The following is a 72,089-nucleotide window of genomic DNA, read 5'->3' on the forward strand; positions in this document are numbered from 1 at the left end:
CTGTCCTCAAACACTTCCTAGCTGTGTGACCTTGGGCAAGTCACTTGACCCCCATTGCCTAGCCCTTACCACTCTTCTGCCTTGGAGCCAATACACAGTATTGACTCCAAGAAGGAAGGTAAGGGTTTAAAAAAAATTTTTTTTTCAAAGGATATTAGCCAGGTTGTTTATCCATCAACTATGTGACACTTAACAAATGCAAAATGGAAGAAAAAGCTGTTTTTATGGGCTTTACAATAATATTTTGTTCAGTATAGTTATAGGGGAAAGGTAACAGAATATATCAAATAGTTAAAACACAGTAGATTAAAATGTTTCAGTGTAACAGAATAGCATTGAATACATTAATATATGAACTTAAAACAACAAAATTAAATCTTAAACAAAACAACCAGCAAAATACAATAAAATACAAAGACTTTCATAAAACAATGGGGTCTAAAAAGGTTTAAAATTTTCACCTCCATTCTCTTTCAAGTTCCTTTCTCTATCTGTTCAGATTCCTTTTGTCAGAGCTCTGGGATCTCACATAGCAAGGGAGAATATGATTTTGAGGAATCCCAAACTGAATGAATCTTAGAGACTGGGCAGCCCCAAATGGCAAAGAGATTAATTTCTCCCTTAGATCTCAGGCAAGATAAGTGAAAGGATCAGTGCACTCATGAAAAAATATTCTAAAACTGGAAGCTGTTTGAAATAGGCAAGGTACTACTCTTTCATAGACTGCACCATGCTTACCATTTTACTTCCTGTCTGAAAGAGTAAACTCCTTCCTTCCCCTTAGCCCCTGAGGTACCCTGCCACATGGAGGCTAATTAATGCTTAAGGAAATCACACCCAGTTTTTACCAGCTGCCCTGAAAGCTGCTCCAAGGACTCCTCACTTCTCGGTGGCAACAATCAGCAGCTCAGCAGGATCAGTAAAAGGGGCAGCTACTAGGGTCAGGGGTCAGGTGGCCTGGGGGCCAGAGCAGGAGGATTAGTGATCAGGATCAATAAGATCAGGAGTGGATGGCTGGGACAACCCAGGAGGCTGGATGGGCAGCAGTAGAGCAGTATCAAGAGCAAGCAGTATCAGCAATACCAGATGAATTATCTGTCCATAACTTCTCATAATCAGTCTCTCACCTCTATCAGTTCAATATTTCAAATACTGGCAGTTCTACTCTATCTCACTGGAAGAGTCCCTAAAAATCACAGACTAGGCAAAATGATATAATAAACACCACAAAACTAAGGAGCAGAATGGAGATAAAGACACACACACATTTCATCAGGGACAATTTTTTAAAGATAGGAACCTAATAAAAATGGCAAATGAGTTTTTTACATGGTAAATAGCTAAGAAATACATAAATACTATAACATTACATATATTATAATGCATAATATAATATGTTATAATACATTATATCATAATATAATAAATGATGGTGTGTCCTCAACCTACACTCTGGTTTCTACAATCTGTAAAGGTGGGAATGGAGAAAGTATTTGAATATGTATCTTCTCTTCTCACCACAGTTCCTATTACACCAGAAGAATACAATAAATACGGCACTTTACTTTACCAAAGACATGAAGTTGGAATTAAGTGTCTGAATTCATCCCTAGGGAAAGCAACCATGGATATGACAGGGGAAACACCCATGATGGAATCCTGGTCACCAACAATGACAGCCCCTGCCTGGGCTTGCCCTACGAATGAGATAAGAGGAAACTTTTGACATAGTCTCTTCCATGAGATTTCTCAAGGGTCATCCACCTTGCTTTTAGCTTAAGGCTGGCAGGGACAAATGGACCAAGACATTATGACATCTATTTTGGGGTGGGATCCACATTGAGGAACTCCCTCTTTTCCTATCCATTCTATGCCTGCCTGTCCAGAGACCCTCCTCTTGGTGACCCTGGAGTATTTCAAAAGCTGTGGTAATTAAAGTTCTTTTGTTAAAGTGGTATTTACATGTGAACTACTAGATTATGAACTCCTTTAAGGCTAAGACCATGCATGCCCCATGTGAACTTTGCTTCTCCTCAATACCTAGCAGAGAGTTCCCCTACATATTCTAGGTCCTTAATAAATACTTTTGTGATGGCCCAACAATCCCTGGAATATCATCATCAGTTCTAGGAACCATATTTGAAGGAGGACTTTGACAAAATAAAATGTGTCTAACAAAGGAAAAGCATGACAAAAAAAAAAAAATAACATATCCCCAAGGGAGTAAAAACCAAATGATGAGGTAACTGGAGACATTATATGGAGATCAGTGGAAGTGGTGATGGATATTTAGCCAGATAAAGATAAACATAAAGTGGACATAATTATCTTCACATATAGACTCATATTGAAAAAGGATTAAAATAGTTCTGCTTGATGCTGAAAGATATAACAGTGCAATGAAAGGTGGGAGGTGGTACCTTAGAGTTGTTTTAATTTGCATTTCTCTAATTGATTTCCTTTTCTGACATCTGACAGGTATAAAGTGGTATCTCAGAGTAATTTTAATTTGCACTTTTCTGATAAGTAATAATTTAGAGCATTTTTATATGACTATTAAAACTTTGATTTCTTCTGAAAACTTCCTTGTTTTTTCAGGTTACTGAAAGGTTACTACCCTTTGACCACTTATTGACTGGGGAATGGCTCTTATTTTTATAAATTTGGATCAGTTCTCTGTATAGATAGATTTATTTTTAAAATACAGAGTTTTGAACCATGGCCCAAAGTGCCAGGTTTCATTCAATCTGGGAACCTGATCCAAATGAGAAAGTAAATTGAATCCACTTTCAAAAAGAGTCTGAGGGGGCAGTTAGGTAGCTCAGGGAACTGAGAGCCAGACCTTGAGTACATTTGACCTCAGACACTTCCTAGCTATGTGACCTTGGGCAAGTCACTTAATCCTCATTGCCTACCCCTTACTGCTATTCTGCCTTGGAACCAATACACAGTATCAATCTTAAGACAGAAGGTAAGAATTTTTTTTTTAAGTCTGAGTTAAGAAAAAGCAGATTTAAATAGTGGAAAGGGTTCTGCCTAACTAAATGTTTTCTCAAAAGCAGGGGCATCAGATGAGTTCTCTCTGAAGTTCTCTCTCTGATCTGCTTCAGGTTGAGTAAAGCAATGGTTCCCATTTAGTAGCTCAAAATCATGATCCAAGAGATTCATGCTAAAAATTCCTTAATAGCACTTTAAACAGTAAATAATTGCCCAATTCTGTTATAAGTATATTTTTCCTCTATAACAATAAGCTCATGCATATTTGACACATTATAGTTTTGTTTCTGTAGCAATTCAAATCTGGAATGATCATGAGCACAATGATTCTGGTTTCATGTTGTGATTACTTCAAACTCTGACCACTTCTGATTAAGTGCAATTAGAGTTCTTGAAATTTCTCAATCTGTCATCATCAAGGGTTCAGCATTCAAGAGCAAATCAATTCCCATAGAAGGTCAAACATATGTGCATACCTTTCATTTGCATTCTGTGCAATGCATCAGAGTAGCTTCCTCATTCCCCTTTGTTACCCTGTAATCATACCTCATCAGCCATGTAATCACTTGATCAAAATGTTACAGGCTGGCATTCTTTCAGTGCAAATGTCAAGTTTCAAAACCATAATCGCTGTGCATGCCCACTACAAACCATCTATCTGGCAGATTTTCAAAGGAACTGGTTGGCAATATAGGTCAGTTACTCAGTAGAGTTTCTGTAAGAGTTTAGCTAGTGGTAGAAGAGAAGAAAATCATATCTGAAGAGATTCTATTCTTACAAAGGTTATTTTCTGTTCAAATATTACTTTAAAATGACTATATGGGCATATGAACTTCATATACATTTACCATTTAAGTAAATACTTTAAATTCTAACGAGCTGTTCATTTTCACTAATTTGTTAGGTGGTTAAAAATTGTTTTAAATATTCATTTCTATCTCCATAGAAGAGAACTTACAATGTTGTCCTACCCATTCATGTGAGCAAGCATATTCATTTTATTCTTGTTTCAAATCAAAATACAGAAATAAGCCCAATGTGAAATCAGACTAAAGAACATATTATTTGATCTTAAGAAAATATTTCAAACCTTTATTTAACTTTTTAAGTTCAAAACCAAAATTAATTCTATACATGATCATCACATCTTACAAGTTATAGTTTGTTTCATTAAAATATTAATTTAAATTTGACAAAATTTGTAAAATAAAGAAATTCAACATGAAGTCTTGCTTAATGAATGACTTATATAAACATTAAAGTTTATATAATGTTCCAGATAAAATATTTATAATGTTACATTTAGAGTTTACAATTTTATTTTTAGAGTTTTCATAATTATAGGTAAACACATCATATTTCATAATTGTATGATGTGAATTTTAATTTGGAGCTTTGGGGGCAAAAGTTATCACTGTAGCTATTATAACATTTAATAAATAAGTCCAAAGCTATACTATGAGTAACATATTAAATTACCCTGGGGGTTTACAACATTTGTTGTTGTTGTTGAAAGGAGTTCCTGAAATAAAAATCTTTGGGAATCACTGAACTAAAAGAAAGTCATACCCTAGGGCTGCCTGAGAAAGGAACTGGGAAAGTGGCTCCACCCAAATTCCAAAGGTTGGCTCTGGCTCAAGAAAGATTATTAACTAGTTTGCCTATGAAACTAACTACCTCTGATTCCAGTTGATATAAGCACTATATATCAATGATCTGCTCATTCAAGTGAGGCTTTTAGCTTTTAGGAATTTCAGTTTGAGTATGTCCATCTCCTTTTCAAAATCATTTGAGACAACAATATTTTTGTCATTCATTCATTTCATTATTCAGTGTAATTTCTGGAATTTTCTTTAAAGTAAAGAATTTCAATGAACCAAAGTTCTTTAATTTTTCCTTCTTCAAGTTTTCCTACATCTTTTTAAATTTTTTCATTTAAAATTTTTATTTTATTTTTAAAAATATTTTTCCATGTTTACATGATTCATTTTCTTTTCTTCCCACATCTCAGAGCCAAAAAATAATTACACTGGATTTTACAAATGTTATCACCTAGACACCTATTTCCACATTATTCATTTTTACCATAGGGCAATCTTTTAAAGCTTAAATAACAAATCATATACCCATATAAACAAGTGATGTCTTAAGTTTTTCTTTTGCATTTCTACTCTTGTAGTTCTTTCTTTCAATATGGATAGCATTCTTTCTCATAAATCCCTCAGGAATGTCCTGGATTATTATAGCATTACTACTAGTAATAAAGTCCATTACATTGGATAATTCCATAATGTTTCATTTTCTGTGTATGATGTTCTTTCGGTTCCGCTCATTTCACTCTGCATCAGTTCTTGGAAGTCTTTCCAGTTCATGGAGAAATCCTCCAGTTCATCATTCCTTGCAGCACACTAATATTCTATCACCACCAAATACCACAATTTTTTCAGACATTCCCCAATCAAGGGACACCCCTGCATTTTCAAATTTTTTGCTACCACAAAGTGAAGCTATGAATATTTTTGTACAAACATTTTTCATTATCATCTCTTTGGGGTACAAATCAAGTAGTGGTATTGCTGGATCAAAGAGTATGCATTCTTTTAAAGCCCTTTGTGCATAATTCCAAATTACCTTCCAAAATGGTTGGATTAATTCTTCCACCAGCAATGCATTAGTGTTCCAATTTTACCACAGCCACTCCAACATTTATTATTTTCCTTTACTGTCATAGTACCCAATCTGCTAGGTATGATGTAGTACCACAGCATTGTTTTGATTTGCATTTCTCAAATTATGAGAGATTTTGAACACTTTTTCATGTGCTTATTGACAGTTTTTATTTCTTTATCTGAAAACTGCCTATTCATATCCCCTGACCATTTGCTAATTGGGGAATGGCTTGATTTTTTTGTATAACTGACTTAGTTCCTTATAAATTTGAGAAATTAGACCTTTGTCAGAAGTTTTTATTAAAAAAATTTTCCCCTAATTTGTTGCTTGCCTTCTAATTTTGGTTGCATTGGTTTTGTTTGTACAGAAACTTTTTAATTTACTATAATCAAAGTTATCATTTTACTTCCTAGGTCCTTAATATTAACTCTTCTTTTTTCTTGTTTCAGCTTTGGGATGCAGTTTTTTGATTTGTTTGACTGCTTGTCCTAAATTGGTCATTGTGACTTGGAACCAAGGATATTGTTCACAGCAACCAGTGTTATTTCCATTTCTAAATGTTTCCATTTTTGCTATAAGACAATTCTGGCACATGGCTAAAATATACAAGTCTTCAATTCATTTTAAGTATATTTTTGGTGTGCAAACTTTACTTTGTCAGTGCCATCTTAAGCATTTCTAAGAAGGGGGCTATTTGTTACTTGTTCTGATGATTCTAGTCTTCTTGTGGTAACTGAATTCAAAGGGGAAACCATTCATTCCATTATCCTTAGAGCCAAGCTAATCATCACTAGAATTTTTAAAAGGACCAGTTTATAATACCAAAATACCTCATCCCATTTCTAAATCTCTTAAAAGAAGTTGTAGGACATTGACCAGGATTCTAATACAGCCAGTCCTTTTTTCCTGACTTCAGTTTGCTAGCATTTCAGGGAGCCTTCTAGGACATCATAGTTGTAATTGTCTCATGGCAAATATCCTGGCTGGCATTTCCTTGCTTTGTTGCTCTTGCTCTATTCCCTTATCTTACAACATGGATGATAGACTGGACTTTGAGGGGTGATGATGATAATGAAGATGATTGTTATTAATGATAAAAATCATTCACAATAAGATCACTAATAAAAAGGATTATAGACTTTGCAGTCACTTATAGCATAGAATGTGAGAGTTCCTAATATAATGCAAAAGCCCTAGAATTAAAATCGCATCAATAGATTGCCTAGCAAACTATTTGAAGCCATCCAATTATACTTAAACTGCTTTGTTATTCTTACAAACTTTCTTATGTCTAATTAAGTTTGTATTAAATTTAAAAGTTATGCATATCACCAAGCAATGTTTCCATTTCAGCATTCATGAAATAGTAGAATATTGTTTGGAAATCTTGTCTTTAATTGTCAAAATATTTACCTAGCACAAGGGTTTCCTCTCACTACCATCATTCCTTCTTTTTCAGATATGTGCAACTTTATCCCTTCAGTTTTGGGCTTCATCTTGAAGAAAAATTAAAATCCTATCAAGAAGTCATCCATCACTTAACTGAGATTCCATATCCTATATAATTTCAAAGCCGAATCTAGCAGAATGTCAACTGCAAATTATGTAGTACTTGTTTATGCAACATGTCTTTGAAATTCAGCAAAAATAGTAAATAATGAACATATGGGGAAGGTTGAACACACTGGTTTTAAACAAAGATAGCTCATTTCCCTAATCTTTCGGTCACCTTTTAGCAAATAGAAAATGTATAAAAATTACTTGGAAACCTTCTACCTAAAACCCAATACTTTGATGACGAATAACAAAAGTAAGAGTAAGTAGGTATCAGATATGGTATTTGTTAGAACACTATAGAGAAAAGATTCAAATCAACTCCACGTCTTAAGAAAAGATGAGAAGAATCTAGTACTGCTCATTTGGCTACAAGCTGATAAATTGTGCAATAAAAACCATGGGGCACATAGGGGAAATGGGGTTAGGGGAAAATGCTCAACAACTTTGTGACACATTAAAAAATAAAGATAGGAACCTAATAAAAATGGTAGCATAATTTTTCACATATTAAAGGGTTAGGAAATGCATAAATACTATAATAGTGGCTTCATTCATGACCTTGTCCAGCTACTATTCCTGCTGTTGGGCTGGTAAATTGGGAAAGACATTGCAATTCCAAACTTGGGGGAAGGAAGTGGGATGGGGTGGATTGCTCCTCTACTTCACCAAAGGTATATAAGAAAAGGGAATTTTACTGTGACAAAGACCCAGTTTGCTTGTGGAAGTGGGGGTCAGAAAAATTGCAGCTTGGGAGTTATTGTGAAGTGTTGCATTGTTCTGAGTTCTCCATGTTCTCAAGGAAGAAACGTACAAGCAAACTGAAATTGGAGTTATTCTCAAAATGTTCACTGATATAGCAATCCTTTTGGCAGAAATTCAGTTTTTGGAGTAAGTGTTGGAGCAGAACTGGCTGTTTGTGCACTTATAACAGTTCCAACTTAGCTTATTTAAATGAACTGTTGACACCAACAAATGGAAAATGATTAAAGGAATAGACATTGATTTGGAATGGCACCTTATCCTACAGAAGTTTTACTGATGTAATGTCCACAAGGAAGTCAAATATTTTCAGAGATATCCAAGTCAATAATTTCCTTGTAAATGGAGAGACATGGCCATGAGGGTGATATAACAATAATGGAATATGTGAAAATTTATGGAAGAGGGTGGTGCCAGATTAGGAGCTTCATCTCTTTATAAAATAGCAGAGAGATTAAGAGGAAAATGAACCTATATAAAACTTGATGAGATCTGATTAAACTTAGATCATCTCAAGAGCCTTTAAAGATGAAACCAGGACAAAAAAAAATTAAAAATAGCATTTAAAATTTTTTAGATAAAAATTAAGAAATTGGTCATTATAGAATTATTTTCAATATCAATGGCCATAAACTCTTCAAACAAGCATCCCTATTTCCTTCAACTGATCCCCATATGGCATGTTCAACCCATACAACCCAACTCTTCTGTTGTTCAGTAACAACCAACTCTTTGTGACCCCATGGATAATATATAGCACATCAATGGTGTTCAGGGGATTGGGGGGAGTGGTTTGCCATTTCTTTCTCCAGTGAATAAAGGTAAACAGAATTTAAATGACTTGCCCCAGGTCACACAGATATTAAGTTATCCAAGGCTGCATTTGAACTCAGGTCTTCCTGAATCCAGGCCTAATGCTACCTCTCTTCCTTTGGAACCCCCATAGCTACACTCTAATGCACCTAACACTTCTGGAACCAGACCAGATTAAAATGTAATTGGAAAATATTTGATATTGGGTATAAAAATACAACAAACCTTAGATAATATTACATTTTAAAATCAATAAGTGGCCCATAAAGATCCTTATGTATGGATTAATGACCCCCATTTGAGTTTGACAGTTCTGCTCTAATACCTCCTATTCCTATGTACTATGTGAGAAAGTAGAATTGACACTAAAAAAGATGAAGGAAGAAAGAGCAAATAGATTCGACTCGGTTCCAACAGAAGAGATCTTTCAAAGAACAGGTCCAAATGACTTAAATAAGTATCTCACTTCAAGATAGCTAAGGTGGGGGAGAGATAGCAAATAAAATAATCAATAGTATTTCTTTTTAAATGAAAAAAGGAATATATAAAGGATTACTGACCATTCATCTATAGTGTTATCTCTAGAATATCTTTTAAATAATCTACATATACATTAAGAGTAGCCTTGATGACTATATGAAAAGGGAACAGATAGACTTTCCAAAATGATTTTTTTTATAATAGATGATAACTTGACAGGCAAATAATTGACCCAGAGCTATAGAGAATAGAAGAACATGATATTTTTTATTATCTGTTGATCTTTTTTAACTTTTGACGACATAGCAAGACAAAATCTCAAATTTCTCTTTCAGCAACCTACCCCCTTCCATTGACTATGCTTGTACAAGGTTCCTCTGAGATTGAAATGCAATCACAAGGAACTGTGTCATTAACCTTTGGGTTATTGGGATTAAGTGAGACATAAAACAGATTCACACATTCTTGATAAGATCTTTGGCACTGTCATAGGGTGCCCTGCACACAATCCAAATGGGAAAGTTATTCCTTATTGAGTTGAAAGCACTCCAGATATTCTGGGTTACGGATAACATTGTTTCAGTTGCATCAAACCCCACATCATAGAGCTGCCTTAATAAAGTCCATAACCACTCAAAGGAGATGGCCCTAGAAATCCATAGAGGAAAAGCATAATGAATAAAAAATGTTTATTGGCTATTTTAGGGTTTCTTGATGTAGGATCCATGAATATTCTTTTAAAAATATTTTCATAGTTATATTTGAGTATAATTGGTTTCCTTGGTAATCCTGTGTATTTCATTTTCTGCATTTATTGTTAGATTACCTAAGGGGCCTCACACACAAAAAGGCTAAGAATTCTTTATCTAGATTATGATAGGCAGTCAGTTGAGGAGCTCATTTAGTCCACAAACGTTGCAGAATCTGAGAAGTTCAAGAGACCTCAGAGGTCAACTGTATCCAGTCATATCTGATCAAGAATCCCATCTGCAGTATTTCCAAAGTGTGTTCTTTGCTTGAAGACTCCCCAAAGAGCCTCAATCTACTCTGGGAGAAATAAAATTGTTAGAAAAGATTTCCTTTATGTCTGCAACTTGTACTCATTACTTATTGCTAAGTGCTTTTCAGATATTATTTCAGATGATCCCACACAGCAATCTTGGGAGATAGTGCTATTATAATCTCCATTTTACAATTGAGGAAACTGAGGAAAGCAGAAGTCAAGTGTCTTGCCCAAGTTTGCACAGCCAGAAAATGTCTCAGGCTAGATTCAAACTTAGATCTTCCTGATTCCAGGTCCATTGCTCAATCCACTACACTACCCAACTGCCTCCAAGTTTTACATCATTATGGTTCGCTTGTGTCTGATTCTTCATGATCCCATGGATCATGCAAAAGCATGAGGTTTTCTTAACAAAGATACTGGAGGGATTTTCTATTTCCTTCTCTGATGTGTCTCCTTTTTACAAATAGGGAACTGTGGCATAGGGGTGAAGTGGCTTGCCCTGGAATCACACAACTAGTAAGTATCTGAGGCTGGACTTGAATTCAGATTTTCCTGACTCCAGACCCAGTGGACTGCACTTTCCCTGCGCCACCTGGCAATTCAAAGTTTATATTAGAATATCTGAACATTTTAAAAGCATTTCTTCTTTTTCTTCAAGTCATTGATAAAAATATTCAACAACCCAGGGCCAGAATCAACCCTTTAGGGAATCCATTAAATATCTCCTGTCATTGGCCACTCCCAACCCTTGGGCAATCTTACCAAGCTCAGACTTGTTTTATCAATTCCTTGTCACTGCCAGCAAAGCATAGACCACCAAGATTCCTACTCAACTGTCCACTCTCTCCTTAGACAGATGGGATATCTCCCAGAGTGCATGGAGTTTCTCTGAAGGAGATAAATGAATTCACACAAAGACCCATAGAGGCAGGATCCCCAAATACTCAAAGTGGAGAATTGCTTGGTTCAGACAATCCTACTTCTTTGACATTACTCAATTTCATTTTGCAATATTCTGTCTTTGCTGGGCCAAAACCAGCTGACAGAATTAGATTGCCTCCATCAGAGAGGACTTTCTTACACTGATCATACAGACTAAAAGTAGATAGCTCCAAAGTAGTGAATGGGCAGCTTTTAAGAAACTATCTCAACTGCATTACTTAAAAGATCATGATTTTGGGGAAGTATTATTTTATTGATTGCTCTAATGTCCTTATCACTACTTACAGATACCTACTGAATTTCCACTACTACAATTTTGAGTCTATGACATTTAGGCTACTGAGTATTTTGTTTTGTTTTGTTGTTTTGTTTTTCTATACAAAAAATACTGCACATTTCTTGGAGGAGCTCTAAGAATTTTTTTTTAAGTAGGCTCATTCTCTGAAAGTCTTTAAGAATATTTTAGAAGTCATTTAATAGATTCATGTGCCTATTAACTAAACAGGAGCATTCCAATAATAAAGAGTAGATTTTCTTGTTTGATTAAACAAGAAATAAAATCCAGAATCTTTCTCTGTCTTCCTCTGAAATCCTGTAGTCACCTTAGAAGAAAAGGATGAAGATCAGTACTCTCCACGAGGGCAAAAAGATGCTGAAATTAGCACAAAGATTGTTGGTTAATGAGTTAAAGTAAATTCTTTACTTTCAACATAAAATCATAGATTGTTAGAGCTAAAAAATACTTCGCTTTATGATTCATTTCATTCTTTGTATTCTGAGATCATAATACAGCAGCTAGGTGGTACAGTGGCTAGATAGTCTTGAAGAAATCTTTTCATCATGAGTTCAAATCTGACCTCAGACACTTACCAATCGTGTGACTCTTGGGTGAGTCACTTAACTGTGTTTACATCTGTTTCCTCATCTGTAAAATAAGCTGAAGAAGAAAATGACAAACCACTCTAGTATTTTTGCCAAGAAAACCCCAAATGGTGTCACAAAGAGTTGGACACGACTGAAAATGACTAAACAACAAGCATAGGACTCTCCTCGGGACTCTTTTGGCTCAGGCCATTGATATAGTTTCCTGGGGATCTAAGTACAAATATGATTTTATAAAAGGCTTATTTTGTGTCAATCACAAAGTTTTGAAGAAACAAAGATGCAAAAAGAAAGATAGTCCTTGCCTTCAAGGAACTTGTGTTCTAACGAGTTAAGAAAACTTACAAAATAAAGATGAAAGGGAGTCAAAGAGGGAGAAGATACCTTCGTGGAGCACTGTGTCCACCATGAAAAGGCAAAGGGTGTTCTCTCTCAGGCTTGACCTGCATGCCAGCACAGTCAATACAGTCGAGGAAGCTATTCTCAAATGAATGAAGGCTATATCCTTCCCCATTATCCTTTCCATGTTCTGTCTCGGTAAACCTCCTTTTTATTAATAGTTAATGGTCGAGTCATTTATTTTATTCCATTCCTGAACCTGAAGCACCAGGGAAATTAGAATTATGTCAGGCCTAGAGCACCTACCTTCTTTGATATTTGCAATTCCTCCCTTCTTTCCACTTTCAGCATATGGTTACATGGGATTAGAGGTCTTATCCTAGCTATACGTCACCTTAGTCTGGCTTAGAACTCTGTCTGGTGGAACAGGATTGGTGGTGACAAAAGGGAAGAAAAAACATCTCAATGACTCTTTTTCTATCCCTTTACTCATTCCTGTGCCTGCAGAAAGAGCTGCTCCAGCACTGCCCCCTCACCGCCTTACCTCCCTCTCCCTTGGCCTTCATCTCAGAGTCTCTGCTCCAGATGCTGCGATCAAATTCCTGGGAAAGTCAGACTCTGTCTACTCCCTTTGAAATTTAGACTTGTGTTCCCACCATTAGCATCTGGGTGTGGATTTTGTCTACAGGTTCTAAGTGAAACAAAGAAGATGATGGTGAAAAGGGACCTTTTCCCCTTTCCATTCTAGCAAGATAAACCAGTTCATCTCCTAACTCTTCATTTTCACATACCTGGAATTCTCTCCCTCACCACCTCCCTTTGCTGCCTTCCCTTTGAGTCCCAGGTAAAATTCCATCTCCTGCAAGAAGGCTTTCTGGATACCCTTTAATGCCAATGTCTTTCCTCCAAGATGATCTCCACTGTAACCTGTTATATTTTGTTCGTACCAATGAATTTGATCCTGTCTCCCCCATCAGACCAAGCTCCTCAAGAGCCTGGACCGTGCTCTATTGTTATTATCATTGTTTTCATGTGTTTCATTTGCTTTTCTTTATGCTCCCAGTGCCCAGCTCAGTAGATACTTAATAAATACCTCTTGACTTGACTTGAGTGACAGGCATCTCTCTAAGGCTGTTCAAAGTCATTTTTAGTTAAATATTGCTATTTTGTTTGGGTTGAAATATACACATACATGAATATATGCATGCATGTATACATACATAAATATATACACATGAATATATGTGTGCATATGCATGCATATTTAAATGCATACGAATATGAATATATGCATGTGTATGCGTGTATATACACATATATGTATATACACAAATGCACATGAATGTGTGTATGAAATCTACAGCAGTTTCAAATATGGGCTCAGCAACATATGGTAGCACCTAGCCTAGCTAAATGTGGTAGCATCATGAGAGCAGGAACAGTCTTTTGCCTTTACCATAGTTCTTACAGCGGTGCTTGACACATAGTAGGTGCTTAATAAATGTTTATTGATTGGTTGTCCCCAGTGGGTTGGCCATGAAATGATGGATTATTTTAAGCCACAATATTTCATAAAGCCATATCTAATGGGTGGGAAAGTGTCTGGAACACACAGTAGGCACTTAATAACACTTGCTGATTGATTGGCTGGAATTTTTGGAACATGTATTCAGAGTAATGAAATCAGTAATCCTTGAGAGTTAAACTATGGGTCCTATGGGATGTTGTGAGAATTTACCTATGGGGAAATGCTTTCATCTTTCTAGGCAACCAATTTACAAGCATCTTTTTAGAAAAAAAGAATTCATTCTTTGAGGATGACTTGTATCTTTTCTTGGCATATCACTTTTTACATTTTACAAATGTATATCTATCTACGTATACATGTACATGTATACATATGTATATATATATTTTATGTGTGTATTATGGATGTGTATATATTTATATATGCATAGCAAAAATATATATTTCATTTCGCCTCTCTGGGATTCAGTGTCTCTATCTGTAAAATGAGGACTTTGGACTAGATCTTTTCTAAGGTCCTTTCCAGCTGTTAGTCTATGATATCATCTTTATTTTTCAAATAGGGAAACAGAGGAACTATGGGAAGAGTTTCTCTGTTTCCTAGAGCTTTGACTAGCCTATACTAGACTTTCATTATACTAGTCACACATACAAACACACTCTTTCCCTAAAATCTTCTATATCTGGAAAGTTCTTCTAATGAAATATTATTGAGCTGTATAAAATGATGAGAGAGACAGTTTTGTTATAGAAACTGGGGGAGACTTGTATAAAATGCAGAATGAAGTGAACAGAACCAGGAGAACAATCGCACAAAAATGAGAACCTTGTAAAGACAAATGACTTTTGAAAGACTGAAAAACTCTAATCCATGTGATGGCCAATCACAGTTTTGGAGGGTCCATGGTAAAGCATGCTACCACAGAGTCTGATGGAATTCAAGATGTAAAAAGAGAGATGTATTTCTGAACAACGGTCAGTGTCACAGTAGATTTACCTTGACCATGCCTATTTGTTACAAGGGTATTCTTTTTCTTCCCTTTCCCCCATTGGAGGGAGTAAGAGGGAGAGAAAATGGGTGCTTGTTAAATTTTTCTTAAATAGAAAATAAATAAGCCCCACAAAAATACTAGACCTCATTAGCCAACCCCCCAGTTCCCTGTCTGTGACATCAGAAATCGAAAGTCAATTATCTATGTAATATTTTGAGTTTTGAAAAATATCTTACAAGTATTATCTCATTTTTATCCTCACAACTGTGGGAGTCCAAAAACCATGTTATTAATATTCCAGTTTTATAGAGGCAAATCAAGGCTAAGTGACTTGGCCAGAGTCACATAGCTAGTAAGTGCTTGAGGCCAGATCTGAACTCATGTATTCCTGATTGCAGGTCCAGAGCTTCTAGCCATTGTGCCACCTGAGTGAGGTCGCATAGCTTCATACAAAATCTTTCCATTCTCAATGAGATCCACAGCAAAAGAAGGAACCTTTGGGAGTCTTAATGCAAATCAAAGCATACCATCTTCCACTCTACTTCCTTCCCTAGATTTCTATTGTATGTGTGATATGTGTATTGTAAGAACTGAGGTACAGGGGATAAGGAAGGGTTGGCAACAGGGAATGGAGGAGGTAAAGGGACAGATAGAGGGCTGGTGAGGTAAATGGATAAAGTCCTTCTGGGCTGAGGGACAAATCTTTGTAGTTCCCTCACATTCGACCCACAAAGGGATACCCTGGATAAATTTAGATTAAGGATGACAGAACCAGTGTTTTTCAGTGAACTTCTGGGGAATACTGGAGTTTACTCTTCAAGGTTTGACTGGTAGTTGAAACCCCAGAAGTCCCCCTTGTCTGGCAGGCAGATTGTCCCTGTTGGCTTTCATTGTTTTGCCTAGGCTAGGCTAATGGCTAGCCCAGCCCACCGCCCTCTTTTCTTTATCTTCCTTCAATTAAAATCTGACTGTGGTTTTCTATTTAATAGATGGTTTAATAATTCTAGCAATAAGAGAAAGGGGATAGGGTTGTGGGAATAGGAGACCCTATAGGGTTTCTTTGCTTCTTCTTCAGCTGAGCCAAACTGGCTCACCTTTACCTTATCTATCTTCTTCTTAACTAGTCATGATCTCTATCCTTTTTTTTTTTTTAAACCCTTATCAATACTGTGTATTGGTTCCAAGACAGAAGAGTGTTAAGGGCTAGGCAATGGGGATTAAGTGACTTATCCAGGGTCACATAGCTGGGAAGTGTCTGAGGCCAGATTTGAACCCAGGACCTCCCATCTCTAGGCCTGGCTCTCAATCCACTGAGCTACCCAGCTGCCCCCTCACTATCTCTATCCTAACTAAACAAATGGCAAATGTCTTTCTTGGGAAGGCCAAGGGATGGAAAGGATCTTCAGGGTGACCCCCTCAAGTTAAGGGATCAGTCCCTTTCAGCAGCTGTTGTTGTTTGGTTCTTCCTCTAACGTATGCTCTCAAACACACAGGAATCTTCTTCTTCTGGGTAAGGGAAATGGAGGCAAGGTTTTTCTACAGGTATCTAAAGTTCTAGGTCTTTGCTCCACACTCAACAGAGTTCAAAGGACAAAGACCCTTTCTCTTAAGCAATTTCTCCCACAATCCTCTTCTCTCATTCCAACTGTCACTCCCCCTTCCATCACATTCCAAACAATTGCTGCTCAATCTCAGTGGGCAGACATGCAAAAGCTTGATTCATGGTTTTCCTTTCCACAGTCTTCTATCATGATATGAGTGATATGGAAAAATGTATTACATGAAAGTATGGATATAACATAGACTATTCACTGCCTTGGAGAGAGGGGAGAGAATAGGGAGGTAGAAGATATGAAATATGAATTATTAAAATATCAAAATAATTGTCAAAAATAATTTCTACATGAAACTGAAAAAATTTTGGAAAAAATCAAAATGAAAATCTTCCCACTCTCACCTCCATCACAAAGAATCCTATGACCAAAAAAACATTAAAACACCTGGTGGTATTCCCTCTCTGCCCCGATTTGAAAGTGCCAATTGCTGACCTCATTGAGAGATGTCAGCCATACTTCAGATGCAGAGGTTTGGGGGCTGAATATAGCCTTCCCTTGTGGCCATTGGTTGTGGCAGCCTCATGTCAAGCCCTCCATCTCCCTTTGCATGAGTTAAAACACACAATAACAAAGGCCTGGTGCTTTATGTATTCACTGGCTAGTCTGATTCTTTCATGAAAATTCTGTGAAGTTCTCAAGTTACTGAAAGACACTGGGACAAAATCAGAGAATTAAAGTCACTTGCTAAAAGTCACATGGCAAATAAGAAAGTAGGAGAGTCAGGATTAAGAGAGATCTGATTGACTGTACAGTGATTTTCCGTTTCCCTCTACAACCAACTGAAATTTTATTTCGCTTCTATTTTTGGAACCTGAAATGCAGCAATAAACTTGAGAAGCCTGTTGGAGTTAGCCATCAAGTATCAATATTTTTCATTGCTAGATACATAAACAGTGAGTTTACTGTAATTATTATTAGATGGGAGAAATTTTAAGGTAAATAACCCAAAAGTATTTTGTATACATTCTTAGCTCATTAATGCCCTCCGTATATATCAAAGCCAGATTCTTCCAGCGTCCAAGTCAGCACCAGACATAACAGTCCAGGCAATCTGCACCTGCCTCCCCCAAACAATTCTGTTAAATCCTTCTCGGGTTAAGCACCTCGAGATCCCCAAGCCCTTTTCAATTCCACTTACCTAGAACTGCTCTGGGAGGTAGCCTCAGTTGCTTTGACTAAATGAAGAAATTAGAAACAAAAGCTTTCTGAGCCAAAGTTTCACAAGTGGGCAAAGGCAGTATCATGAGTGGATAAGAATGTTAAGGCTGAGGGAGAGTGGAAATGAGCCACTTGACTTTGTCAAGGTGAGTGATATTATCTTTATCAAAGGCTAGAAGGGCCTGGATGCTAGATATTGTGAAGGTGTTGAGTTACTTCCAAATCAGCTTTGAATTTGACCCATACATAAGGCAGGGAGGTATTTTTCCACATGCCTCCATTTTTGAGTCTCTTTCCATGTAGATCAACACCTTGTCCTGAAAAGGGAACTTTTTAGCCTTTCTCTCTGGAAGATCTTTTTCTACAACAACATCAGGTTATTCTTTCCCCCCAAAACAGTAGTTTATCAGTAGGACTAGCATAACGATGACAATTTAAAAAATGATAAATAGCCAGTATTTATATAGCATTTTAAGTTTTGAAGAATACTTTGTAAGTATTATTTTATACTCAGAATTCTGGTAGATAGGTACTATTATTATCTACATTTTACAGCAGAGGAAAGTGAGGCAGACAGAAGTTGTTTGTCAAGGATTGCACCGCTAGTAAGTATGTAACACCAGATTTGAACCAAGGTCTTCTCTGATTACAGTTCCATCACTCTATCCATAATAACACCACATAATCAATGGTTTCCTATTGTCTCCAGGGGAAAAATGCAATGTTTAGCATTTAAAACTCTTTTTTCAACCTCTCTAGATCCAGCCTCTTTCCAGGCTTATTTCATATTACCTCCCTCTCATTCATTCTATATATTAGTCAAATGAGCCTAATTGATAATCCTCGAATTCTGCTATCTCTTACCTTTACATCTTTTTTTTGGTTTGGTTGGGTTTTTTTACCCTTAACATTCTTAGTATCACATCTAAGACAAGAGAACAGCAAGGGTGAGGCAGTCAGGATGAAGAGACTTACCCAAGATCACATCATTGGGAAATGTCTGAAAATAAATTTGAACCCATGACCTCCCTTCTCTGGGGCTAGCTCTCTACTCACTGAACCACCTAGCTATCCCCACCTTTGTAACATTTTACAGACTGGCCCTTTGGCTTGGAAGGCTTTCCCTCCTAACTTCCATTCTTTTTTTGACCATCCCTTACCCTCCTTTAATGCTAAGATTAGCCATTGCTTCCTGTATGGCCAGCCTGTCCTTTATCTCCTTGGTTAGTTGTGGTATCCTCCTCTTCATATCATCATGCATTTACTCATCTGTTTTTCTGTCTCCCAATAGAACGTAAGCTCCTTGAAATTAGGCTTTTATTTTTTAAAAAATGTTTTCTTTATACTCCAAGCACCAAGCTTAGGACTTTGTCCATAGTAAGTGATTAATAAATATTTGTTGAATTGAATGAAATTGATTCTCCTAAGGCTGTCAACATGATTTCAAGACTTGGATCAGGTCACTTCTGGTGTCTCTGGAAATGTTCCAGTAGACATTTATATTATGTTCAGCTACTCTAATGAGATTAATCATATATAGTCAGGAGATAATCCAGCATCAGTAATACCAAATGACTCATCAAGCAAAGGGAGCAATCTGGAATCAATCCAGATAGCCCAATTAAGGTAAAACGCATAGGGATTGAGATGAAGATGCCTCAAATCAGAAATAAAGTCATGTCTAGGTGGAGTGTGACACGTTAGATGGCACAGTGTCTAGAGTGTTGGCCCTGGAGTCAGGAAGACTCATCTTCCTGAGTTCAAATCTTGCTTCAGACACTTCCTAGCTGTGGGATCCTGGGCAAGTTATTCAATCCTGTTTTATCCTGATTCAATCTTGTTTTACCCTAATCCTTCATCTATAAAATGAGCTGATGAAGAAAATGACTACCACTACAGTATCTTTGCTGAAATGGGGTCATGAAGAGTCAGACATGATTGAAAAGCACTGGTCTTTGAACATAGGATAAAACACAAACTTCTCTCTTTTCCTTAGAAACATCAGAGCTCTGAGTCAAGAAGTGTAGAAGAAAATACTCTGGCTTCCAACTAATAGGTTTGATATTTAAAGCATTTAGAGTGTCTAATGAGACCTTAAAAGTCATCTAATTCATTTTTTTATTTTAAAAATATAGAAACTAAAGACAAGAGAGATCAAGTGGTTTATCTGAGGTCACAAACATAGTAAAAAAGCAAAATCAACACTGAAACTCACATCCTGGGATTCAAAATCTAGTTTTCTTTCCACTATACCTTGAGAGAAGAGGGAAGAGCCATAAAGTAAGATCAGTAACACAGAGTAGAGATGTAAATATTAGATAATGTATCATATCCCACTTTGACTCTGGATCATAAGTTAATTTCACAAGTTTATCTACTTTACCTCAATATTCTAATATTTTACATATGGGACCTCATTTTTTTTCCTGATGGACTCTATCCCTCAGCATTTGATCTAAACCCTTTCTTCTCACACCATCTACACCTCACTTTTTGAAAAATGTATTTATTTGTTTAGAATATTTTTCTATCATTACATGATTCATGATTCCCTCTCCCCCTCTGCCAGCTGACAAGCAATTTCACTAGTTTATACATGTATCATTGTTCAAAACCCATTTCCATATTATTCATATTTGCAATAGTTATCTTTTTAATGTCAAACCCTAGCCCTAAAGAACCACATGATCAAGCATATGTTTTTCTTCTATGTTTATTTTGCCACAGTTCTTTCTCTCAATGTGGATAGCATTCTTTCTTATAACTTCCTTGTACACCATACGTCTTCTCTCCTTCTGGATGAAGGATCTTGTCTCATGATTTACCATGAAAACAAATACCATAAATCATGAACAGCCTCTTATCCACAATTCTATATCTCAAATACTCTTACCATCACCTTCTAATTTCTCCTCCTTTTTTCTAATCTCTATGGAAATCATTTTAGCAAAGTCAACCCTTATACCTTGTTTGTTATAAGTATTTCTCATTTGAAGTTAAATTCTTTTTTTTTCTGTTTCTTCTTTTGTTTGTTTTTTTTTTTAACTTTTATTTGGTCATTTCCAAACATTATTCATTGGAAACAAAGATCATTTTCTTTTCTTCCCTCCCCCCCTCCCACCACCTCTCCCATAGCCCATGCGCAATTTCACTGGGTATCACATGTGTTCTTGATTCAAACCCATTTCCATGTTGTTGGAATTTGCATTATAGTGTTCATTTAGAGTCTCTCCTCAGTCTTTTCCCCTCCACCCCTGTAGTCAAACAGTTGCTTTTCGTCGGTGTTTTTACTCCCACAGTTTATCCTCTGCTTGTGGATAGTGTTTTTTAGATCCCTGCAGATTGTTCAGGGACATTGCATTGAGACTAATGGAGAAGCCCATTACCTTCAATTGTACCACAATGTATCAGTCTCTGTGTACAATGTTTTCCTGGTTCTGGTCCTTTTGTCCTGCATCACTTCCTGGAGGTTGTTCCAGTCTCCATGGAATTCCTCCACTTTATTATTCCTTTTAGCACAATAGTATTCCATCACCAATATATACCACAATTTGTTCAGCCATTCTCCAATTAAAGGGTATCCCCACATTTTCCAATTTTTGGCCACCACAAAGAGTGCTGCTATGAATATTCTTGTACAAGTCATTTTCCTTATTATCTCTTTGGGGTACAAGCCCAGTAGTGCTATGGCTGGATCAAAGGGCAGACAGTCTTTTATCACCCTTTGGGCATAGTTCCAAATTGCCCTCCAAAATGGTTGGATCAATTCACAACTCCACCAGCAATGAATTAGTGTCCCTACTTTGCCACATCCCCTCCAGCATTCACTACTTTCCATAGCTGTTATGTTAGCCAATCTGCTAGGTGTGAGGTGATACCTCAGAGTTGTTTTGATTTGCATCTCTCTGATTATAAGAGATTTAGAACACTTTTTCATGTGCTTATTAATAGTTTTTCTTTGGCTGAGAACTGCCTGTTCATGTCCCTTGCCCATTTATCAATTGGAGAATGGCTTGGTTTTATGTACAATTGATTTAGCTCTTTGTAAATTTGAGTAATTAAACCTTTGTCAGAGGTTTTTATGAAGATTTTTTCCCAATTTGTTGCTACCCTTTTGATTTTGCTTACATTGGTTTTGTTTGTACAAAAACTTTTTAATTTGATGTAGTCAAAATTATTTATTTTACATTTTGTGACTCTAAGTCTTGGTTGGTTTTAAAACCTTTCCCTTCCCAAAGGTCTAACAGGTATACTATTCTGTGTTCACCTAATTTATTTATAGTTTCCTTCTTTATGTTCAAGTCATTCACCCATTCTGAATTTATCTTGGTGTAGGGTGTGAGGTGTTGATCCAAACCTAGTCTCTCCCATGCTGTCTTCCAATTTTCCCAGCAGTTTTTATCAAATAATGGATTTTTGTCCCAAAAGCTGGCATCTTTGGGTTTGTCATAAACTGTCTTGCTGAGGTCACTTACCCCAAGTCTATTCCACTGATCCTCCTTTCTGTCTCTTAGCCAGGTCCAAATTGTTTTGATAACCACTGCTTTATAGTATAGTTTGAGATCTGGGACTGCAAGTCCTCCTTCCTTTGCATTTTTTTTTTCATGATTTCCCTGGATATCCTTGATCTTTTGTTCTTCCAAATGAACTTAGTTATGGTTTTTTCTAATTCAGTAAAGAAGTTTTTTGGTAGTTCAATGGGTATGACACTAAATAAGTAAATTAGTTTGGGTAGGATTGTCATTTTTATTATGTTAGCTCGTCCTACCCATTAGCAATCAATGTTTTTCCAATTGTTTAGATCTAGTTTTAGCTGTGTGGAAAGTGTTTTATAGTTGTGTTCATATAGTTCCTGTGTTTGTTTCGGCAGATAGATTCCTAAGTATTTTATATTGTCTAGGGTGATTTTAAATGGAATTTCTCTCTCTATTTCTTGCTGCTGAGATGTGTTGGAAATATATAGAAATGCTGATGACTTATGCGGGTTTATTTTGTATCCTGCAACTTTGCTAAAGTTGTTGATTATTTCGAGTAACTTTTTGGTTGATTCTCTAGGATTCCTTAAGTAAACCATCATATCATCTGCAAAGAGTGACAGCTTGGTCTCCTCATTGCCAATTTTAATACCTTCAATTTCTTTTTCTTCTCTAATTGCTACTGCTAGTGTTTCTAGTACAATATTAAATAATAGAGGTGATAATGGGCATCCTTGTTTTACTCCTGATGTTATTGGAAAGGTTTCTAGTTTATGCCCATTGCAGATGATGTTTGCTGATGGTTTTAGATATATACTGTTTATTATTTTTAGGAAAAGCCCTTCTATTCCTATACTTTCTAGTGTTTCCAATAGGAATGGGTGGTGTATTTTATCAAAGGCTTTTTCTGCATCTATTGAGATAATCATGTGATTTTTGTCAGTTTGCTTGTTAATATGGTCAATTATGTGGATGGTTTTCCTAATATTGAAACATCCTTGCATTCCTGGTATGAATCCTGCCTGGTCATAGTGTATGACCCCTATGATGACTTGCTGGAGTCTTTTTGCTAGTATCCTATTTAAGATTTTTGCATTTATATTCATTAGGGAGATTGGTCTATAGTTTTCTTTCTCTGTTTTTGACCTGCCTGGCTTTGGGATCAGTACCATGTTTGTGTCGTACAATGAATTTGGTGGAACTCCTTCTTGGCCTATTCTGTCAAATAGTTTGTTTAATATTGGGATTAGTTGTTCTTTGAATGTTTGACAGAATTCATTTGTGAATCCATCTGGACCTGGGGATTTTTTCTTAGGGAGTTCTTTGATGGCTTGTTCAATTTCTTTTTCTGAAATGGGGTTGTTAAGGTAATATATTTCTTCCTCTTTTAGTCTAGGCAATTTATATTTTTGTAAGTATTCATCCATATCACCTAGATTGCCATATTTGTTGCCATATAATTGAGCATAGTAGTTTTTAATGATTGCCTTAATTTCCTCTTCATTAGAGGTGAGGTCTCCTTTTTCATCTTGGATACTGTCAATTTGGTTTATATCTTTCCTTTTTTTAATTAGACTGACTAGTACTTTGTATATTTTATTTGTTTTTTCAAAGTACCAGCTTCTAGTCTTATTTATTAGTTCAATAGTTCTTTGACTTTCGATTTTATTAATTTCTCCTTTGAGTTTTAGGATCTCTAATTTAGTCTTCATCTGAGGATTTTTAATTTGTTCTCTTTCTAGTTTTTTAATTTGCATGCCCAATTCATTGACCTCTGCCCTTCTTAATTTGTTTATATATGAACTCAAGGTTATAAATTTCTCCGAGTACTGCTTTGGCTGCATCCCATAGGTTTTGAAAGGATGTCTCACCATTGTCATTTTCTTCAATGAATTTATTGTTTCTATGATTTGTTCTTTAACTAACTGGTTTTGGAGAATCATATTATTTAATTTCCAATTAATTTTCAATTTACCTCTCCATGTTCCCTTACTAATTATTTTCATTGCATTGTGATCTGAGAAAGTTTCATTTATTATTTCTGCTCTTTTGCACTTGTTTGCAATGTTTTTATTCCCTAATACATGGTCAATTTTTGTGAATGTACCATGTGCTGCAGAAAAGAAGGTATATTCCTTTTTGTCCCTATTTATTTTTCTCCACATGTCTTACTCTAAATTTTCTAAGATTTCATTCACTTCTCTTACCTCTTTCTTATTTATTTTTTGGTTTGATTTATCTAGTTCGGATAGGGGAAGGTTCAGATCTCCCACTAGTATAGTTTTTCTATCTATTTCATCCTTGAGCTCCTCTAGTTTCTCCTTTAAAAATTTGGATGCTCTGCCATTTGGTGCATATATATTGAGTACAGATATTTCCTCATTGTCTATACTGTCTTTTATCAGGATGTAATTACCTACCCTATCTCTTTTAACTAGATTTATTTTTACTTTGGCTTTGTTGGATATCATGATTGCGACTCCTGCCTTCTTTTTGTCAGTTGATGCCCAATAGATTTGGCTTCACCCTCTTACTTTCACCCTATGTGTGTCTACCTTTCTCATATGTGTTTCTTGTAGACAGCATATGGTAGGGTTTTGGACTCTAATCCACTCTATTATTTGCTTGCATTTTATGGGTGAGTTCATTCCATTCACATTCAGAGTTATGATTACTAGCTGTGTGTTTCCCAGCATTTTAATTTCTGCTCCTTTTCCTGCCTTTTCTTCTTTCCCTATTTCCTTCTACACCAATGTTTGCTTTTGAACAGACCCCCTTATTCCCACCCTTGTTTTACTTCCCTTTCTACCCCCTCCCTATTTACCCCCCCCTTATTTTCCTTATAGTCTTTCTAAAATTAACCCCCACTCCTTCCCTCTCTTATACTGCTTCCCTCCCCACCAGACCATTTGTTACCCTTCTACTCCCCTATAGGGTGCAAATCTATTCTCTGCCCCCAATGGATTGGATTGTTTTTCCCTCTTTAAGTCACTTTCAAAGCACGTAAAAGTTGAGTATTTCCTGTCCCTGACCTCTTTACCCTTCCAGTGTATTGATGTTCTCCCCCCTCCCACCATGAGCTTCTTTATGACATATAAATTTACTCCCATTTGTTTCTTTTCCCATTTCTTTTAATATTCACCTATTTTAAGCTCTAGTTATAAATATATATATATATGCATACTTGTGCATATGTATTTTTTGCATGCATATATCTATATACCTATCTATGTCGTCCTTTCATCCTATACAGTTTGTTGCTGTTCCCTCTAAGTATACTTCCTTTTGCTGCCCAGGTAATAACAACAGTTTTTAAGAGTTACCAATGACCTCTTTTCTTATAGGGATACATATCATTTTAACTTATTGAGTCTCTTAAAAATTTTTTTTCTTTTTTCCCCTCTTTTTTTTAATTGCCTTTTGATGATTCTCTTGCTTGGACATCAAATTTTCTGTTCAGGTCTGGTCTTTTCTTTATGAATTCTTGAAATTCTTCTATTTTGTTGAATGACCATACTTTCCCCTGTAAGAATATAGTCAGTTTTGCTGGGTAGTTGATTCTTGGTTGTAGACCTAGTTCCCTTGCTTTCCGGAATATCGTATTCCATGCCTTTCTGTTTTTCAGTGTGGATGCAGCCAGATCCTGAGTTATCCTCTCTGTAGTTCCTTGGTATCTGAATGACTTCTTCTTGGCAGCTTGTAATATCTTTTCTTTGGTCTGATAGTCCTTGAATTTGGCTATAACATTCCTGGGTGTTGTCAGTTGGGGATTAAGTACAGGAGGTGATCTGTGGATTCTATCAGTCTCCACTTTTCCCTCTTGTTCAAGGATTTCGGGGCAGTTTTCTTTAATAATTTCCTGTAATATAATGTCCAGGCTTTTTCTTTTGTCATGGTCTTCTGGTAGGCCAATAATTCTTAAATTGTCTCTCCTTGAACGATTTTCTAAATCCTGTTTTGTGAATGAGATGCTTCATATTTTCCTCAATTTTTTCATTCTTTTGGTTTTGTTTTATAGAGTCCTGCTGCCTTGTGAAGTTGCTCGATTCTAATTGTTGTATTCTGGTTCTTAAAGACTGGATTTCATCCTTCATTTTTTGGTCGTCCTTTTCCTTTTGGTTGGATTTTCTTTGGAGGTCATCTTTCATCTCCTTTGCCTCATTTTCCAGCTGGTTGATTTTGGCTTTCAAGACACTATTTTCTGTTTCTAGATGACTTTTCTTAGTTTTTAAGTTCTTTTCCCAATTGTCTTCAGCCTCTCTTAATTGTGTTTTGAATTGCATTTTGAGTTCTTCCAAAGCCTGTATCCAATTCGCTGGGATTTCTGATTTTTCCTTTGCTGTTCCCTCCTCCTCTGTTTCATTTGCTCTTTGCTCATTATCTGTGCAGAAGCTGTCTATTGTAATTTCCTTCTTCTTTTTCTGTTGTTTGCTCGAGTTTACCCCTTCTTTGCTCCCCGTATTTGGCTGTGCTCTTGCTCCTCTCATTTTGTTTTGGTTTTGGGGCTGTCAGTCTCCCCTCTTGGAGCTTTGTCAGATCTCTTGGTACAGTCTCTAGGGGAGGAATGTTAGCTTCCCTGTCCTCTGGAGGCTTTTGCTTGGATTGAATTCAAGTGGGTTGGGCTGTATGCGGTATGAAACTGAGGCTCTGAAAACACCTAGAAGGCTGGGCCGCCCAGGCTCTCTCCAGTTCTCTCTAGCTGTTTCTCCACTGTCCACAAGTGCCTTTGCCCTCCTCCCTAAACTCTTGAGGAGTTCTGATTGAATTGGCTGGATTGATCTGGTTATGCCCCAAGGCAAAATGAGGTTGGAGCCAGATGGAGGGACCCAGCCGCGGCCGCCTCTCTCCCTGGCTTCCTCCCTGCTGTCCAAGCTGGATTCTCGGAGCCCAGCACCCCGCTGCTCACAAGGTAGATCCTCCAAGCCAGCACCTTTGGCCGCTCAAAGGTTCCCACTGCTGTTGCTACGGGCTCAGTGCTCTGGGTTGTGGGGGAGGGGTCCTGGGATCTACCCTCTGCCTTCCCCTTAGCCCTGAGTATTCTCGGATTCTGGCTTTTGGGGGGTGTACCTTTTGATTTGAGTCCAGAAGGAGGGTTCCCCGCTTCTGTCCTGTTGTTCAGGTTGGGTTTCGGTACCCTAGGAGCATTCAGTCTATATCGGTAAGGAAGGGTCTTCCCCGAGGTCTGAACTTTTGCTGCTTGCTAAGCCTCCATCTTGACTCTGCCCCTTGAAGTTAAATTCTTAGCCAAAAAAGAAAGGAAAAATTCATCTGTACTTGTTTCCAACTATCTTCCAATCTCTGGCAATCTCTTCAAATTTTGCCACTCCATTGATTCTGCTCCTTCAAAAGCTAACAGTGATATCCAAATAGCTAATCTGTTTAAATCCCAATCCCTAAAAAGGTCAATGCCAAAGAATGTTTAACTGAACAACTGAGCTCATTTCATATATAATCAAGGTTATGTGAAAGTTTCTGAGCTAGATTTCAGCAATATGTGAACCAAGAATTACCAAAGATGTACATTGGTTTTCAAAGAGGCAGAGGAACTAGAAACCAAATTGCCAAAATTCACTAATTGTGAAGGAAGCAAGGTAGTTGAAGAAATACATCTACTTATGTTTCACTGATTGCACTAAATTCTTTTTACTTTATGGATCACAATAAAATATGTTCCAGATTATCTTACTTGTCTCCCAAGAAAACTGTATGCGGGTCAAGAAGTAATAGTGACAAAGAAATATGGAACAAATGATTGGTTTAAGATTGGAAAATGAATATAACAATGCTGTAGTTTTTGTCATATTTATTTAACATATATGCAGAGTATATCATGTGAAGTGCCAGGTTGAATGAATCAAGAGCTAGAACTAATGTTATCAGGAGAAATATCACAAACATCATATATGCAGATGATCCCACTCTGATGGTAAAAAATAAAGAAAAATTAAGAAGCCTCTTGATAAGGGTGAAAAAGGAAAGTGTAAAAGCTGGCTCAAAGCTTAATATAAAAAAAAAAAAACTAAGTTGCAACTGGTTCCATCGTTTCCTGGCAAATGGAGGGGAGGAAGAAGAAATGGAATAGTATCAGATTTTATACTCTTGGGCTCAAAGATCATTGCAGATGGTGACTATAGCCATAAAAGTAAAAAAAAATCTTGCATCATGGAAAGAAAACTGTATTAAATCTGAATATCACACTAAAAAAGTCAGCAAATGTATACATAGTCAAAGCTACATGTTTTCCAGTAGCAATATATGGCTGTGATAATTGGACTATAAGTAAAGTTGAGCGTCACAGAACTAATGCTTTTGAATTATGGTGCTGGAAAAGACTTTTGAGAGTCCCTTGGACAGCAAGGAGATCAAATCAGGCAATACTAAAAAAAAAACTAATTTAGACTATTTAATGGGAGGTTAAATACTGAAGCTACAGATTAAATACTATGGTGACATAATGAGAAGACAGCATTCATTGAAAAGACTTTGATTTTGACAAAGATTGAAGGCAAAAGGAAAAAAGGATGTCAGTGAATATGATATGTAGGTAGTGTCATGGAAGCAATAAATATGAACTTGGACAGACTTCAAGAGATAGTGGATAATTAAAGGGCCTAATGTGTTAACATCCATGGGATCACAAAGAGTTGAATATCAATATAACAATAACATTTTTCTTGACATCTTAGCTTGACTCAACTGGCCAACCACTCCTCGGGACTTTCTGTTCCCATAGCACTGATCTCTCATGATTCTTTCCCTGCCTCTCTGACTTTTCTAACTCAGTATCTTTTGCTAGATCAGCACTCATATATGAAAGTATACCAAAAGTCTATCATAGGACCCCCCCCTTCTCTTGGTAATTTCATCATAGATATCATAGATTTCAATAATCATCTCTAGGCAGAAAATTCTCAAATCTCCATATGTTCTATCCTCACTTCTCCTGAGCTATAGTACTGCATCACCAGCTTACTACTAAACATGCATACCCAAGTGTTCCATACGTATTTCAGATTCAATACTTACTTCTATGATAGAACTCATCTCGTCACTTAAACTTACCCTTCTTCTTACTCTATTTTTGTTGGGAACACTGCCATTTCCCCAGTCACTCAAATTACAACTTTAGAGCCAGCATGGACTAAACTATTCTTTCTCAACTTCTTTGTTCAATCAGCCTTTAATGCTTAGCAATTCCTCTTCCTCAAAATCCCTTGCATTTGTTCCCTTTTGACCACTCAAATAGCTGCCACTGATGCTCAGGCCACTGCATATCTTCTCTGGACTATTGCAATAGCATCTGAATTGGTCTTCTAGCTTCCAATACTTCCTAAATCCAATCCATCCTCCACATAATTCCTATAGTGATATTCCTAAAGCAAAGGTCTGATCATGTCACTCACCTGCTCAAAAAGGCTTAAGGGACTCACTCTTACCTATAGGATAAAAGTAAAACTCCTTTGCTTGGCATTATAAGTTCTTCATGTTCTGGCTCTAATCTATCTTCCCATGCTGATTTTATATTATTTCCCCTCAAATCTTTTATATTCCAACCAAATTCACCTATTTTCTTTTCAAAACCAGCATTATATCTCCAGATTTTTTACCTATGCATAGGCTATCCCATAAGTCTTCAAAGTTCTCCCTCTTCTTTTTTCTCTTTCAAAATCCTTAGTTCCTTCCAACGTTCAACTCCTGTGCCATCTCCTACATGGGAAACTTTCTGATTCCCCTAGTTGTTAGTGTTTCTCCCCTCTGAAAAATCTTTTGCATATATTTTGTATTTACTTTTAAGTATACTATTGTATCATCTGAAAGTAAACTCCTTGAGGGCAAGAGAATCATTAAATTTTTCTTTGTAACCCTAAAAACTAATACATTGTTTTTCATATGGAAAAATCTTTGAAAAAGTTTGATGAATTGAAATGAAAAGTGACTTGAGAAAAATCATTGCAATATGCTGAAGCTCAGTTTTTTCTCTCCCTTACATGGAATCTATAAATATTAAATATTAAAAAACAAATAACTCACTCAAATTTTAATTATAGACATTCTAAATCATTCTCCCCACCCAAACACTTTCATTGACTTCTATGGTCTTTTCTTTAAAAGGCTCCCTAGAACTAAAATGTATGCTTGTGCAGTAATAAAGTCCTTTAGTGAATAAAGGCCCACATGGATAGACTCTAGAATGGACATTCAAAAGGCAAAAGGGTGAAATGGTCAAAGGCTCAGGAAAGGACACCCTTTAAATTGGAATTAACAGGGCTAGGTACACAACATGAAAGGGATTAATTGTCAACAGGAAGCCTTCCCAGGAGTAATCCGTCTTATAGTGGGATTCATCAACATGTTGAAGATAAGATTAAAGTGATTTTTTTTTAGATGTCATCAATGCAATCAATATGAAATAATCTGTGAGCTAGGAAATTGTAACCAGTCATTAAAGTTTATTGAAATGAGAAGGGATGATGTAATGACAAGTACAAGCAGAAATATGATAGATATTATGGAATCTAGAAAAAGGAGAGGAGAAATTCATCCATGTGTCTTATTCATCAGCCAAAGAAGACATTTTGTTATCTAGAGTCAATGCAAAATGTCTTCATGGTGGAAGGAATGACTTAGTAGACTCCTACATCTCAGCGGAACTATTCTTGTTTCCTTTTTTAAAATCTAGAATATTTTTCCACATTTACATGATTCATATTATTTCCCTATTCTTTTCCCTTCCCACTGCTGGAGCTGACAAACAATTCCCCTGTGTTATATGTGTATCATTATTCAAAACTTATTTCCATGTTATTCATATTTGCAGTTGTGATCTTTTAACATCAAAACCCTAAAATATCCCTATCGAATTATGTGATCAGTCATGTTTTTCTTCTGCATTTCTGTTCCCACAGTTCTTTCTCAGGATGTAGATAGCATTCTTTCTCATAAGTCAGTGGAACTATTCTTTAAGAACATTTATTACATTTTGCCCACATTCCATATTTACAAAATTTGTTGTTGAGTCATGATCCCATTTTGTGGTTTTCTTGGCAAAGATTCTAGAGTAGTTTGACATTTCCTTCTCTAACTCATTTTATAGATTAGAAACTGAGGCAAATAGGATTAATTGACTAGCCCAGAGTCATACAGCTGACTGAGACTGGATTTTAACTTAGGAAGATGAGTCTTCTTAATTCCAAGACCAGTACTCTATCTAATATGCAACCTAGCCTGATCATTAATTTTGGATCCCAGCTACTGTAAAACAAAGAAGAAAAGGACACAAAATAGTTGGTATAATTTACCAAAAGCTTTAGAAAATATCTTTCTCTTTCAGAGAGATAGATTGGTATAGTTGACAGAGCTCTGGATTTAATCAACAAGTCCTGACTTCAAGTCCTGTTTTAGATCCTTACTAGTTTAGCATTTCTGGCCAAATCACTTAAGAATTTCCTCATCTGTAAAATGAGGATAATAATGCCTAAATTAGATGTGACCAAATGGTACAATATATGTTTAAAAAAACTATGGAAACCTTAAAACCATATTAATTAATAAATGGGCTTTTTGGTACATATAAAAATGAATAACAACAAAAATAAAAGTAATAATATCATTTCTAAAATGTTTTAAGATTTGCAAGACAATCCAAATATCTGATTTCATCCTCACAACAATCCTGAGAGGTAGATATTATATGATCCTTATTTTACAGTTGAGGATATTTAATTTGAGCTTTTCTTGTCCAAAGCCATAAAGCTAATAAACACCTCTTAATTTTCCATATCTCACCATTTATCTTCCAGATACTCATTTGCCCCTTAGATGTACCTCTGAGCAAAATTGTGAAATCGGTGAAGCCTGATTTGGGCATTCTCCTAGCCCCCACTCTGTTCCCTTCTCCTTCTTTGTGTCTTTTCGATCCCCAATCATCTATTATCTTTCTACACATAGACCCGGCCTCCCCAAGCCATGCTCCTTACTCTAAAATTATCTTTCTGTTAGTGTGTTTACATTATAGCGTGTGCTCCCAAGCATCCTACTCTAGGGGCCTGGAAACTGGGAGCATCTCAGCTGGCACAATTCACAAAGGCCATGACAGGCCAGGTCCTTATTTCATTGTTCCATAATCATCAGCTTTCCCATACTTACATAAACTGTGTAGGAAATGAAAACAGCCAAACTATGGACCTAGATTGACACAAACCCCTATTGACCACAGTGATGACAAGAGGAGGAAAGCAAAGTCCCAGATACGGTGGGAGATATCACTTGATGTTTCCCAGAGTTTACCAAACTCTCCTCTCAAATAATCTAAAAGTAATGTGCCCTCTGCTTGTCTATACTGACCAAATAGTAGCTGGTTTCTGCATTCGCCACCCCTAAAACACCAGAAGTCTTCTTACCAACTGACATTCCTAATTATCTCCTGAGAAAATGCCAGTGAAATCATCTTTTCCTTCGTTGGCTACTCCAACATCTGGAGATAGACTTTCCCCTCTTTTCTGTGAATGATATCATCCCAATCTTCTGACAAATTAAGATAGATATGACTGGTAGCAGTTTAACGGCATGATCTTTCCCTGGAGAAGCTGAATGGCCATTTACTCCATAAAGTCTGCTTGGACCATTTCAGCTTCCAATAACTTTGAAAAATAATGTAGTCATTCCCCCAAAGGATCATTATTAAAAGTTCAGGTAGTCTGGGCAAGTGAATTGCTTGAAACAAAAGAGATCTGAATTCTGGTTCTAATTTTTTCACTAAATGTCTATGTGTCCTTGGGAAGATGCCTTAACTTCTCTGGACCTCTGTTTCTTCTTCTACAAAAAAAAAAAGGGATTTGAACTAGATGATACATAAAATCCCTTTCAGCTCCAATAGTCTATTACTACAAGAAATTAGGGATGAGAGGAATGTTCTTTGAGCACCTTAAATTAAAATATTAAATTAAATTATATATGTAAATTATATATAAATTAAATAACTATTAAATAATTAAGTAGTCTAGAAACAGATCAATTTGATGAATTTTAAATTAATAAGTTGCTTTTCTGATACATAGATATTTTCAGTGAATTAGATATGAAAAGAGCTTGTTATTAAATAACTAAAATGCATATAACTATATAACAATTATAATATGACATTATTTCATACATATGATATGACATGCTATGATATAATATAAATAAAGTATATAAACAATATACAACTAATAGTTATAATAGCTGTCCTTGGAGTAAAGAAGGTCTGAATTCATGGGCCTCTGCTACATATTGACTGTGTGATTCTGGACAAGCTATATAACCTCTCAGTGTCCCTAGGCAACCCTTTAGGAATAGGCTCTAAGAGCTATCCTTTTGTGGTGGGAATTTTCTCATCAAAGTTCCTTAATTCAATAAACCATTTAATCTAATAAGCATTCATTAACCACCTACTATATGCTAGGCACTGTTTTGAGCACTGGAAATATAAAAAGCACTGGAAATATAAAAAAGAAAGTCTTTATCCTCAAGGAATGTATAATCTCAGGTGGTGTTAAATTCATTGGTTTAATGGAGTTTATTTTTAATCCATTTAATCATAGCTTTGATTTTTAAAAACCACTTATGAGCATTCAATTTCAATAGTTTATCAGTCATGTCCAATTCTTCATGACTCCATTTGGGATTTTCTTGGCAAAGATACTAGAGCAGTTTGTCATTTCCTTTTCTAGTTCATTTTATAGATGAAGAAGCCGAGGCAAACAGGGTTAAGGGATTTGCCCAGGGTCACAGAGCTTATAAGTATCTGAGGAAAGATTTGAACTCAGGAAGAGAATCTTCCTGACTTCAGGCCCAGCAATCAATTCACTGTGCCACCTGGCTGCCCATATACACTTAAGTGTATAAGACCCATAACCTATTATTTTTGTTAATGTTCTGATTACCCCTGGAGAAGCTGAATATTTAGTTACCAGAGAACTGGTAGACCAACCAGTCCTCTTGGTCACCATCTTCCTGTTGAGTTGAGCTCTTCACAATATTCACAAATATCTTGCAAGGATTTCTCCTAGGGAACATATCAACTCATTGGCCATTTCCTCCATAAAGTCTGCTTGGAACATTTTGGCCTCCATTTCTCTAATATTCTATAATATTCTCTAATTCTCTAATATTAATTAAGATCCACAACATGCATTTTGAAACATAAAATATTCTGCCTTGTATTGTTATTTATGGGTGACTAGATGGTGCAGTGGCTAGAGAATTGGGCCAAGAGTTAAGAAGACTCCTCTTCCTGAATTCAAATCGAGCCTTAGACACTTACTAGTTGTGTAACCCTGGACATGTCACTTAACTTTCTTTGCCTTGGATCTTCACCTATAAAATAAGCTAGAAAAGGAAATGGAAAACCATTCTAGTATTTTTTGCTAAATTTGCTAAATGATTCAGAAATGACTGAAATGACTGAACAATAACATTGTTATTTAACCATTCCATATATGTATTCCATAAACACATGTCATCTTCCCAATTTGACTATAAATTCCTTGAGGATAGGGATCGTGGCTTATACTTCCTTGTATCCCCCACAGAACCAACTATGGGTAGATAGAGACAAGCTAAAAACTTTTGAAATGAATCAATTGATCAATAAGCATTTATTAAAGTACCTATTATATGGTTCCCCTATTAGGTGCCAAGGATACAAATACAAGCAATTGAATAATTTCTACTCTAAAAGAGCTGACACAGAGGCACAAATGAAATTAATTCAATCTGGTCTAGCAGAAAGAGAAATGCTGATAATAGAAGAAAAGGAGTTCTAGTCCCTCGCTCTGGTTCACTTAATATTCTTGGGCCTCCGCTTCCCTAGAGGATCCCTAGAATTCCTTCTGACACTAACATTCTTAGTTTATGACAAAGAAAGTGGCCACCCTGGGAAAAGAAAGTATGCCAATAATAACTACAATATACTATTAATATATTGTAAGTGTATATATTTAATATACTTAAGGAGTACAAAATAATTTACATTATATTCCCATTTTAACCTCATAACAACCCTGAGAGAAATGTAACTATTATCTATATTTTACAGATGAGGAAACTGAGACCAAAAGGTTGTGACTTCTGTAAGGTCACACAGCCAGTAAGTGCCTGAGGCTGCATTTGGATTTGGGTCTCTAACTCTAGGTCCATCAGATTCTCTACTGTGCTGACTAGCTGCTTCAACCATAAGACTGAGACCTTGAAGATCACCCCATCCAAATGTCTTTATTTTTAAAATGAGGAAACGGAGGCTCACAAAATCTAAATGATTTGTCCAAAGTGCCAAGGTTTCCTTAGGTATTAAGTAGCATGCGGAGCCTCACTCCCCTGACTCCAAAACCTTTATTCTTGACAGCATGATGAGTAACTATACCACACTGTGTCCTTACAAGGGACTCCCAGGTAAGAACTGTGGAGCATCAGAGAGAAAGTTGGATAACAGCATGTGAATTCCTGCCCTATGAAATATTACTGTCAAAAATCAACAAATATTTATTAATCAGTTACTGTCAGGAACTGTGACAAACAATGAAAATACAAAGCCAAAATGTGTTGTATACATATAAGTTTGTGCAAAATATATACAAGACAATTTGATGATGAGGGCACTAAAAGCTAGGGAGCGGCCATCAGGAAAGACTTCAATTAAGAAACTGATATTTGAGTTGAGCTTTGAAAGGACTGGGCTTCCAATAGGCAGAAGTGAGGGATCAAAATATCCCACAATATTTGTAATAGAGAGCGCTACAACTCCAAAGGTTTACTTCCTTAAATGAGCATTTTCAGATACCTACAGAATTATAAAACATTTATTAGAGGCCAATCTATGACACAGAATGGTCCACTTTGGATGTCCTAATGACTGAAAGAACCAGGGCAAGATAAAAGGATAAATGTGTGCTCTGTTTTTTTAACCTTTTGGAAAGAAATTTTTGTTCTAAGAAAAACTCATTCTTAGTGCCAAATGGACTCTGCTTTCATCCCAACAAAAAGAATGAAATTGCTCAGTGTCATTACCGGCTGCTCAAGATCTAGCCTCTTCTTTTCCTGAGTGATGAGCTGGAAGAGTAGCCTTCCTTCCATCATTAACTTCTCTGTCTGCTTCATAACTATTTCCAAGTATCTTAGTATTTTCTCCCTCTGGAAAACATTCAATTAAGTCATTATACTCTAGTTTGCATTCTTTCTTGGCTTGGGTAATGCCAATTCCATGAGAACATTCTATAAATTCCTTTTCAAAGCATAGCTTCAGGCTGGCATCATGTAAGGCTGCTCAGCATTCATAATTGTCATCCATTGGTCATCAAAGCTGAACCACTCTTGAACTTCAAAGAATAGCATGGTTCCAGCCTATTCTAACCACCATGCTCTTCCACTGGACCAACTGCTATCAACGCATGGCTTCTCTGTAGCCCTGCTGGTAATACAATATGTATGAAACAGAGAGCCACTGACCCTCTCTCACTGCCAAACAGAGCCAGGAAAATCAAGACTCATGAATTTCTAATGCAGGAAATAGTAATGACAGTGAGCAACAGTGGAATAATTGAAGCAAAATGTGGAAAAGAACAGAGTCCGGAACAAAGTCTCCTGATTTTAGTTGGCAACATTTTAGAGGATGAGGCTTCAAAATATATAATGGTAGACTTTTTTTCTTAAATGATCAGATTTGTATATTGCCAATATCCAAGAGAGTTGAAGTCTGTGCCAACATATAAATATATGCACACATGTATATTTATATATGTACATATATAGAGAAAGAGAAAGAGAGGCAGTCATTTGATTTTGCTCAAATGAAGTCAATAGACACAACAGAAAACAGAGGAGCTCTGAGGACAGAAATGGGACTAGAATTGATGAGGAAGATGGATGGATGAAAAATAATGGTTCTGGGTAAAGATAGCACATTCAATCACCTTGAAAGTGAATATAAACAAGGGAACTAATGCAAGAAAAAGAGGGGATGGAGCTACGATTATTTTGAGAATCCTCTACTCTGGTACCTCATGGTGGCATGGAGGTGATCTAGGATTCTTAAAGGCTATGCCAATGAGATATAAATTCTAATGAGTTTTATCATGCTGAAAAGAATTCAAATAAAAGTTCTTTGGGAAACTACATATCTGCCAGCTATAGCATGAGCAGCAGGCACAGCCTAGTAAACCATCTTGGCTAATCCAGGTTGAGTGTAACTAATGAGCCACAAATTCATTGGTGAATTAGGGGATGCCCATACCAACTATGTGAAGACTTCCCCTGGCAGAATAGGAGGCTAAAAACAATTAGCTCTAATAGCCATGAAGGTGGTGGAGCACTTAGAGGTTGGTCAGACACTGAAGAATTCAAGGCTATCCACTGCATTCCGAGCCATTGCCAGTCATCTTGACTTTTGTCTTGCCACTGGACTTTGATGACTCTGGAAGAAAGAATGAGATTGACAATTTTGTGAAACTCTGCCTCACTTAAAACTAATTCAAGTACAAGTCAAGATGTCTTTGGGCCTCTGGAAATGAAGGACAAAAAACAAACTTGTCTGCCATCCAAGGAACAAGGCTAGCTAAATTTTTAAGTTTCAGTAACAAAAGGTTGGCTACCAGGTTAATGATTTGTTAGGGAGGGTGATAGTAATTCATGATGAGTTTACTAAAGTGTGGAAGGAGGGGTTACAATCTTCATATAATTCATTTCCTTTGGAGCCCTATAAATTTTATTTTAGGCCTTCATAAACACTATTCTTAAAATTCCATAGGTTTTTCTAAACAGCCAACGTAGACCTTAACACAAAATAAGTTTAAGAATCCCTATACTGGGAGATATAGTTTACTTTTTTTGCTGCCCATATTTTGTGTTTTTACATAGATATAAAGCCATAGCTTTTATTACTGGCTCATTTCATTGATTTTTTTTTATTCCCATGAATTATTTTTTACTTTTACCATTTTCTTCCATTAAAGACTTTATACCAAGTATCTTGGTAAGGCAAGTTAACAACTGAGATAGGTCAGTGCTGCAGGTTTATTTCTCAATAGGCAGAACTATCTGTGCATTACTGTATTCTAATGCCTATGGCAACAGAATTAAGAGCCAAGAATTCTCAAAATGTATACAGTTGACACAAATTGTTCCTTAGTAAAGTACCCCAAATGCAACTCCTAATTTATAATTTGGGTTCTGTTTTATAAAAGCAATTCATTCAAAAAACTAAAATAACAATGTAAAATCAAAAGCTGTCAATTATTCTTTAAAGTCTATTCCATCTTAGCAGGGTAGCTTACAGTGATAATCTCTTTTGCCAGGTATTTAAGACTCATGGAATGCATGACTTCAGGAATTCTGAACTGCAAATTGCTAGAGACAATCAAATGACTACATTAAATCTGACACCAATATATCAAGCCTTTGGGAGCAAAGGACCTGTGGGATGCCTAAGAAAGAGAGAATTGGTACTGATCAGAAAAATCAAACAGGTTAAAGCTTCCATACTGATCATTGTTAGACTGGTCTGTGAGTGGCTGCTATATAGGAAGATGGGGAATCCAGTCTGGAAACAAACAAATTTAAATCCATTTCACCCATGTCTTCCACCCAACATCAAGTATCTGAGAGTAAAGACAATATTTTGTGTAATATTATGTGTGGTACCCCAAGTCTTCTCTTCTATAAACATAATAGCATCATTTTCTTCAATCAATGTTCATGTGGCATGATCCTATTTTCCCTATTCTGAAAGTTCTCCAATTCATCAGTATCCTTTCTAAAATGAGTTGCCCAAGGCAATGCTCTAAATGTGGTTTTACTCAGTCAGAGATTGGACAATTACATCCTGAATCCTGGACATGAAGTCACTAAAGCTTCACTGGTCTTGTCTTTTTGCTAACAGCTTTATAAATGAAAGACAAGCTTTGCTAATTTTTCCTGTGTGTCTGTGTGGTTTCTTTCTTATTCCCATTTTTGGAGCTAAAATTTAATAATTTCTTGGATAATAAGTTTTGAAAGGAGGGGGAAAAGCCCTGTTTTTCAGTTGTTTCTGATCTAATAAATTCGATTCTTCAACTTAGATTGACACCACCATCCTTGGAAATCTTAGCCAGAAAGCTATGAATAGGTGGAAACAAAGCAAGCACATTTTCTACCCTGTGGATGTTCCAATATTATCATAGCCTTGGAACTTATTGGGGTTTGAAGAAGACAAGCCCCAAGGCAAATGGTGCAAGTAATTTGTATGAAAATTAAATTTAATCCAAAAAATATGGATTTTTCTGAACTGACCATTCCTACAAGGAAATCAAGTTGTAGCAGAAGAATAAGTATGGCTGCAGAGTTTGTTTTCCAAACATTGCAACAGATGCTTTATAGGCCTTTGATACTAAATCAAAAGGCACAGTAGAGACAGGCACAAAGTATTCAAATCTGTCAGCTAATGCCCTAGCTTTTTGTTTACTCTGCTGCATACCAACAGCTCAATTCTTTTATTCAGTTACTCAAATTTATCCAAGTCACTATGGTAAAGGCATGATTTCAATAAACAAATATGACTAAGAAGAAAATACTAGACAAACAACAAAGAATATAGGGTGGTACCATATATGTATGTCTTTATATATCATTTACATATTTATATCCATTTACATATGTGTATTTGTGGGCAGGTACTTATAAAATCTCTCCCTCTCCATCAGTTGTTTTTTTTTTTATTTGTCTACAAGGATGATTAGATTTCTCTAATCCTAAAAAAATAAATAAATCTTTTCCATGAACCATTATGCCTCATCCAACCATTCTTCCTCAACTCCTCACTCTGTCTTTCTGTCTGTCTCTTTGTCTCTGTTTCTGCCTCTCTTTCTCTCGCTGTCTGTCTCTCTGTCTATTTCTGTACCCCCTTCCCTTTCTATGTCCTCAATACCTATCCTACTGAAACTTCTTTTTCCATGGACATGGATTATTTCCAAAGCAAATCAGTGAGATTTTCTAACTTCATATTCTTTTCCACCTCTGTTGTATTTGACTATTGATCACTTGCCATCACTTGCTCTCCCCTGAATTCTAACATGATACACACTCCTGAATTTCCTTCTAATTTAATTATTTCTTCTCACCTGTTTTTTTTTTTAGTCTCTCCTTCCTTCAATGGGTGTTCCCAAGGTTCTTTTCTCAACTCTCTTCTTTCTCTATCTCAACTGCCAGTTTCATTCCTTACTATGACATAATTTTCTACTTCTGAGCAGATGTGGAAAAGGAATTGATGTTGGTTTTTTGTTTTTTGTTTTTTTGCTTCAGTGGCTAGAACCAGAAGCAATTAAAGGAAGCCACAGAAAGGTAAATTTGGAACTGTCCAAATGTGGATTAGATTACTTCTGTGTTGTAGATAACTCAAATATAGATAAGAACAGGTAATTTCTGAAGTTCCTTCCAATTCTAGGATTTCACAACTCTTGGAAATCCTGCTTTATGTGATTTGAACTGGCTTGCAAGAGCTGATTGTTAAATTTTCAGTATGAGCATTTTCTCCTTGGAAATCAGAAAATTATTTATTGTTTTATTGATTTCCAAGACTATAGAAAGTGATAGATAAAATGCTAATAATGGAGAAGTATGATATTTGCACGTTTTTTTCTGGAGAGCCAATTATTTAAAATTTACCCACACATCCTTGCTTTTCATTCATTTCTTTGATTATTTAACTTTTTTTGAAAATTTTATTTAGTCAATTTAGAACATTATTTCTTGGTTACAAGAATCATATTGTTTCCCTCACCTCCCCCACCCCTTCCAGTAGTTAACACACAATTCCACTGTGTTTTACATGTGTTCTTGATCAGAACCTATTTCCATATTGTTGATTTTTTGCACTAGGATGATCATTTAGAGTCTATATCCCCTTGACCCATGTATTCAAGCTGTCGTTTATCTTCTGTATTTCTACTCCCACAGATCATCCTCTGAATGTGGATGGCATTTTTTCTCATAACTCCTTTAGAATTGTCCTGGATCATTGCATTGCCATTAATGGAGAAGTCCATTAAATTTGATGGTAGCACAGTGTATCAGTCTCTGTATACAATGTTCTCCTGGTTCTTCTCCTTTCACTCTGCATCAGTTCCTGGAGGTCATTCCAGTTCACATGGAATTGCTCCAGTTTATTATTCCTTTGAACATGATAGTATTCCACCACCAACATATACTATGATTTGTTCAGTCATCCCCCAACTGAAGGGCATCCCCTCATTTTCCAATTTTTGGCCATCACAAGGAGCACAGCTATCAATATTCTTGTATAGGTATTTTTCCTTATTATCTCTTTGGGGTATGAACCCAGCAGTACTATGGCTGGATCAAAGGGCAGAAAGTCTTTTAGCGCCCTTAGGGCATAGTTCCAAATTGCCTTCCAGAATGGCTGTATCAATTCACAAGTCCACCAGCAATGCATTAATGTCCCAATTTTGCCACATCCCCTCCAGCATTCATTACTTTCCTTTGCTGTCATGTTAGCCAATCTGCTAAGTGTGAGGCAATACCTCAGAGTTGTTTTGATTTGCATCTCTCTGATTATAAGGGATTTAGAACACTTTTTCCTGTGCTTATTAATACTTTTGATTTCTTTATCTGAAAATTTCCTACTCATGTCCCTTGTCCATTTATCAATTGGTGAATGGCTTAATTCTTTGTACAATTGATTTAGCTCTTTATAAATCTGAGTAATTAGACCTTTGTCAGAGGTTTTTGTTATGAAGATTGCTTCCCAATTTGTTATTTCCCTTCTAATTTTGGTTGCATTGGTTTTGTTTGTATAAAAACTTTTTAATTTAATGTAATCAAAATTATTTATTTTAGATTTTGTGATTTTTTCTAATTCTTGCTTGGTCTTAAAGTCTTTCCATTCCCAAAGATCTGACATTTATACTATTCTGTGTTCACCTAATTTACTTATAGTTTCCTTCTTTATATTCAGGTCATTCACCCATTCTGAGTTTATCTTGATGTAGGGTGTGAGATGTTGATCCAACCCCAATCTCTCCCATACGATCTTCAAATTTTCCCAGCATTTTTTATCAAATAGTGGATATTGGTCCCAAAAGCTGTGATGTTTGGGTTTATCATAGACTGTCTTGCTGAGGTCACTTACCCCAAGTCTATTCCACTGATCCTCCTTTCTATCTCTTAGCCAGTACCATATTGTTTTGATGATGACTGCTTTATAGTATACTTTGAGATCTGGTTCTGCAAGGCCACCTTTCTTCGCATTTTTTTCATTATTTCCCTGTATATCTTTTATTCTTCCAAATGAACTTTGTTATGGTTTTTTTCTAATTCAATAAAAAAGATTTTTGATAGTTCAATGGGTATGGCACTAAATAAATAAATAAGATTGGGTAGGATGGTCATTTTTATTATGGTAGCTCTTGTCCTACCCATGAGCAGTTAATGTTTATCCAATTGTGTAGATCTAGTTTTAATTGTGTAGAAAGTGTTTTGTAGTTGTGTTCATATAGTTCCTGTGTTTGTCTTGGCAGATAGATTGCTAAGTATTTTATATTCTTTAGGGTGATTTTAACTGGAATTTCTCTTTCTAATTCTTGCTGCTGAGATGTGTTGGAGATATATAGAAATGCTGTTGACTTATGCAGATTTATTTTGCATCCTGCAATTTTGCTAAAGTTGTTGATTATTTCGATTAGCTTTTTGGTTGATTCTCTAGGATTCTTTATGTATACCATCATATCATCCACAAAGAGTGATATGATAACTTGGTCTACTCATTGCCAATTTTAATACCTTCAATTTCTTTTCCTTCTCTGATTGCTACTGCTAGTGTTTCTAGGACAATGTTAGTGATAATGGGCATCCTTGTTTCACTCCTGAACTTATTGGGAAGGCTTCTGGTTTATCCCCATTGTAGATGATGTTTGCTGAGTTTTTAGATAAATACTGTTTATTATTTTCAGGAAAGGCCCTTCTATTCCTATGCTTTCTAGTGTTTTCAATAGGAATGAATGGTGCATTTTGTCAAAGGCTTTTTCTGTATCTATTGAGATAATCATGTGATTTTTGCTTGCTTGCTTGTTAATATGGTCAATTATGTGGATGGTTTTCCTAATATTGAACCATCCTTGCATTCCTGGTATAAATCCCACCTGATCATAATGAATAACCCTCGTGATCACTTGTTGGAGTCTTTTTGCTAGTATTCTATTTAAGATTTTTGCATCTATGTTCATTAAGGAGATTGGTCTATAGTTTTCTTTCTCTGTTTTTGACCTGCCTGGCTTTGGAATCAGTACCATATTTGTGTCATAAAGCAATTTGGTAGAATTCCCTCTTTGCTTATTATGTCAAATAATTTGTATAGTATAGGGATTAGTTGTTCTTTGAATGTTTGATAGTATTCATTTGTGAATCCATCAGGGCCTGGGGAATTTTTCTTATGGAGTTCTTTGATGGCTTGTTCAATTTCTTTTCCTGATATGGGATTATTTAAGAATTTTATTTCTTCCTCTGTTAATCTAGGCAATTTATATTTTTGTAAATATTCATCCATATCACCTAGATTGCCATATTTGTTGCCATCTAATTGGCAAAATAGTTGTGACTTAATTTCCTCTTCATTAGAGGTGAGGTCTCCCTTTTCATCTTGGATACTGTCAATTTGGTGTTCTTCTTTCCTTTTTTTAATTAGATTGACCAGTACACTGTCTATTTTATTTGTTTTTTTTTTCAAAGTACCAGTTTCTAGTCTTATTTATTAATTCAATAGTTCTTTCACTTTCAATTTAGTTAATTACTCCCTTAATTTTTAGAATCTCTAATTTAGTTTTCATCTGGGGGTTTTTAATTTGTTTGCTTTCAAGTTTTTTGAAAATGTCCAATTCATTGACCTCTGCTCTCCCTACTTTGTTAATATATGAACTCAAGGATATAAATTTCCCCCTGAGTGCTGCTTTGGCTGTATCCCATAGATTTTGAAATGATGTCTCACCATTGTCATTTTATTCAATGAAATTATTAATTGTTTCTATGATTTGTTCTTTAACTAACCAATATTTTAGAATCATTTTATTTAATTTCCAACTAATTTTTGATTTGGCTCTCCATGTATCCTTATTGATTATTATTTTATTGCATTATGATCTGAAAAGGTTGCATTTATTATTTCTGCTTTTCTGCATTTGTTTGCCATGTTTTTATGACCTAGTACATGGTCAATCTTTGTGAATGTTCCACGCTCTGCTAAAAAAAGGTGTATTCCTTTTGTCCCTATTTATTTTTCTCCACATATCTACTAAATATAATTTTTCTAAGATTTCATTTACATCTCTTACCTCTTTCTCATTTATTTTTTGGTTTGATTTATCTAGATTTGATAATGGTAAGTTCAGGTCTCCCACTAGTATAGTTTTACTATCTATTTCCTCCTTCAACTCCATGAGTTTATCCTTTAGAAATTTGGATGCTATACCATTTGGTGCATACATGTTGATTACTGATATTTCCTCATTGTCTATACTGCCTTTTATCAGGATGTATTTACCTTCCCTATCCCTTTTAATCTGATCTATTTTTACTTTGCTTTGTCAGATATAGTGTTTGTAACTCCTGCTTTCTTTCTCTCAGTTAAGGCCCAATAAATTTTGCTCCATTCTTTAATTCTAACCTTTTGAGCATCTACCCGCCTCATGTGTATTTTTTGTAGACAACAAATGGTAGGATTTTGGTATATCCTTTCCTATTTCTGTCCTTTCTTCTTTTGCTATATCGTTTTAAACCAGTGGTTTGATTTTAATCAATCACCGTAATCCCCACCCTTAATATGTTTCCCTTTCTGCCCCCTCCCTTTTTGTTCCCTTCTTATTTGGGGGGTGGTCTATTAAGTTCCCTCCCCCTTCTCTTTCCTTCCTTTTTTGTACTCCTCCTACCCCTATCCTCCTTAATTTTCCCTTTTGAATTTCCCTGTAGGGTAAGATAGAATTCAATACCCCCAATGGATCTAGATGCTCTTCCCTCTCAGAACTGATTTCACTGAGAGTAAGGTTTAAGTATTACCTAGTAGCACTCTCTTCCTCTCCTTCTTATAATAGTATTCTTCTCCTCCCCTTCCCATGTGTCTCTTTGTCTGATAAAGATAATCCTATTTAACTTATTTCTTCAAGTATCTCTTGGTGCCATCTTTCATTCCTCCCTCCCTTTTCCTTTTTTTTGCATATCATCTTATAGCCCCTAATGCCCCAATATTTTCCTATGAGTGATTTTTCTAATTACTATAATAATGAATACAATTTTTGAGAGTTACAAATAACATTTTTCTATATATTAATATAAACAATTTGATCTTATTGAAGCCCTTAAAGAAGAAAGTTTAAATTTTAAAAAAAGCATTTTCCCCATTTTCCTTCTCTTTCTTATTTACCTTTTCATGTTTCTCTTGCTTTCTGTGCTTGGATATCAAACTTTCCACTTAGTTCTGGTCTTTTCTTTACAAATACTTGGAAATCTTCTATTTTGTTGAATGCTCATACTTTCCCCTGGAAGTATATAGTTAGTTTTGATGGGTAGGTGATCCTTGGTTGAAGACCTAATTCTCTTGCCTTTCTGAATATTGTATTCCAAACCTTGCAGTCCTTTAATGTGAAAGCTACCAGATCTTATGTAATCCTGATTGGTGCTCCTTGATATCTGAATTGTCTCTTTTTGGCTTCTTGTAAAATTTTCTCTTTAGCTTGGAAGCTCTTGAATTTGGCAATTACATTCCTGGGGGTTGTCTTCTGAGGACTTAGTTTAGAGGGTGTTCTATGAGCTCTTTCAATGTCTATTTTGCTCCCTTATTCAAGAACATCAGGGCAGTTTTCTTGGATAATTTCTTGTAGTATTAAGTCAAGATTTCCGTTTATTTCTGGGTTTTCAGGTAGACCAATGATTCTCAAATTGCCTCTTTGTGACCTGTTTTCTTGATCTGTCATCTTCTCAGTGAGATATTTTATGTTTTCTTCTATTTTGTCAGTCTTTTGACTTTGCTTTATTAATTCTTGCTATTTTACAAGATCATTGGCTTCCAATTGCCTAATTCTGGTCCTTACAGGCTGTTTTTCCTTTTTGGTTTGGTCTATCCTACTTTTTGTGGCTTTCAGCTGTTTTTCCAATTGGGAGTTCTTGTCCTTTAAGCTGTTAATTTTCTTTTTGAACTATTTCCCACTTATCTTGCCAGAAGGCTTCCTTCTTTTTGGTAAGCTCCAATTTAAATTCATCAAGAGCCTGTGGACAATTTCCAATTTTTTTTGGAAGGTTTTGGCGAATTTATTTGTATTTCCTCTTTTATTTCCACTGTAGCCTTTGTTTTTCCTCCTTAAAAATTTTCCAGGTTCAACCCCTTCTTCTTGTTTTTCTTGGTGTTGAGAAGTTATTCCTGTGCACTGTTTTCCATCACTATGGTGGTTTTTCCTTCCCTTTTCAGTCAGAAATCTGAATGAGGGCAGGCTCTCTGTGTATGGAGCTAAGGAGCAAAGATTTTGACTGAGGCCAGCTCTTGAGTCTCTACAGCTTCTTCTGTTTTCTGCCCTTCTCTGTTCTATCTCCCATGGTCTGAACTCTTCAGCCTGCTGGGGTTTCAGGTTTAGTGCTCTCAGGTGTAGGTCTTTGGTGGTCTTAGTCAGATGCCAAGGACTGAGAGGTGCCCCTCATTCACTTTAGAGGTGTCCCTCGCTTACTCACTGATTCTAGCACACACTGGCTCTGACTTTGGCTCCGTAGGTGGGGTGGGGGAGAGTAGATCAGCTCACATTTTGGTGGAAGCTTTTTCACTCCCTTATGGTATGGAAATGCCCAAATCTCACGTACCTTCAATATTGTGCCCTACTGTAGAGTCCCTTCATTCATATGAATTTGGTTTTTTTCGCCTTTTGAGGTAGTCTATATTGGTAGATGCTGTGGAAAGAAAAGTCCTACTTTTAGACTGCCACCATGTTTACCCAGAAGTCCCTCATTCATTTAAAAAAATCTTCAATTACTTAATGGACATCTCTACTGGGTAACCCATTGGCATCTAAAAATCAACATGCCCAAAACATAACTCACCATGTTCCCCCTAAAAGTTTCTCTTTCTAGCTTCACTTTTTCTTTCAGTGGCACAATTAATTGATATTTTCTGTGAACTATGTAACCTCTTTCTCATCTCTCACAGTCATCAAGTTGCATTGGTTTTTTTTTTCACAATGACCTTATATCCTCATTCATTCCCCATTCATGCCATTCCCTTCCAATCATATTGTTATGATTATAACAATAATATTCAATTAGCATTCTAAGGTTTAAAAAGCACTTTGTGTGTGCCATAGTATTTGAGAAGCCCATAAGTCATTATTTGGATTTTACAGATAAGGAAACTGAGGCTCTGGTATCTGGTTTACCAGTACTAAATTATTTAGAGTCACAGAATCTTAGTTAAAATCCTGATTTTGTCACATAGCTAAAATTGTTGGAGGTTGGATGAGAACTTAATTCTCTCCTGATGCCAAGTCCAGTATTCTTTCTATTGTATGAAGCTACACCCAACTTAGATGATTATTACAAGAGTAATTGGAGTCCTAAGCCTTGACAGGAAATAGGAGTCAAGGCAGAGTAGAGTGCATTTGGCATGGGATTATGACAACATATCATTGCAAGTCAATGCATGAAGCTAAAGTTTAGGGGATATAAATAGGGTAAGACCAACAGCCAGCTCATCAAACCTCCCTATACCTTGCTTTCTGAAAGAGCATCACTGATCTCTCTGATGTGAATATTCATTTCTGTATCTAGCTTCCTTCTCCCTTCTCAGCTCCTTGGATCTGCTGCTCCAGAGAAACAAACCCAGGAGCACAACTCAACCCAAGGCTGCCAATGCTAATTGAATGTTCCTGCCAATGAATGTTTCTCTTCAGACAGGTATTCAAGGTTCCACAAGCTGATATTACCTTACCTTTCCACCATTATCTCATATAATAAATGGAGTTATATATTACATGTTATTTATAAGATATATATGTGAAGGCAAACATGGTCTAGACTAGAAATTACAATGAGCAGAAAAGAATCAAACCTCCCAGCCTGGCATTTCCTATATATATATATATGACCTTGGGGAAATGACATCAACTTTCTAAGCATCAACATTCTCATCTGTATAGATCAGATAATACTCTTCACCCTACTTGTGTTATAGGATTATTGTATGTGGAACAACCTGAAAGCATCATAAAAATAGAAGGTATCACTCAATCAAGACAGAGTGTTAGAGTGGATAAAGACTAGGTCTCAAACTCAGGAAGCTCTGGGATTGAATCTTTCCTCTACCACATACTGACTATGTCCCTTCCTCTACCACATACTGACTATGTAACCCCCTCTGCCCCAATCTGAGTAAGTCACTCTGGGCAACTCTTTCGTCTTTGGAAGGGGAAATTTCTTCACCTTGGAGTTCTCTACACCAGTGAAACCAAGGTCCAGCAGGTGCTACCTTGAGCTAATCATTTTTTGCCTCAGTTTCCTCAACTGTGAAATGAGGGTATTAATACCTTCAATTTCTTTTTCTTCTCTAATTGCTACTGATAGTGTTTCTAATACAATGTCAAATAATAGAGGTGATAATGGGCATCCTTGTTTCACTCCTGATCTTAATGGGAATGGATTTAGTTTATCCCCATTGCAGATGATATTAGTTGACGGTTTTAGATATATACTGTTTATTATTTTTAGGAACGATCCTTCTACTCCTATGCTTTCTAGTGTTTTTAACAGGAATGGGTGTTGTATTTTATCAAAGGCTTTTTCTGTGTCTATTGAGATAATCATGTGGTTCTTGTTGGTTTGCTTGTTGATGTGGTCAATTATGTGGATGGTTTTCCTAATATTGAACCAGCCCTGCATCCCTGGTATGAATCCTACTTGATCATGGTGAATGATTCTTCTGATCACTTGCTGGAGTCTTTTTGCTAGTATCCTATTTAAGATTTTTGCATCTATATTCATTAGGGAGATCGATCTATAATTTTCTTTCTCTGTTTTTGGCCTGCCTGGCTTTGGAATTAGTACCATGTTTGTGTCATAAAAGGAGTTTGGTAGAATTCCCTCTTTGCTTATTATGTCAAATAGTTTGTATAGTATTGGAGTTAGCTGTTCTTTGAATGTTTGATAGAATTCACTGGTGAATCCGCCAGGCACTGGGGATTTTTTCTTAGAAAGTTCTTTGATGGCATGTTGGATTTCTTCCTCTGATATGGGATTATTTAAGAAATCTATTTCTTCTTCTGTTAGTCTAGGCAATTTATATTTTTGTAAATATTCATCCATATCACCTAGGTTGGTATATTTATTGCCATATAGTTGGCCAAAGTAGTTTTTAATGATTGCCTTAATTTCCTCTTCATTGGAGGTGAGATTCCCCCTTTTCATCCTTGATGCTGTTAATTTGCCTTTCTTCTTTCCTTTTTTTAATTAGATTAACCAGTACTTTGTCTATTTTGTCTGTTTTTTTTATTTTGTTTTATTTTGCCATGTTTCTGTGACCTAGTGTATGATCTATTTTTGTGAATGTGCCATGTTCTGAAAAGAAGGTGCTGAAAAGAAGATGTATTCCTTTTTGTCCCTATTTATTTTTCTCCATATGTCTATTAACTCTAATTTTTCTAAGATTTTATTCACCTCTTTTACCTCTTTCTTATTTATTTTTTGGTTTGATTTATCTAAATTTGATAGTGGTTGGTTCAAGTCTCCCACTAATATGGTTTTACTGTCTATTTCCTCCTTCAATTCTCCTAGTTTATCTATTAAAAATTTGGATGCTATACCATTTGATGTATACATGTTGATTAGTGACATTTCCTCATTGTCTATACTCCCTTTTAACAGAATATATTTACCTTCCCTATCCCTTTTGATCAGGTCAATTTTTGCTTTGGCTTTGTCAGATATCATGATTGCAACTCCTGCCTTCTTTCTATCAGTTGAAGCCCAAAAGGTCTTACTCCAACCTTTAATTCTAACCTTTTGAGTGTCAACCCGCCTCATATGTGTTTCTTGAAGACAACAAATGGTAGGGTTTTGGGTTCTAATCCAATCTGCTATTTGTCTATGTTTTATGGGTGAGTCCATCCCATTCACTTTCAAAGTTATGATTGTCATTTGTGGCTTTGCTGGCATTTTGATATCTTCCCCTAGTTCTGACCTTTCTTCTTTAGCTATCTCCTTTTGAACCAGTGATTTACTTTAGGTCAGTCCCCCTAGTCCCCTCCCTTGAGATGCTTCCCTTTCTAGCCCCTCCCTTTTTATGCTCCCCCCTCCCCCTCTCCTTCCCTCCCTTTTTATACTCCCTCCCTCCCCCTCCTTAATTTTCCTTTCTTTCTTGCCCTGTTGGATAAGATAGAATTCAGGATCCCACTGGATCTAGATGTTCTTCCCTCTCAGATTTGATTTCACTGAGAGTAAGGTTTAAGTAATTCCACTTCACGCTCTCTTCCTCCCCTTCCCATGTGTATCTTTATATGGGAAAGATTATTCTATTAAGTCCCCCCCCCTATTTCTTGAAGCAAATCTTAGTGTTATTGATGGTTCCCCCCTCCCTTTTCCTTTCTTTGCCCCCACTTTCCCCAAATCTTCTTAATGCCCCAATCTTTCCCTATGCATGTTTCTTCTAACTTCTCTTATGATGCTACAATTTTTGAGAGTTACACAAAACATTTTCCCCACATATTAATATATATATAATTTGATGTAAATGTAGTCCTTATAGAAGAGAGTTTGATTTAAAGAAAAATATAAGATTTATTTCCTTTTCCCTTTCTTTCATATTTACCTTTTCATGTTTCTCTTGCTTTCTGTGCTTGGATATCATATTTTCCACTAAGTTCTGGTCTTTTCTTAGCAAATGCTTGGAAATCTTCTATTTTGTTGAATGCCCATACTTTCCCCTGGAAGTATATAGTCAGTTTTGCTGGGTAGTTGATTCTTGGTTGGAGACCCAGCTTTCTTGCCTTTCTAAATATCGTGTTCCATGCTTTGTGGTCTCTTAGTGTGTTAGCCGCTAAGTCATGTGTGATCCTTATGGGAGCCCCCTTATATCTGAAGCTCCTCTTCTTGGCTTCTTGTAGGATTTTCTCCTTTTCTTGGAAGCTCTTGAATTTGGCAATTACATTCCTAGGCGTTGTCTTTTGGGGATTTAGTATAGAGGGTGTTCTATGAACCCTTTCTATTTCTATTTTGCCCCCTTGCTCCAGAATGTGTGGGCAATTTTCTTTTATAATCTCCTGTAGAATAACATCGAGTTTATTGTTTATCTCTGTTTTTTCTGGGAGACCGATAATTCGGAGGTTGTCTCTTCTCCCTCTGTTTTCCAAGTCTGTGACCTTTTCAGTGAGATATTTTATGTTTTCTTCTAATTCATTAATTTTTTGGGTTTGCTTTATTGATTCTTGCTGTTTTATGATCTCACTATCTTTGAGTTGCTTAATTCTGGTCGTTAGGGACTGGTTTTGCTTTTCAGTTTTGTCTGCCCTTCTATTGGATGCTTTGAGCTCTTTTTCCAATTGAGCAGTCTTATCTGTCAGACTGCTGATCTCTTTCTCCCATTTTTCTTTCCAGGTTTCTATCTTTCGGATAAGTTCCAGTTTGAGATCTTCCAGAGCTTGTTGATAGTTTCCATTTTGGGAGGCATGTTCTGATTTTTTTTGGGATTTCATCCTCATTCTCTTCTTTTCCTTGGGTACTCCCACCATAAAAGTTTTCAATAGTCACCTTTTTCCCTTTCTTCCTGGAGGCTTGATTTTTGGCCATGTGAGCCATCCCTTTGGTGGTTTTATTCCCCTTTCCTTTTTGGTCTGGGGGTCTGGGTAATATGGGCGGGTTTTCTGTGAATTTAGGTTGCCTCAGACTAGTTCTTCCCAGCCTCTGAGGTTTCTTAGAGTGCTGGGCCCCTGATCACAGACAAACTGCCCAGGTGTTCAGCTCCACCCAGATAATCAGCCTGTGGTCCACCCCTGGTGTTTAGCTCTACCCAGATGCTCAGTGCAACCTCCACGAGTACAGTTCCCTGGGCCCCTGTGCTCAGTGCAGGATTCTCCTGTGAAACCGCCCTGAGACTTTTTTTCCTGGCAGTCCCCAGATCCCAAGGACCCTGGAGTGCCCCCCCCCCCAGACAGAGACGTTCCCCACTCACTCGCTGTCCCAGTGAGCTCTCTGGTAGCTCACTCTGGTTTGGTGGGGGATTTGGGGGGGGGGGAAGGGCGGCTCAGTTCACATTTCTGTGCAAGCTTTTCCTCCTTATTGTAGTGTGGAAATGTTCAAACCCCACATACCTTCACCTCTGTGGGGTACTGGGGAGTACTGGGGTCTCCTTCTGTTCCTCCAAAGGTGATTTTTATGCTCCTTTGATGTAGTCTATTTCGTTCAGTGCTGGGAAGAGGAAGCGTGTGGCATCTAGATTGCAGCCATGATTACCCAGAAGCCTCTGAAATGGGGTATTAATAAAGCCAGGGTTCTTGTGAGAATCAAATGAAATAATATTATCATTATGCGCTATCATCATCATCATCATTCCAGTTCCTATCCTTAGTCAAACAATAATCATTTATTAAGCATTTATTATATGCCAGGCACAGTACTAAGCATTTTGTTCAGTTGTTTCTGACCCTTCATGACTCCATAGATCATACAGTCCATGGAGTTTTCTTGGCAAAGCTCCTGAAGTGGTTTGCCATTTCCTTTTCAGGTAGATTAAGGCAAACAGAGCTTAAGTGACTTGCCCAGGTTCACAAAGTCAGTGAGTGTCTGAGGCTAGATTTGAACTTAGGTCTTCCTGACTCTAGGCCCAGCCCTCTAGCTGCTAAGCACTATAAAATCATTAAATTCATTGTAAGTTCAGGTAGGTAACACAGTGCAAAGAGCAATGGCCTTGAAATCAGGAAGTGTTATTTTCATAACTTCAAATCTAGCCTCAGATACTTGGTAGCTGTATGACCCTGGGTAAGTCACTTAACTTCTCTTTGCCTCAGTATCTCATCTATAAAATGAGCTGAGAAAAAAATGCCAAACCCATCAAGTATCTCTACCAAGAAAAACCCAAACTGGGGTCATGAAAAGTCAGACATGACTGAAATATCTCAACCACAACCATCATAAATAGTACTGAACAAAACTCTCAATGTCAGCTTATCCAGAGCTTCATTTAACAATTGATGGGAGTAAGGCAACTTGCCCACAGTCACCAAGATAGTCATGGACAGAGCCAAACTTTGAAGCAGCACCTTGGAATCCAAACCCAGCACTAGCTCCACAACTCCACATAGCCCTTTAGTAAGAGTAATATCGAGATTTGCAAAGCACTTTCTTCCCAATAATTTTCTATTCTCATTGAAAATATTATTAGTCCCATATTACAAGGGAGAAAATTAACACAAAAAAAATCATCGTGTGATTTTCTAAAGCTTGCATAGCTGGTCTCCATCCAGACCAGGCTTCACGCCTACAGCTGCAGAGCTGAGCCTTTACATTACATGCTCCCCAGAAGTGGAGTGACTTTCTCATAGCAGGTGCTTAAATACACACTTGCTGATTTTTATATATTTCATGAGAATTTTATATATTTCATGAGCATTCATGTCTTTTAGGAGGTTTACTGAATATGCTGGCATATACATAAATTTATGAATGCACACACACAGCTTTAGTAGAAACTGTAAGTATTTAAAAACTAGGACGTAGTAAGGAATGGTTATTTGGTAACTAAGTTGTTTTCATTTTACCTCCCGACTCATATCAATTTTCATTTGCCATCAGATAAGCCTAAAAGTAGTGTGGTTGATATAATCCAGTTCTGCAAGTAAGAGGAACACAGATGTATTTTGCACCGGGTTGTTCTGTGGAAGGGGCCTGAGGAATGTCACTGCTTCTGTGTCAAAACAATACAATAAAGGGGCCTATTCTTGTCTCTCGACCCCCTTTGGGGTCAGCTTAATTCACATGGAGCCCTGCAATCCTCAACTCTGACATGTTGTCCATTTGCTCAGTGGGGGTACTTGTATGCTGCTTTCTTTTCTTTCTCCGAACTATGATTTTGAAATGCCTATGGCACTCAGAACACTTAACTTAGTGCAATTTTCCAAGCTCAAATTACAAGTAAAGTAAGTGTTTTATGTACCTTCCCAATGAAAGTCCCAACAAGTTCTTAGCAGGAAAGGTAAATAATACTTCACTCCATTGTCAACAATCTTTCCCCTTTGCTTTCATTAATACTGTTTAACATTCATTTTGCTTCTTAAAAATGAATTTGATATCTGACCATTGAAAAATTATAATCACCTCCCTTTAGAATAAAGCACTAAGGAAAGATAAGTTTTCTTGTTCTCAGGGAAAAAAAATTGAAGGTTAATCAAAACACATCTATTGTTCAAGGCAAAATGGAGAGGGATTCCAATTAAAATTTTTTTCTGCTGTTATACTTAAGTTGTTTTCCCCTAAGTTATCCTCTTTTTGGCATGTGATCTTTCATTGAACATTTTCCCAAAAAATAACTAAAAACGTTTAGCAAAAGTCTCTGACAAATATTTAGAAAGCTGAGTCAAATTTATAAGAATACAAAGCATTCCCCAATTAATAAATGGTCAAAGAATATGAAGAGGCAGTTATCAGTTGAAGAAATTAAAACTATCTTTAGTCCTATGAAAAAAAATATTCCAAATCATTATTTTTAAACCCTTACATCCTGTCTTGTTATCAATACCATGTATTAGTTCCAAGGCAAACAATTGGTAAGGTCTAGGCAATGGGGATTACCTGACTTACTGAGGGTCTCACAGTTAGGAAGTGTCTCAGCCCTATTTTGAACCCAGTACTTCCCATCTCTCAATCCATTGAGACACCTAGCTGCTCCCACCAAATCACAATTGATTAAGGAAATGCAAATTTAAACAACTCTGAGCTACCATCTCACACCTATTGGATTGACTAAGATGACCAAAAAGGAAAATGATAAATGTTGGATGGGATGCACTGTTGGTAGAATTGTAAACTGATACAATCATTCTGGAGAGCAATATGGAACTACACCCAAAGGGCCATAAAACCATGCATACTTTTTGGCCCAGCAATACCACTACCGGGTCTCAAAATATCCCAAAGAGATCAAACATGGGAGAAAGAACCTACTTGTAAAAAATACTTTTAGCAGCTCTTTTTGTAGGCAAAGGATTGGAAAATTAGGGAATGACATCCATTATAGAATGGCTAACAAGTTGTGGCATATAGGTATAATAGAACACTAATGAGCCATATGAAATAATGAACAGGATGAGTTCAGAAAAAATTTGGAAAGATTCCTATGAACTGATACAACATGAAGTGAGCAGAACCAAAAGAACACTGTGTACTGTAACAAATATTGTATAATGATCAACTAAAGGACTAAGATATTATCAGCAAAGCAAAGTTCCAATGGACTCATGACGAAAAATGCTATACACAGACAAAGAAGGAGCTATTGGAGTCTGACTGCAAATCAAAGCATGCCATTTTTAAACTTATTTCCTTCCTGAGTGTTTTTATTGAATATGTGATATGGGTCTTCTTTCACAGCAGGAAGAATATAGAAATATGTTGCATGACAACACCACCTATTATCAGACTATTTACTGCCTTGGGAGGGTGATATAGAAGGAGAGAGAGAGAATCAGAATCATGAAATATCAGATAATAATTGTCAAAAGAAATGACTAAAAACATTTAAATGAAAATATGACAAGTTCCCTTATTAAAAATAGAGCAACTTAACTAATCTTTGGGTAGCCCTAATTATAACAACTGACATTTATTTACAAAGTCCTCTTAAGTTAAATTCTGAGTTACAAGGGACTTTAGGGTCCATCTGGTTCAATCCCTTCATAATACAAATAAATATGCTGAGATTCAGAGATCTGATGGAGTTTGCCCAGGATTACATGGGTAATAGATATCAGATGCCCTTTAATTCCAGAGACAACATCTATAATACCATACCATGCTGGTGGTATAAGAAAACACCAATATATTCATATGTGTCTTTGTTGTAATTGTTGTTCAATTGTTTTCAGTGGTGTCTGACTTTTCATGACCCATCTGGAGTTTTCTTGGCAAAGATAATAGAGTGGTTCACCATTTCCTTCTCCAGTTCATTTTACAGTTGAGAGAACTGAGGGTAAGCAATGTATCCAGTGTCACAACAGGTAGTAAGTATCTGTCAGATTTGAACCTGTTCCACCTGGATGCCCATTTATATATAAATCAATATATTAAGAATCTTAGCTCAATACTTTTCCCTATTATGGTGATGCTGGTTTGTTTGATGATGATTTTCTCTAAAATATTATCTAAAATATCCAACCAAAATTTGGATTTTAAAACTATCCCATAGATATAGTCTTATTCCTCCCAAAAATATGATTCCAGTATCTAATCATGGTATCCATGTGATTTAGTTCTCAACAGCTATGCCAGAAGAGCACATGTGATAACAGATCCTATTAAGCTGGATGAGTTTTGATTTTGGATCTAGCAATAATAGATTATATCTCCAGTCTGAGAATCAGCCTAACTAAGTGCCCAAAGGTCAATGACCAAAGAATTGGCCACCAAATGATGAATTATTTTGGCTATAGCAATCCATGAAATGGATTTTTTTTAATTGCCCTCTGGTATATGTGTGTGTGTGTGTGTGTGTGTGTGTGTGTGTGTGTGTGTGTGTGTGTTACTTCTATAGCAATGCCAGAGGATTAGAGAGAAGAAAGAGAATCACACAGTTCTTAGTCTATCTATAAATGTTAATCTAACTGTTGTACCTTTGGACCTCCAATGACCAAATTGGCAGAAGAACTGAAGTATGTTCACATTTAAGTCTTCTCTACATGTGAAAACAGAAACAAAAAGAAATTACACCTAAATGGACAAAATGACTCAGAGGTTGCCTTTGGAGAAGTAAATAATGGAAAAGACTGATCTTATTGTGAACCTTAAAGCAAGAAGAAACACCATGTCATAGAACTTTTAGCTATGTCCATTTCAGTGCTGAAGAGTATAAGCAGCCTAGTCAATAGTGAAGATGATGGTAGCTTAGACTTCAACATCTGTTGTAAAAGACAAAAAAGAACATAAATTCTATCAAAAAAATGACAAAATGCTCCAGACTCATCAACATACGCTTTGACACTTGGTGAGTTCCATTCAAGGGTGTACTCAGGGAAAGATAATAAAAATTATAGCTGCCATTACTTCTATATGTAAGAAAACATAGTTTCACACACACACATACAATGACAGAGAACAATAGCTTGTAAATTCTTCAGGCTTGTAACTGTGCTTTTGCTCCTCATAGACAGTGAGTCAAGTATTCTGCGCAGATGAAAGACTTACACTTAAAAAACATTTTCTTCATTAAAAGCTCTGGAAGTCTTTGATCATGGCAAGTTCTCAGTGGTATCAACAAATAAAATTGACTATGCCTTTAAGACACAAAATGGCTAGTTGTGGATTTAGCTGTCATTTCAGAATCAGCTATCTGTGTATATTATCAGTGGGTTAGAGCAAAGGTCAATATGAATGCTAGATTCAAAGATGAAAAGATGCAGATGAAAAGACAATGCTATATGCAACTCATCACTCTTACCTGACCCATTTATATACTCTTTTGACTGAAAAAAGAAATTAGGAAATGGACTAAAGAAGAAAGAGATTCTATTACATTTTCTTTTTAAAAGTTTAACTAAACCATGAACAGTCACCAAAACAGAGAAAGCCAAAAGAGTCTCCCCAAACTGCCTCAGCCAAGCGACACTCGATCTCCCTATCAAGTGGCAAAAGACATGAGAGCCAAAAGCACCACCTGTTAAAGAGTACAAGCTAATTTGCAAAACATTATGGAGGAAAGGATGTAAGATTACAAGCACCATTGCTTCACATATCAGCAAAAAGCAGCTGAAATGAAAATAGTCTCACAAAGATTTTGGCATGAGGTCTAGTGAGGCCAGATCATTCCAAAAACATTTATGGATAAAACTGGAAAAAGGACAATAAACATGAAATGGAATAGCTACACCAGTCCTTATATGGTATTTTGTTTTGTTTTGTTCTCATTTGTGATCAGAGTGAAACTACAACATTTGGACTCTACCATCTGACTCCCAGAAGTTCTACACAAACATTAATGGGAACCAAGAAGAGGATGTCTAGAAAAGTAGATAGATAGATAGATAGATAGATAGATAGATAGATAGATAGATAGATAGATAGATACACAGATAGACAGACATAAAGATATAGTTATGTGTAATATGTATACATAAGAATACTACAAGTAAGAATTTTAAAGGTAATTGGATAGATTTTCAAGATATATATGAGAGAATCTTCCTTTAAACCATAGGTCAAATCTTTATTCCGATTTAACCTTGAACAAAATAATCATAGTTATCATTTATATAGCATTTGCTAGCCAGACACTAGGCTAAGCACGTTACAATTTTTAAGTATTATCTCATATGATGTTCACAACCCTGGAAGGTAGATGATGGCATAATTCCCATTTTACAAATAAGGAAACTGAGCAAAAGAGAGGTTAAGCAACTTTCCCAAGGTTACACAGTAAATATCTGAGACTGAATTTAATCTCAGGCCTCCCAGACTCTGGGCCCAGTGCTCTATTCACTGCCTTGTTTCATTTCTATTATAAAGACTTTACTCAAACATGGTGTCTCTCATTCATATATTAAGTAATACAAAAGGAAGGAAGACTGGATTGAAGTCAGTGGACTGGGTTTAAATCCCATTTACTGTCTATGTGTCTTGGGTAAGTAGACCTAAGTTTCCTCATCTATAAATTAAGGTATTGGGCTACATGACTTCCAAGGTCCTTTTCCACATTAAATCCATGACTCCTAAGATTCCAGGAAAGATGCAACAGAGATAAGGGTATTCAGTGTCATGCTCTGTATTTCCTTCAAATGAAACATAAAACAAGGAGATTGTGCTTAGCAAAAAGGTATCTGCCAGTGTGGTGAGGGATATCCTACAATGAGTGCAAATAGAAGATAGTTTCCTATCCACCAAATGCCCCTAAGTGGAGAGAATTGTGCCTAGTTCTTAGTGGGCAGCTAGATCACACAGTGAATAGAATGCTGTGACTGGAGTCAAAAAGATTGATCTTTCTGAAGTCAAATCTGGACCTAGAAACTTTCTAGATGTGTAACCCTGGGCAAAGGAATTTAACCACATATTGGGGGAAAGTGAATAAAAAATATATTGTTTAGATTATAACTTGCAGCTAGAAAAGCATTGAAAAATAATGTCTCAGTGTATCTATATATAATATAAATATTATATGTATACATGGGTATATGTATATAGATGTATATATATGGCATGTGTACATATGAATATGTATAGTTAGAGGTGTATATATAGATAGATGAGTATACATATACATTATGCATGTATATATAGACATATATAGATTATGTGTATATATACACTCATAGGTATATGTTGTGTAATGGTTAAAATAGGGGTTTTGACAAAATAAGAGCAGATTTTAATAATTTAAGTTTTAATGAGAATATAGTAGAGTTGTAAATTAATATTATCCGTTTAAGCCAGAGAAAGGAAAATTTCTAGCAGCTTTTAACAATTAACAATTTAGTTTAATTAAAATAGAGATAGTAAAAGAATATAGTAAAACAAATGTAGTAAAGGAGAGAAATATAGGAAAGAGGTAGAGAAAGAAAATTTCCTAATGTCTATACTAGTTATCCTATAATTACCTATAACTACCTACAATTACTACATAAAACTGCCTATATCTGCCTATAATTGCTTATAATTCCCACTAATAACAACCACTCCACAAAGTTCCAATTCAGCCCAGCCCAATCAAAACCAACCCAATCAGTATTTAATCCAACCCCAATTAGGTCTGTCAACAAAGATCAGCCACCTTCCAAAAATGTCCAAGAAAAGAAAAAAAACCCTAATAGCCCAAACCAAAAGCCAAAAAAGCCCTCTAAAGAATAAAACCAAAAAGCCCTCTCAAGGCTCAGGCCCACTTTTTGTATTCTAGCAACTAAATGCCAACCACCAACCAAACACACTCCCAGCAGCCAACTTCCCCCAACTATCAACAACTGATAGACCAACCAACTGCTGCTGCCCCCTTTTATACCCTTCTCCTACCTCACTTCCTGTCTCTATGGATCCTCCTTCCTGTCTCTATGATTTCTCCTTCCTGTCACTGTGGGCTGGTTAATCTCTATACATCTTTATGGTAAGAGGATTTACAGGTCCTCTATTAAATTAAAAAAGGAATAAAGAATTCCTTTTTATAGTTGTAAGGGCAGTCCCTCCATACATAGCAGGGAGGTATCCTGTAGATCAAAGAGAGACAGAATTTACATCTCTAGCTTCTTTTTCCTTCATCCTTCTCCAAGGGAGTCTATAGTTCCTATCAGGAGGGTTAGTAAAAAGTTGGGGTCAGATGCTAAACCATTCTGCTCTCCTCAGAGATAGGGAGTGATGGGATAGAATTATATCTATCTGCTCCTTTATATATATTTTGTGGGGGGAATATAGTTTTCAGGTTCAAGCTAATTTCTGATTACTATTTCATTATTGAAGAACTCCAAACTTTATGTTTAAGATTTGACTCCCTTCCCATCAAATCCCAGTTCAACAATGAATACACATAGGAATTATGAAAGAAATCCATTTATCTAATTCAATAGCAAACAAAAACCAAAGAAAATATATATAGGAGAATTATAAATCAGAGAGAAATTCCACAAAATCTTTAGTTTAGCAAACTAGGGGTAGGGAAATGATAGAGACTGACAGCTCTTCTTATGTCACCATCTTCCTAGTCTTTTCCTTCAGTAGTCTAAAGTGGAGTTGACATCTTCCACCTTCTCTCTCAAAACTGGAAGCCAGGAGCACCTCAACCTCTCTCCTCTTTCCCAATGTTGCCAACTCCACCCCACTCTACATGTAAGTAGTCACTGGGCATTGATCTCCACCAATCAGGAGACTGTTCCTCATCAAGTTTTAAGGATTAAATTGTGTGTGTGTGTGTGTGTGTGTGTGTGTGTGTGTGTGTGTGTGTGTGTGTGTGTGTGTGTGTGTATACACTCATTTATAGGCAGCTGGGTGGGTGGGTGGGACAATGGATAGAGTACTGGGACTAGAAACAGGTAGACTCATCTTCCCAAGTTCAAATCTGGTCTAAGATACTTACTGTCTATGGGACCTTGAACAAGTCGTTTCATCCTGTTTGTCTCAGTTTCTCTTCTGTAAAATGAGCTGGAGAAGGAAGTGGCAAGCTACTCCAGGAACTTTACCAAGAAAAGCCCAAATGGGGTCATGAAGAGTCAGAAACAACTGCATGAATAACAATAATAACAATTTATATTTCTACAGATGTATAGATAAACAGGTATATATTTATTATAAATATACATGAACTAACTACATATGTGTGTGTATATATGTATGTATATATATGGAGAGAGATAATTATTTCCATTAAAATGGAATATTTTAATAGCTAACCTCTTTCTCTTAGGATATAGTAGAGTTGTTCTTTTGTTTTAGCCCTTTCTAACAACTTCAGGATGCTACCCACCTCTTTTCCAAGGAACCAGAGTATCTAAATTCCCAAGAAAGTCTACAGGGTCTAGTTCAACCTTGCTCTGTATTCAGCTAAATTCCAGGTTTCAATGCAGACACAGTGCTCATGAAAAGATGCTATTCAAATGGCCAATCAACAAACATGCCTTAAGCTCCTAATGATGAGTGAGTGATCTCGCTAGTTCTGTAAAAGAGGCAAAGTTTAACTTAGAAACCAAGCCTACTCTCAATGAGTTTATAGTCTAGTGAATGATTCCTGCTATAAAGGTGTGTTAAGGGATGATCTTTGCCCAAAAGGGACTCATCTTCTATGCAGGGTTTTATTTTTATTTTTGACTAGGACTTAAAATTTCACTGGTAGGGTGAACTCCCAGAGAGGAAATCTCCTTTACCAAAGTTGATCTATAATTGCTCTACAATTTAGATAGTAGTGACTTGGGATTATGTCTCCAAGAAGATCCCTCTTCTTGAACTAGAACCTGGGTCCCCAAATTTCAGGAAATCCATGAACTTGGATGAATGGGGGGGGGGGGGGAAGAAATACATCTTTATTCTCACTAACCTCAAACTAAAACTTAGAATTTCTTTAAATATAATTTTTTAAAAATTAATCTGTCTGAGGAGTCCACAGGTGTCAATTACCATTCAAAAGGTTCTATAACCTAAAAAATGTCTAGAATCCTAAGTATTATATAATGTATAATTATATAATATAATAACAATGTGGGGTGGGGAAAGAAGGTGATTTCAGGTTCCACTTCTACCATAAAGACTCATAAGAGAGTCAGTTGAGACTGAACAAACAGCAGATTACTATTTCTCCCTTGGGAATGTGGAAAGGAGACAAAGGCTAGCTTAGTTCCTAGCCTAACATGAAATGCTTCTGAAGAAACATATGCATATAAGCTGGGGATGGAAAAGGCTAAGACACTGAGTCTCTGAAAACAGGAATATGCCTGTTCTTTCATATCCAGGCAACTGCTGATGAATCTCATAATATTAAACTTTTTGTTGTTGCTGCCTTTTAGGACTTAGCCCGGGTGACCTAGCAGCTGTTAAACTTGGCTCCAGGCATTTATGACTTTATTTTGGACCAATCTTTAACATTTTCATTTGATTTTTCCCAACTTGGCTTTGCAACTCTAAATTTGTTTTAAATTTTACGGTCTCTCTCTCTCTCTCTCTCCCTCTCTCTCTCTCCCTCTCTCTCTCTCTCTCTCTCTCTCTCTCTCTCTCTCTCCCTTTCCTTCCTTCTTCTTCTTCTTCCAGTTGTAGCTTTGGAAACCTAATAGAAATGACTACGCTCCCTTCAACCAACAACATATTTTTAAAGGCAAAGACAAAATAAAAGAGGATGGGGTGGGGGAGAGAAAAAAAAGGAGGAGGTCATTTTACTAACTCTTTGAATCCCCTCAGAACAAGCTAAAACCTAACACTATATAAATATTGAAGTGCACAGTAGAGTCGGGGTATTCAATAAACATTTACTGTGAATGGAGGCATTAGGGAAGGCTTAGGCCCCGCCTGAATTCCCATGAAATTTGTAAATATTTCTTTCATTTGTTCTCCATTTACAATTAGTTGCGGTCAGGCTGATCAAAGACAGAAGAGGCCTGTTGCATGTGAACCCACATCCCTCACAATGACATCCACAAAGCAGAATGAAATATGAAATATCAGGTTTCCACGGATGTATGAACTTGTAAAAAATTTGAAAGAATAGGAGGTTTTTCACACTGAGTAATGTGAAACATTTGGTGAGGATTGTAGGCCTCTGAAGAGGGAAGCTGAGAGCCAAAATCCATCAGGCTATAAAACAGAAGCAGGCCAAAGTTAAAGCAACAGCCATCCACAGGAATCCCATGATTTAGATATCAGGAGGGTCTCTAGCATTAGGAAGACCTGGCTAGATCCCGGATGGATGGAGAAGCTCCCTCTTGGGAGGAGGGAGAGGGAATGCCTCTTCCTCCACCCCCTTCCCTCGTATAATTAATACTTTTCCCTTTCCATCTTTCCAGCGCAAACATCCCTTTCCTCCTCCTCCTCCTCCTCCTCCTCCTCCTCTCCTCCTTCTCCTCCCCCTCCCTCTCTGGTTCTCCCTGTTGTTCCCCCACCCCCGTCAATTAAAGCAGCTCCAAACCGTTTCCAAGCAGACAGGTGCTAAGGTTAATTGGGTAGTAAGTGGGCGGGGAGCTCCCAGTTTTGAGACACAGCCTAAGTAAATAAATAATCCCAAGTGGATTCCCAAGGATACGCTTGCAAAAAAAAGCCTCCAAAGACATATGTAACTCCACTCCAGGCCCCCTCCTCGATTTTTTTATCTCTTTTGCAGACCTGCTCCTTCCACCAAGTACACGGAGCTGGGCAGAGCGCACCCTTTGTGACTAATACAGTGCCTTTTAATTGCTTCCTATGCCTTTCCCAGCTGTCAGCCGTAATGGGGTCGGAGGTGGGGACAGGGGGCTTTGGCAGTTTACATTCTTTCACCTCCAGAAGTGCATAATGACGGGAGGGGACATCTCCCTTATTAGAAAACTCCCCGCGGCTGCCCGTAGTCATAAAAGGCACCTTCTGCAAGTCATGAATTACCAAAAGGAAATCAGGGAGTGCTATTCGCCGAGGATTTCTAACCAGCCCAGCAGAAGGCTGAGGAAGGAGTGGAAGGGAAGCTCTGGGAATTCACTGTGGAGAACATAAACAGAATATTGGAGGAGCCCTTCTCCCGCTCTTTACGCAAGGGGAGAAAAGAAAACCAGCCTTTCGTTCATCCACTTCTTGTCTCTAAATTTTCAAGGGGAAGCCTGGAGGGGTCCGTGTTTAGGGAACTTGCCAGCATCAAAACACCAAGGCACAAAAGCTGAAATCCCTTCTATCGCGCCATGTTTTGGGAAAGATTGGGAAGGATTAAAGATGAAAGGGACCTCAGTGGGGGTAAACAAAATATAAACAGAACAGAGACTTCATTCTGTTGATGGTATAAATGCTTTCCCGCCCCTCCCCACTTTCTTTTTTTCCCTCATTTATCAGAAAACATCCAAGAAGAAGAACCAGTAGCCTGTACAAACACAAAGTGATGTCAGAGGTGTGTGAAGGGGTCACCTTCCAAGCAAAGGCACCAGAGAGCAGCAAACATTCTCAAAGGGTCTGGCATGGGAAGGCACATGGATGATCTTAAGGTTTTTTCCTTTGGGCTCTAAAGAAAGTGATAACGAATCAAAATATTTAGAACTGGAAGGGGCATTTAAGGTGATGGAAACCATAAGAACCTCAAATTTTCTCATTAGTAAGTGAGGAAATTGACTAGCATATCTCTAAAACCCCTTCTTGTTTTAAATCTATGATGCTATTTAAAATAGAAAATAATGACCTCTTCATCCTTTCATTGGTTGGTGTTATTGTTTGTTTATGGATTTTTTAAAAAATAGAGTTCCCATAAACTCTCCAAGCTCATTTAAGAGAAGCTCCCTATTTTACCAGTGAGGAAATTTCGGCCCAATGACTGGCATGATCACCCTACTAATTAGTGATGGACTTGAGCCTAGAATCTCAGATTTTTCTAATCTAGTACCCTTTCCACTTTTACATAAGATTTCCTCTCGAATCACTAAAAGCTTTTGGGTCCTGGAGTCTTGTTTTTGTTCGTGTGTATATGCTATTTTCCAAGAGACAGGCAAATGGTGTGGGGGTTGGAGAGGAGCAAATGTGAAAATAAAAAGAAGGGAGAAGTGAAAGGGGGGGGAGAAAAAAGGAAGGAAGAGAGAGAGAGAGAGAGAGAGAGAGAGAGAGAGAGAGAGAGAGAGAGAGAGAGAGAGAGAGAGAGAGAGAGAGAGAGAGAGAGAGAGAGAATGAGAGAGAGAGAGAGAGAGAGAGAGAGAGAGAGAGAGAGAGAGAGCTTTAAAAAGTATCTGAAAACTTCTTGGATATGGGGTAGTTTTTTATATCATATATTGGCAAATTAGTACTGAATGATTTAGAATCCTGTGAATTATGTTGATTTTCAAAGGAGAAAGCAGTCAAGGAAAAATGCATCATGAATCTGGGAAAGAAAAAGAAAAAAAGAAAGAGAAAAAGAAGGAAGGAAAGCAAGAAAGAGAAGGAAGACAGAAAGAGAAGGAAGAAAGGGGAAAAAAAACAATTTGAAAAATTGGCTTGAGACATATAACAGTCTCAAGGAGAGTGCAGTGCCTTACAGCCATACCTGAATGTTTATTGAATCACTTATATAGAAGGGAGATTTTTTTTGTCCATTCCCTTGCCCCCAGGCATAACTGCTATCAAACCAATTCAGAAGTATTGCTCCTTTGCCTTTACTTTTAGTCTCTGGGGAAGTAGATTCTTCCTTTCCTCCTTCATGGACTGATTTCCACAGTCCTTTCTGTCAGAAAGTTCTCTCTGATGTCTAACTTCTATCACATATTAGAATTTATGAAGCACTTTCCCTTATCATCTCAGTTGAGTCTTACCTCTGAGTAAGTAGTTCAACTCTTAATTCTCTGATTTTTCGTGATGATTGCTAGAGTATAATCCCTTTCCCCCTTGTCCAGTTCTTTGTGAGGGAAAATATCACAGCTCATCACCATTGTTCCCAATTACACCTTTTCATATACTTGAAAAATGTGAAGTCCTCCCTTCAGTCTTCTATTCTGTAGGCTAAATAAATTCAGCTCCTTTATCTTTCCCTCATGCCTACTATTTATTGGTCTCCTCTGAAATCTCTCCAGAGTTCACCATAATCACACTCCAGTTTCAAGAACCTAAGCTGGACAAAACCCAATAAAGGTTCCAACCATTGTCAGGCATCGAGGGAGATTACATCATTGAGATTTCTACTTATTATACTCATTATTTTCACAGCCTCATATTAGATTTTCTTTTTAAAAACATAAGTACTATGTTGCTGACTCATTTAACTATAGGTTCACTTTGACCCTTGCCTCTTTTCCTGCTCTTTATAATTCAAATCCATTAATAAATTTTCTTCCATTTTTGTAGCAGCCTATTAATCTGTCTTTAAGGCACTCAAAACAAATTCCAGTGATGGCAAAAAAAAAAAAATATATATATATGTATATACACACACAAGTGCACCCTTCTTTTCCATCCCCCTCATAAGGTCTAATAACTCTTCTCATAGGCTTTTGTTATTTAAATTTTGCCCAAAAGCATCACAATGCTCTACTACCATAGAAGAAGGCTGGGTTGACATCAGTAGAAAAGTTGTTTGAGATAAACTATTATTTTGCTGAAACCTAGAGTTTCTTTTAATAGAATGTTTCCACTAACTCTGCTAACTTCCTAACTTTGGATCAGTGGGTATGAGAGAGTGTGGGTATAAAAATAGATTTGGATGGCTAGAGCTAAAGTTTCTCTTGGCCTTTTCTATCTTCTTCCTAAGAAAGGTAGAACTGGATTTGGGTGCAATCTTTACTCTAGTCCCCACCTCTCCTACCTAAACCCTTATTTCTAGATTAGTGTCCAACACATAGAAAGCATTGCTGGCAACACCCCCAAGGAGGGTCCTATTTTGCAAACTAGATAAAAATATAATAGGACATAGATAAGGTTGATGTGCCATTATGTGCCATTAATGTTTAGTGGCCTTGCTTCCATTTAAACTTGATGCCACAGTCACATCCTAGCATGATAACTTACTCAGTTTTTAACCTATGGGAAACATAATGACCCTCAGGTCTATGTGGATCCTTTCCTCATTTTATGAAGTTTATCGCAAATGAAGAGTTGTTAATGTAATTGTAATAGCTAAGAGCCCCCAGTTAGGAAATTTTCTAAAATTCAGAAAGAGATTTAGATCTCTGCCATAATTTAAATTGTGGTTTATTTGTAGCTAATCCTCAGCCTCTTGGTATCTGAAACAGAAGCAAGGATTCAAGAAATACTTGGGTAAAACAAAGGAACAAAGCACATTATAGGGTGTGTTATCAGATGCAAGATGCATGGGGAAGGGATGTGGGGAAAGAGCAGACATTTTGGAGGAACTCCTTTCAGCCCTTGAAAAAGTGAGTAAAACTGATAACTTCAATGGCAGGTAGCACAATGGATAGAGTGCTGGGTCTAGAATAAGGTAGATCTGAGTTCCAATGTGGCCTCAGACCCCTAATAGTCATGCAACCCTGAGAAGGTCGCTTAACCTCTCTTAGGCAGATTCCTCATCTGCAAAATGGGAATAACAATAGCGCCTGTTTTGTTGTTTGTTATGAGGTTGTTATAAGGATCAGATTATAGATCAATGTAGATATGTGTGTGTATTCAAGGTTGTTATGAGGATTAGATTACAGATAAATATAGGTCTATATGGATGTATACATATGTATATATGTAGCTTTGTAAACATCAAAATTATTTAAATGTTAGCTATTACATGTTTGTCATTAACTCAGTCATGATCTTCTGGTTCCATTTTTTTAAAACTAAAGTTTCACAGGTTTATCAGTAAAGTACACTGTCCATTTAAGACATTACTCTGTCTATATGTAAAATTTGGAAGGTAAAGGAAAAGAGCAAATATTATGTAAATGAAAACTATTAGAGTATAAAATATTGCTGCTATTATATGTGAATGTTTCTATACCTGAAAAGAGTAGTTAAAATGTTTTATTTTTAGTTTAAAAAACTGTTTTCAAATATACATAAAAAATAGCTTTGAGATAGAACTTGAGCAGCTTTGAAGAGGAAATGAATTGTTGTATAAATATAAAATCTCAAATCACCTTTTTAATGCTATAAAATGATATCTCACCTGTACATAACATTTTGGTCATTTAAATGGTCAGAGAAGGGACTTTTATTAAAAATTAGAAAAATATTAGTACAAAGAAATACAAGTCAATAGTACCAACTAGGTTGCAGAGCCATGTTAAAGATTTTAACATGGGTTATATAGTATCTCAGGTTTTTGTATTTCACTATTTTATAAATAAAGAGGCTAAAACAAAAAAAAAAGAGATGAGATTATATAAAACTTGTAGGCAAGTAGAAGTTAAAAAAGGACTATTAATATTATGGGGAAATTTGGGAGAGATATTACCTTTAAGTGAAAAATAAAGTCAATGAGAGACAAAAGTCTCCCACATAATCCATTGACAAGAGAGGAATCTTAGAAGGTAACCTGACAGAAGAATCTGGTAGAAAAGCCTAAAAATTATTTAAGACATTTAAGAAGACCCAAAAGTTACTCTTTTAAAGCAGTGACCACTCAAAGTCATGAAGTAATAAAATACTTTGGCTAAGTGATTCCTGATTGATTTCATTGATCAAGAGTTTCCCTTCACCACCACCTACCATTGGAGAGAAGTGAACCTCTTCAGAAGTATCAATTACTGCCTTCTGCCACTTTTGGTTTAAAAATAAAAAGAAAAACAGAAGGGGCTTTGCAACTGCTTTACATATTGGTTTACATACTCTAAGTTTGTTTGGCTGACTTAATGAATCAACTTGAGCTGTGCCACTGTAAACTTTAAACACAACATTTGAGTGAGTGAAGAACCAGCCAAAGCTGGCCAGTCTGAAGAGATTTGTAATTCTTTGGTTTAAAGGGAATTGCTTTTCACTTTGAGGTAATATATTCTAGATACTTTTAAGGATGAATGCAAATTGAAAACACTTCCAAATACAATATTCAAATAGAAAAGAGTATTCATATAAAGAGTGGTAAGGATCTAGATACAAGCAATAATCAGAGAAGTAGTTTCATGTCATGCAAATGTCCCTGAATGTTTCTGAATAAATTATGAGTCACCCCTACCTGAGTTTTCTTCCCTCATGTTTCTTTTTCAAGTTCCTTTAAGTATATCCTCTCTCTCTCTCTCTCTCTTTCTCTCTCTCTCTCTCTTTCTCTCTCTCTCTCTCTCTCTCTCTCTCTCTCTCTCTCTCTCTCTCTCTCTCTCTCACACACACACACACACACACAGACACACACACAGAAGACTGACACTGGTTTACTTATACATTATGCTGCATTTTGTCATTTTAATCATATGCTTTAATATGAAGTTTTCATGTTTTTCCTTATTGCTCTGTTAATGCTTATGTTTGAAATCTTTAAGTGTCTTTATTGCAAATGCAAAATAGAAATACACTGATAGGGGCTCAAAAAAGCTAAAGTATTCTAAAGAAGAGCCATATTTCCCCTCTATAAGTTTACCTGGGACTCTGGGAGAATCTGTCTATAATCACATGGTATTTGTCTAGCTCTGGGAACCTAGCTTTGCTAATATCAAAGTGTATAAATTGGTATTCATATATCTAGGTGAGAGGGATGAGAAACTCCTTATCATGTGGCCATTCCATGTCATTCATTCAGTGAAAATTTGCTACATACAAGATACCACATAGGATTTTGTCCTTCCCCATGGATATTCAACAATATTATTCCTTTGTACCTTTAAGCAGAGCTCAAGATGGCAGCCTCAACACTTTGATGAAAGTCCCAGAAAGTGGTACAAAGAATTCATCCCAAAATTTAAAAATAAGACCCATATGCAATCTTGAATTTGGATCATTGGCTTATGAGGCTTATCACCATCAATGTGGTGCTAAGGGATACCTTAGAAGTCTCCTAGTCCAGTCTCCTCAATAAACACATGAAGAAATAAAGGCATAGAGAGATTAATTCAATGACTCAAAGTCATAGTAAAGGATATGAGGAAGTAAAGAATAGAGTCAAAATCTGAATCCAGCTCCTCTGGCCCTAAATTCTCGGATTTTTTTTCCATATCATGCTGCATCTTCATATGTTATCTGTGTCTGATTTGTAGTAGAACCTTCCGAGTTCTTGTTAGACTGAACCACAGGCGAACGTACCATATTTCGCCCCCACCATCATGATGTCATTGGTTCTCTTCAAGTCTGAAGAATAGACAATAATGGGGGGCAATAGGAAAGAAGAGACAAAGGAGAAGTGCTCCTTCTTCTAAACATAGACTATGTCTGTCTTTTGGCAATTTCATTCCCTTACACTTCCATCAAAGCCCCAAGAAAACAAACAAACAAGAAAGATTTCCTTCAAAACTGTATCTTCATTTCTACACTAGTGTTATACCAAGGCAGGAGCTGAGCATGGGCATGGTGTCTCCAACACAGATGTACTACTGTAGATCTTCATTATTATTTATAGGCCTGTGAAGGAGAGAGCCAAAGCCTCTCTGGGGAGAATAGAGAGGAAGACTTAACTTTCACTTCTTTAACAGGAGGGAATGATGAGAGAAATCAGATAATGTTCAGTGAAATGGTAGATTGGAGACATGAAACCAGAACAATCTGAAGTTTTAAAATCCACCTGGGAAAAATCCTGGAATAAACCTGCAGAGGGCAATGAAATCTTTGGCCTCCTTTGATTTGATGCTTTTGGCCAACTAAGCACTTCAGTTACTATGCTGAAAACTCAACCCCTCCCTATATCCTCCAAAAGTCAGAAATTCACAGTTTCTGAACTGGATTCAATAGCACATGTTCATCCAAGATATCAGCATTTCTTTCTTTCTTTTCCTTTTTTTTTAGCAAACATTTTCACATTTGTTTTTTGTCAAATTCATTGTGGGATTCGGGAGGGGTAAAGCAATAGGGAGGAATTTAATCTACTTTTCAAGTACTTCAATTGCACCATAACGCATTCAATTCTTTTCCTAAACATGATTTGTAACAAAAGCCATAAAATACCATCTAACTAAAAATCAACATTTGGTTGTGCCTTTGACTTGTTTTTCTTTTCTTTACTTGAACCCACAAAATCATTGAGGCAAAAGTTGCTGATGGAACTTAATTTCTAGCTGAGGCAAATTTTAATTTTGCTAATGTATCTTTGAAAATTTTTCAAATATATACCTATAGAATTGCCATATCTAAGGAAAAGAACAGGCATCATGAGCCCCATTCTTCCCTCTGGGCCCAAAGAACTATTAGCTTTTACCCATGAAGATAGGATACATGGGCCCTTTGTCTAACTCTCATCCTTTAGCCTCCCATGATCTCTCCTTCAGTCTGAATCCTCGCCAGGTCAATGAGGTGGGGAATAGGCTAAGTATTATCATTCTGGGACATGGAGGACTTGTAACAATTCATGTCACTAATTAACCTTCCATTTATGCAAAATGACGAAATGTAGTGCTCTGCTTAATTAAATATTATTAAGAGAGAATTACTATATATACCACACATGAATGACCAAGTTTGA

The 72,089-nt window shown here is 36.6% G+C and overlaps 1 long non-coding RNA gene across 1 annotated transcript; it reads right to left on the reverse strand.

The window, feature by feature from the left end:
* Positions 1 to 34,839: 34,839 nt before the first annotated feature.
* Positions 34,840 to 59,933, reverse strand: LOC130455574 (uncharacterized). Its single transcript, XR_008913649.1, has 2 exons — positions 52,561 to 59,933; positions 34,840 to 37,661 (listed from the first exon to the last, which is right to left on the reverse strand). It is a non-coding gene; the product is annotated as an uncharacterized LOC130455574 (long non-coding RNA).
* Between the last annotated feature and the right edge of the window lie 12,156 nt (positions 59,934 to 72,089).

This window comes from Monodelphis domestica, chromosome 7 (assembly GCF_027887165.1).
Source record: "Monodelphis domestica isolate mMonDom1 chromosome 7, mMonDom1.pri, whole genome shotgun sequence".
NCBI lineage: Eukaryota > Metazoa > Chordata > Mammalia > Didelphimorphia > Didelphidae > Monodelphis > Monodelphis domestica.